This window comes from Arachis hypogaea, chromosome 3, assembly GCF_003086295.3.
Source record: "Arachis hypogaea cultivar Tifrunner chromosome 3, arahy.Tifrunner.gnm2.J5K5, whole genome shotgun sequence".
Taxonomy (NCBI): Eukaryota; Viridiplantae; Streptophyta; class Magnoliopsida; order Fabales; family Fabaceae; genus Arachis; species Arachis hypogaea.
In genome coordinates this window covers 133,243,247-133,304,194 of record NC_092038.1, presented here as the reverse complement: position 1 = coordinate 133,304,194, position 60,948 = coordinate 133,243,247, and the positions used below count along the sequence as shown (strand labels likewise).

General features: G+C 37.0%; 8 protein-coding genes and 1 long non-coding RNA gene across 23 annotated transcripts in view; 5 read left to right on the top strand and 4 right to left on the bottom strand.

Moving 5' to 3' along the window:
• The first annotated feature begins 9,997 nt into the window (after nucleotides 1–9,997).
• Nucleotides 9,998–13,275, top strand: LOC112733934 (serine/arginine-rich splicing factor RSZ21). Of its 4 annotated transcripts, none has more exons than XM_072227789.1 (6): nucleotides 9,998–10,262; nucleotides 10,353–10,463; nucleotides 10,971–11,059; nucleotides 11,237–11,453; nucleotides 11,789–11,914; nucleotides 12,032–13,275. In XM_072227789.1, exons 2-6 carry the CDS (start codon nucleotides 10,375–10,377, stop codon nucleotides 12,036–12,038), a joined length of 528 nt encoding a protein of 175 aa, XP_072083890.1. In that variant the 5' UTR covers nucleotides 9,998–10,262; nucleotides 10,353–10,374; the 3' UTR covers nucleotides 12,039–13,275. The 4 variants fall into 4 exon arrangements, with proteins under 4 accessions (XP_072083890.1, XP_025638846.1, XP_025638845.1 ...); XM_025783061.3 differs by having other exon boundaries at nucleotides 11,237–11,465; XM_025783060.3 differs by having other exon boundaries at nucleotides 10,010–10,278; nucleotides 11,237–11,465.
• A 293-nt stretch (nucleotides 13,276–13,568) lies between these two features.
• LOC112733933 (spermidine synthase 1) lies at nucleotides 13,569–16,118 on the bottom strand. Its single transcript, XM_025783059.3, has 9 exons — nucleotides 15,879–16,118; nucleotides 15,522–15,598; nucleotides 15,290–15,412; nucleotides 15,063–15,167; nucleotides 14,775–14,847; nucleotides 14,614–14,685; nucleotides 14,308–14,503; nucleotides 13,936–14,062; nucleotides 13,569–13,797 (listed from the first exon to the last, which is right to left on the bottom strand). Exons 1-9 carry the CDS (start codon nucleotides 16,015–16,017, stop codon nucleotides 13,732–13,734), a joined length of 978 nt encoding a protein of 325 aa, XP_025638844.1. The 5' UTR covers nucleotides 16,018–16,118; the 3' UTR covers nucleotides 13,569–13,731.
• A 7,462-nt stretch (nucleotides 16,119–23,580) lies between these two features.
• On the top strand, nucleotides 23,581–27,511 carry LOC112733931 (benzaldehyde dehydrogenase, mitochondrial). Its single transcript, XM_025783058.2, has 11 exons — nucleotides 23,581–23,852; nucleotides 24,419–24,556; nucleotides 24,727–24,869; nucleotides 24,974–25,127; nucleotides 25,218–25,447; nucleotides 25,575–25,664; nucleotides 25,937–26,110; nucleotides 26,203–26,340; nucleotides 26,659–26,796; nucleotides 26,891–26,952; nucleotides 27,026–27,511. The coding sequence occupies exons 1-11, from the start codon at nucleotides 23,786–23,788 to the stop codon at nucleotides 27,297–27,299; spliced, it is 1,608 nt and encodes a 535-aa protein (XP_025638843.1). The 5' UTR covers nucleotides 23,581–23,785; the 3' UTR covers nucleotides 27,300–27,511.
• Nucleotides 27,512–36,130: 8,619 nt separating this feature from the next.
• On the bottom strand, nucleotides 36,131–38,842 carry LOC112733930 (probable xyloglucan endotransglucosylase/hydrolase protein 33). Its single transcript, XM_025783057.3, has 4 exons — nucleotides 38,071–38,842; nucleotides 37,890–37,990; nucleotides 37,566–37,774; nucleotides 36,131–36,735 (listed from the first exon to the last, which is right to left on the bottom strand). The coding sequence occupies exons 1-4, from the start codon at nucleotides 38,303–38,305 to the stop codon at nucleotides 36,360–36,362; spliced, it is 921 nt and encodes a 306-aa protein (XP_025638842.1). The 5' UTR covers nucleotides 38,306–38,842; the 3' UTR covers nucleotides 36,131–36,359.
• A 6,037-nt stretch (nucleotides 38,843–44,879) lies between these two features.
• On the top strand, nucleotides 44,880–46,856 carry LOC112735527 (uncharacterized). The gene has a single exon (XM_025785060.1). It carries the CDS (start codon nucleotides 44,880–44,882, stop codon nucleotides 46,854–46,856), a length of 1,977 nt encoding a protein of 658 aa, XP_025640845.1.
• A 491-nt stretch (nucleotides 46,857–47,347) lies between these two features.
• Nucleotides 47,348–48,736, top strand: LOC112735526 (uncharacterized). Its single transcript, XM_025785059.1, has one exon. The coding sequence runs from the start codon at nucleotides 47,348–47,350 to the stop codon at nucleotides 48,734–48,736; it is 1,389 nt and encodes a 462-aa protein (XP_025640844.1).
• Nucleotides 48,737–54,841: 6,105 nt separating this feature from the next.
• On the bottom strand, nucleotides 54,842–57,988 carry LOC112733928 (probable serine/threonine-protein kinase PBL1). 3 transcript variants are annotated; one of them, XM_029291762.2, is made up of 9 exons: nucleotides 57,838–57,988; nucleotides 57,038–57,579; nucleotides 56,863–56,904; nucleotides 56,661–56,774; nucleotides 56,465–56,563; nucleotides 55,945–56,166; nucleotides 55,760–55,875; nucleotides 55,400–55,660; nucleotides 54,842–55,152 (listed from the first exon to the last, which is right to left on the bottom strand). In XM_029291762.2, the coding sequence occupies exons 1-9, from the start codon at nucleotides 57,909–57,911 to the stop codon at nucleotides 54,961–54,963; spliced, it is 1,662 nt and encodes a 553-aa protein (XP_029147595.1). In that variant the 5' UTR covers nucleotides 57,912–57,988; the 3' UTR covers nucleotides 54,842–54,960. The 3 variants fall into 3 exon arrangements, with proteins under 3 accessions (XP_029147595.1, XP_072083877.1, XP_025638841.1); XM_072227776.1 differs by having other exon boundaries at nucleotides 57,038–57,406; nucleotides 57,838–57,959; XM_025783056.3 differs by lacking the exon at nucleotides 57,838–57,988 and having other exon boundaries at nucleotides 57,038–57,797.
• LOC112733929 (uncharacterized) lies at nucleotides 54,965–56,265 on the top strand. The gene is made up of 3 exons (XR_003168305.3): nucleotides 54,965–55,182; nucleotides 55,412–55,690; nucleotides 55,785–56,265. It is a non-coding gene; the product is annotated as an uncharacterized lncRNA (long non-coding RNA).
• An 842-nt stretch (nucleotides 57,989–58,830) lies between the features above and the next one.
• The window catches only part of LOC112733927 (RNA-binding motif protein 25), a 5,908-nt gene continuing 3,790 nt past the window's right edge, over nucleotides 58,831–60,948 (bottom strand). For all 10 annotated transcript variants that reach the window (XM_025783046.3, XM_025783055.3, XM_072227761.1 and 7 more), the window contains 3 exons: nucleotides 60,582–60,948; nucleotides 59,905–60,503; nucleotides 58,831–59,296 (listed from right to left, as the gene is read on the bottom strand). The exon at nucleotides 60,582–60,948 is cut by the window's right edge and continues 308 nt beyond it. In XM_025783046.3, coding sequence (XP_025638831.1) covers nucleotides 59,048–59,296; nucleotides 59,905–60,503; nucleotides 60,582–60,948 — 1,215 coding nt within the window. In that variant the 3' untranslated portion in view covers nucleotides 58,831–59,047. The remainder of the gene's footprint in view (nucleotides 59,297–59,904; nucleotides 60,504–60,581) is intronic.

Below are 60,948 nucleotides of genomic sequence, written 5' to 3'. Positions count from 1 at the left end.
AAGCGGTGGAAGAGCAAGTACAGGCACTACTGGAGGCAGGATTCATAAGAGAAGTCAAGTATCCATTATGGCTAGCCAACGTCGTCTTGGTGAAAAAATCAAATGGGAAGTGGCGAATGTGTACCGATTACACCGATCTCAACAAAGCCTGCCCAAAAGATCCTTACCCATTCCGAAGTATCGACGCTCTGGTAGATGCCTCCTCCGGATATAGATACCTCTCGTTTATGGACGCATACTCGGGATACAACCAAATCCCCAATGTATCCACCAGATCAAGAAAAGACCTCATTTTTAATGCCAAAAGCAAATTACTGCTACATCGTAATGCCTTTCGGTCTCAAGAACGCGGGAGCTACTTATCAAAGGCTGATGAATAAAGTCTTCTCAGACCACATTGGAAAGATCATGGAAGTCTATGTGGATGACATGTTGATAAAGACACAAAGCGAAGATACATTATAAGGAAGCACGACATGCGACTTAATCCGGCAAAATGCACATTTGCGGTAGAAGCAGGCAAATTCCTAGGTTTCATGCTCACACAAAGAGGAATTGAAGCAAACCCGAATAAATGCCAAGCCATACTCAACATGAAGAGCCCGACCTGTGTCAAAGAAGTACAGCAACTCAACGGGAGATTGGCCGCCCTATCCAGATTCTTAGCAGGGGCAGCGATAAGATCTCTCCCCTTCTATGCTACTTTAAGGAAGGAAAAACAGTTCGAATGGACGACAGAATGCGAACAAGCCTTCCAGGACTGCAAGAAGTTCTTAGGACGACCGCCTATCTTATCTCGACCACGAGAAGGAGAACCACTCGTACTATATCTCGCAGTAGGAAGCCGGGCAATAGCCTCAGCACTAGTCAGAGAAGACGAAAGAGGGCAACAACCCGTCTACTTCATTAGCAAAGCACTACAGGGATTCGAGCTGAACTACCAGAAAATAGAAAAGTTTGCCTATACTCTCATTCTAACATCTCGACGACTTCGCCCGTACTTCCAGGCTCACACCATTAAGGTTCGAACCAACCAGCCCATAAAAGGAATATTGCAGAAAACAGATTTAGCAGGCAGAATTTACAATGGGCAGTCAAGTTATCAGAATTCGACCTCCAATATGAAGCTTGGACGGCCATTAAATCACAGTATCTAGCCGATTTTATCGCAGAATTCACAGATGCCTTGGAGACCCCCACAGAATGGAATCTCTACGTGGACGGTTCTTCAAATAAGACTGGAAGCGGCGCAGGCGTGATAATAGAAAGCAACCAAGGAACCCAAGTCGAGCTCTCCCTCAAGTTCGGGTTCCCGGCCTCAAACAACCAGGTGGAATACGAAGCGTTATTAGCCGGTGTGAAGCTGGCTACAGAGGTTGGAGCTCAAAAACTCAACATTTACAGCGATTCACAAGTAGTTACCTCGCAGATAACAAGGAGCTATCAAGCCAAAGATCCCACAATGAAAAAGTATTTGGATAAAACCAAGGAACAGCTCGGACAACTCGGGGAATATAAAATCTACTACATACCCCGCGAATAAAATGCCCGAGCTGACGCACTCTCAAAACTAGCCAGCACCAAACCAGGGGGCAACAATAGAAGCCTCATCCAGGAAATGCTACAGAACCCGTCAATATCGGAAGAGGAAAAAATCCTAGCTATCACAAGTCAGGATCAAGAATGGATGACCCCCATAATTAACTACCTCAAAGCAGAGATGCTCCCCACAGAGGAAAAAGAGGCGAAAATATTAAAAAGGGAGGCACAGTACTACACTATTATAAACAACATCCTGTACAAAAGAGGGATCTCAATACCACTACTAAAATGTGTGCCGACCAACAACACAAAGGAAGTGTTAGAAGAAGTACACGACGGCATGTGCGGCAATCATCTCGGAGCACGAGCTCTTGCCAAAAAAGTACTCCAAGCGGGATTTTATTGGCCAACCCTACAGAAGGAAGCTATAGAATTTGTAAAGACATGTCCACCATGTCAGAAACATGCCAACTTCCACATCGCCCCGCCAGAAGAGCTCATCAGTGTAACCTCGCCCTGGCCATTTGTAAAATGGGGACTCGATCTTCTCGGACCCTTTCCCCAGGGATCAGGACAAGTAAAATTCCTCATAGTCGGAGTAGACTATTTTACAAAATGGATAGAGGCAGAGCCCCTAGCCAACGCCACTGCTCAAAGAAGTCGGAAATTCCTATACAGGAACATTGTCACGAGGTTCGGAGTTCCATACTCCATCACCACAGACAATGGCACTCAATTCACAGACGCATGCTTCAGGAGACTAGTAGCCGACTTGAATATAAAGCACCATTTCACCTCCGTCGAACACCCTCAAGCCAATGGACAGGCCGAAGCTGCCAACAAAGTCATATTGGCTGGGTTAAAATGGAGACTACAAGATGCAAAGGGAGCTTGGGCCGAAGAACTTCCGCAAGTCCTATGGGCATATCGAACAACGCCACACTCCACGACAAATGAATCACCCTTTCGACTAGCATACGGAGTGGAGACAATGATCCCAGTAGAGATCGAGAAAGGGTTACCCAGAGTAGTCCACTACAATGAAAAGGCCAACTCTCAACTTCAGAAGGAAGAACTCGACCTACTACCTGAAATTCAGGAAAGAGCTCGGATCAGGGAAGAAGCACTAAAACGTCGAATGGCTTCCAGATATAATCAAAAGGTAGTGCCAAGAAGTTTCACGGAGAACAACCTCATCCTAATCCGAAATGATATTGGAACAACTCGATCAGGAGAAGGAAAGTTGGCAGCAAACTGGAAAGGACCCTACCGAGTTGTAAAAGTACTCGGGAAGGGCTACTACAGACTGTCCGAACTCGATGGACGAGAGCTTCCCAGATCATGGCACGCCTGCAACTTAAGAAAGTACTACAGCTAGAAAAGTAAAAGATCTCACCATTGGATGCACTCTTTTTCCTGAAAAGGTTTTTTAATGAGGCACCAAGTTGAGACACAAACGCTATAAAGGGATGAAAAATTCCCACATGTACATATTTGCACGTTCCTTTGAATAAATATATATTTTAGATATTCTACAAGATTTCAAGACGCATTAATCTGAAGTATTCATCGTCCGATTATAAAGCAACAGATCGGCAGAAATTGAAAAAATAATTTCACTGCACGATCACGATAAAGATAACCGTCTGATAAAGGTGAAAATGCGATTCACCCAAAGGACGATCTAGAGATGACAACCACTTTCTACAAATCGGCAAAGATGAACACTGAAAAATGTAAGAAGTTATCGAAAGTGATCTAAAAAAGAACCTGCGAGGTCTTACGGATTGCTAAAATAATAACTTAAAGACTGGCCGACATTAAGAAGTCGGACCAAGTCTACCCAAGTTATAAGTAAACCCTGGAAAGAGGTCTAGCCAACCCTATTAAAGATGATTACTTTAACTTAGAAGGGCCCGACATAACAAAGTCAGCCCAAAACTAAAAAGTTATACAAGTAGTCCCTGAAAGAGACATGACAAAGGTCCAAAAAAGAGGACTACAAGCATAACTTAAAGGGGACCGACATAACGAAGTCAGACTCCTACTACTAAAAAGTTATTTGCAAAAATAACTTAAAGGAGACCGATATAACGAAGTCGGACTCCTACTACTAAAAAGTTATTTGCAAAAATAACTTAAAGGAGACCGATATAACGAAGTCGGACTCCTACTACTAAAAAATTATTTGCAAAAATAACTTAAAGGAGACCGATATAATGAAGTCGGACTCCTACTACTAAAAAGTTATAAAAGTAATCCCTGAAAGAGACCTGACGAAGGTCCAAAAAGGAGGACCACAAAAATAACTTAAAGGAGACTGACATGACGAAGTCGGACTCCTACTACTAAAAAGTTATAAAAGCAAATCCTGAAAGAGATCGGACGAAGATCCAGGAAAGAGGATTACAAAACGACTTGGAGGACCAACTTGAAGAAATCGATTATAAATCGTCATAAATACGAGCAAGAGCGAGAAAATCGAAAAACAAGTTGGACCCACATAGCCATAACCTCAAAAGACCCAAGTTACAAATAATAAAGCAAATCCGAAGAGGACGAGCAGCAGGGTTCCAACATCCTCAGAAAACAAAAAAATACCAAGTTAAGTGCAAAAGCATGATATAATCTACAAAGATATAAAGCTTCAAAGGCCACCAAAATCTACCTCAAAAGCTGGAAAGTTACTTTTGTTGGTCAAAACAAAAAGTTGCTAGGCAAGCAACGAGAAAGTACCAGCAGTTAACAAAACATAAAAAGTTTAAAAAGCCCACAAGCCGGGCCAACTACATAAATATCCAGAATAAATGGGCTAAGGGTCAGAAGACTTTCTAGCAGCATCAGTCTGAGGAGACGGAGGACGAGTCTAGAGAGGAACAGCATCTATAGTACCATCATCCCGGTTTAAGATCTGACAGTCAGGATCGGAAGCGGGAGGGTCGACCTCGGCAGGAACAGCAGGAATTGACACCTTGGCAGAGGACACAGGGGGAGGTTCAACGTCATCATCATCCTCGTCATCAGGGACAATCTTGCCATCCCTGACGACGTTATCTAGGCTAAAGAGGGTCAGGTCGGCCTCGGGAGCAATAACCCGAACTTGTTCCTTCAGGTTCTCATAGGCAGCAGTTACACTACCAACAAGATGACCTTGAAGTTCGGAGTAATTAGCTCGGGCATTCTCCAACTCCTCCCTCAGGCGCAATACCTCCCGGTAAGATGTCACATAACTATCCTTATGTCTCATAGCCGTGTCTTCGGCCAGCCTCACAGAAGCCGCCAAAGAGATGGAACTCGCCTTCTCATTCTCCAAATCTTTTTCCAACTTGGGCACCTTCACCTCAAGCTCCTCCTTCAAGCCTTTCATCCGATCAAACTCCTGTTTGGCCTCCTCCATAAAAGCTTTAGTGGCATGGAGAGGAAGACTTTGAGTAGTTCGATATAAGACCGCTCCCATGTGGGCCATCTTGATACTACTCCGAGTTATGTAATCAAAATGATGAAGAAACGACACGTCGTCCATGGGGAGAACACCATAAGGGTCGATTTGTTGATCTACAAACTCGACCGCATCAAAGTTAGGAGCATCAAGGTTGAAAGGCTCAATTGTTTTTTGCTTTTTACTAGGAGGAGTACCAGAAGCTGCAGCAGAAGATTGTGGAGGATCGACCAGACGAACCCGAGGAATAGGAATTGCTTTCCTCAGTCCGGGAGAACTCAGCACAGGAGGTATCACTGGAACCTGAGAAGATCCATCTCCGGCCGCCTTGGCCGAGATGTTTAGAGCAGCAGTGGCCTTCTTCGCCTTCTTGTAGGCCTTCATAGAATCATTATTTTTCGACATCTCTGAAAATACAGAATCAACCACAAAAGACAAGTTACAACATAGGAAGAGAAAAGCTCAGAAGCAAGTATAAAAACAAGTCAGACAGTACCCAAAACAGTTCGAACCAAAGATAGATCACTCAAGAATCTTTTTGTATCCAGATGGGGAGGTTTCCCCCACAGATCTTCAAGAAAAACTACAAAGGCCCGCTCAACCTCACTAAGCATCTCCCATGTATAACGTGGCACTCTCACATTCTTTTGCCACTCTAGAGGAAAAGCGGGCTCATCATTTTCATCAAGAAAAAAGGGGCGGACCCCCTCAACAGCACGAACTCGGAAGAAATAGTTCTTAAAATCTTTAAATGACTCATCATACATGGCAAAAACTTTATGCCCCTGGGCCGATCTGAAAGAGACCCAGGAAGCTTTCTTTTTGGAGGAACCTCTGGGCTTGGCCGAGACGAAAAGATAAAGGAAAAGAGTTTCAGAAGGTGTTATGCCTAATTCTTGGCAAAGCAGTTGAAATATTTTGATAAAACCCCAGGAATTTGGGTGAAGCTGGGACGGAGCAATGTTACATGACCACAACAGGTCGGTTTCAAAAGCAGTAAAAGAAAAAGTAACGTTTAATTGGCTAAAGAAGTATTCATAAGCATAGAAGAAGGGACGCTCCCCCTCGATGGAAGTCAGAAAACAAACTCTCTCATCAGAATCAGGGGCAACAAGCTCATAATCCCCCTCACGAGCACGGTTACCACAAATCCTATGGCGCTTCCTCAGCTCTGTGCAAAATTCAGCATCCACAACAGAAACACACAACAAGACAAGGGAGTCCAGCCAATCGGACATCCCCTCGGGAACTCTGGAAGACATCTCTACAATATTATTGCGAGAAGACATGAGGCCAACTAATCCTACAAGTAAGAAAAGAAGATGGGATTACTAAAAACATCTCGGACAAGGGAGAAAACAACTCAATACGATACAGGCGAACACATAGAAAAAGAGAACTCCAAGACTCAAACAAAAGTCCTAGGGTATCCTTTGGAGGCAATAATAAAGCAAGGTTTCTAGTAGAAATCTACTTCTCGCACCCCAGCATCTCTCAAAACAAGAAAAGATGGTTTCAAACAGCAAGCATTTTCCATCAAAATAAAACACAAAAGTCTTCAAAAACATTGCCTTACAGAAAACATCCCCAAAACATCAAGTACACCAAGAAGAAACCATAAAAAATGCAAACTTTCTTGGAATCAGGCGAAGCAACAGTCAAATAAAGCAAGAAACAGATACGGATTCTTCTGGATAAACGGTATCAGAACAAGAACAACAAAGAACATGCAAAGCATTAAAACAAAAGCAAAAAAGGATCATGCAGAAGATAAAGAAAACTCCCAGAAACGCACATTTCAACAACAACAGGACACAATGAAAACAGAAAGGTCCAAACTTTTCTCTAAAGGAGGATCAAAATCAAAACCTCATCACAAAGACAAAAGCAAAGCACGAAACGGGACTAACCTGGAGGCGAAAGAAGCTTCGAGGAGAAAAATGGAGGTGCAGAAACGGAAGCTGCCCAGAAAACCGCCGAGCGAAGCCGCAACGCAAGAAAAGCAGAAATATGGGTGAAAGGCAGAGAGCGAGAGAACAAAGAAAGAAATTGCGGAGAAGTTACGAAAAGAGTGAAGGAGAGAAACCGTTTCTGGGTTTTCAAAAATCAAAATAAAGAGCCAAAGGGAAACGGGGTAATTAATGTTAAAATTAATGAAAACATTAAACCCTCGCACGTTCCCAAAGCGCCGATATAAAAGCGCGCGCTTTTAGAGGAAAAACGTTCTACATTCAAAAAGCTCTACAAAGAAAAGAATCGACAAAAGTGCTCGAGTTCGGCTTCGCTATAAGAAGTTCGAAGTCAAAAAACTTGACCTCAAAGCAGAAGATCGAGCTCAAGCAGGGGCACTGTTCATACCCTGGATCGAGCTGTCCGATCCGGGATGTTTAGCGACACGGCGACCGACCTCTTCAGGTTTGACTATCCGATCTCTTCTTAAAGAGATCGGCCAAATCAACAGAAAAAGTCCAATAAAGGGCCCAAATAGAGGAACACGACCCAAATCCAAAGGCAATTCAAGCCTATAGAGATAAAGGCGGTTCCCTTGAAGATAAGCTGACTTCACTTGAAATAAGATAAGATAAGACAAGATAACTAACTTATCTTATTAGAAAGGTCAGCCCACACTACTATAAATACACTGGAGTACCCAGGTATAACTCATACTCTGATTCTACATAAAACCTGCTTAATACCCGTACTAACTTAAGCATCGGAGTCTCTTGCAGGTACCCCCCACCCTCCGGTGACCAAGGATCAGCAGTGCTGTAAGTCCAGCAAGTCGGATACAACAGCTCCGGCCGCCATCAGCCAGCTGGACACGTTATCTCCGACCAGTACAGAAGATCTCGTCCGAGATCGACCTCCAGTTTCAGGTAACCCTTGGAACACTGACCAATTATCTCCATTGAATTAATCATAAAATTTAATAAAAGATAATAACATAATTTTTATTTAATTGTAGCAAGTATCTCCATTAAAAATTAAAATTTCTCTATTAAAAAAATTATATACAATTTGCGTATAAATAGGGCTGGGATTGGAGACTATATATCGATATCAAACATAAAAGCTTATTGCACGTATTGTGGAACAATATATATATAAAAGAAAATATTTATAACAAAAAAATATTTAATATATATGATTTAAATATTTTTATGTATAATTAATATATATGTATAAATAAGGAAATACTTAGAATTATTTAACAAAATTAATACATACGTATATATAAATAAAGAAATTATTGTAATTTTTGAAGATTACACATGAATTTATTTAATTTCAAGCTAACTTTTCTTCTCCTTAATGAGTTTATATTAAATTTTTTGTTTTTCAATGTTCATTTTCTTTGTTTATTTTCAATGAAAAAGTCATTAAGTGAGATATTCGTAAAAACCATCAAGAGAAAAGACAAAGATAGTTATTAAGAAAAAGTCAGAAAATTATGTCAAAACTCTTTTATATATTTTTTTGTTTTGTACACATGATTTTGAGGGGATTCCTTTGTTAAGGTGGGTGAGTACTTAGTGGTTGCAAATCTAGGAAGTGAACCTAGCCAAATATAACTTGGATAAAAGTTGAGTTTGTCCCAGATAAGATTAAGTTGAATCCTAAAAAAATTGGTATTTGTAATCATTGTGAATGATAGTGAAAATTTCACCACTATTGTGGAAAAGATTGGATGTAGGTTACATTACACATGGTGACTAAACCAAGATAGTGTGATTTTTTCTTCTCTATTCTTCTTCTATTTTCTTTTGATATGAGACAAAATAAAAGTGTCTCCTATATTGCCTATTTCATAGAAATCATAACTATTCAAAAGTAAAGAGTTGTTCTATTCTTGATCACATCATGAAAAGATAAAATAAAATTATCGCCTAAAATTTCAACTTAACAGACTTAATAGCAACTAAGTTTTAATCAGAAGCAAAAAACAAAAGAAATTAAAAAAGAAGGTCATAGATTCAACTCTCTTTTTTTAAGCCATTTACAAATTTTCAAAAAGAATGATGTGATAAATGGAACTTCTTATATAATAAGTGAAACTCTAACATTAACAAATGAGTCATGTCATGGTTTTTTTGTTAACGGTACAAATCTTTGATCACGACTAGATATTTTTAATACGTTTTTTAATTATTTGAGTGCATTTTTTATTATTAACAAAAATTCAAAAAAAATTATGTCAACGTCAAGATAATTAAAATGTATTTTTTGAGATTTATTCTTAATTGAAAATTACTTCTATAGAACTACAAATGGTCAATGAATTGTTTATGGTCGGCGAAATTTTTGAAGATTTATCAACACGAAACAAAGATATAATGAATATAATATATTACATGGTGTTGTAGATAGTTGTTTTGGTTTTAAATGTCAACTAGAAATTTCATCATGTTAGAGGTGTGGGAAAAATCTGGATGCAACGATTGTGGAGAGAATAGAGGTTGAAAAAAAAGTGAGTTGGGTGTTAGAGAGATGGACCTTTTGAAATTGTGTGGAAAGTTTACAACGAGGAGATTACTAGTACAGGTGCATTGGAAGAAGTTGTGAATGGCATAAAAATATGAAACTTTGATCGTCGGTGAAATTGACCATTTGAATTAGCAATGTACTTGGACCAAAGGAGAGATCATCGCCAAGAAAAGGAGTAGAACACTAACAAATGAGAGAACCAAAGTGTAACCAGATGACAGAAGAAGAAGAGATAAAGAGAAGATCATGAGGAAATCAGGAAGCAATGCAGGCTAGTGTGGTGGTTTTATGTTGAAATCAGCTGACTTGTCTGTTTAAATAAATGTTAAAAGTTTGAATTTTAACTTATATATATAATAATTTATTGACCAACAACAAAATTTGTAAGTAGAGATTAGATTAATGTTAAATTAATTTTTAACTTGTCGAGTAAAAATATAAAATTAATACTAAATTAAAATTAAATAGATATATATTTAGTTCTTATTTGTGAGATATAAAATCACACTTTTTTTATGTATATATTTTTTTGGGGGTGGGGGGTGGGGGAATAGATTTTTCAGGTATACATAAGATCTCATTATCTTTTCTCCCATTTTGGGATACGATGAGCCCAAATTGTAGGCCTATATTTGCCCGAAACTTTGACCAAATAAAATCAGCCCGAAACGACAGCGTAAAGGTGCAAAAAATACGCAAAATAAAAAGGTTTTAGGGTTTTAGAGCTCTACGATTTCCCTTTCCGATCATCCAGAAGATTCGTTACACTTTCAGCTAAGCTTTGATTTCATCCTCGGTATTCTTCTTTCTCTGTAAGGATAATTGATTTTCACGTTCACTTCTCGAACTATCTGTTCCTCCATCTAAGCTTTTTTCGGTCCTGTAGGGTGGTTCTGATTTTATTGACGATGGCTCGGGTCTATATTGGGAATCTGGACCCTCGTGTGTCTGAGAGGGATCTCGAAGATGAATTTCGTTTATTTGGTGTTCTTCGGAGGTAAATTCTCTTCAAAGTTATTTCCTTTTATTTTTTTTTTCCCAATGAAAATCACTTATGTTGGTTACCAAATTCAAACTCGTGTAAAAGGAGTAGTAACCAAATTAACAGTTTCTGACATAAATTAAGTGGTTATTTTGTTCATAAAACGAGTATATATGTTGCAAAATTTATACCAACAATTTATCTTTTTTAAAAAAGCAAAAATCCCGTAAATAAAAGGTTCTTTTTTGTTTTACTGATAATAATATTCTTTTTTATTATTTTATTTTTCTAGTAATTCCAATTGAAGATATGTATTTTGTGAAGTTCACTGTTCTCTTTGGCAGCTGAACTCATCAGTTTTTGTCTATTTCGAGATAATAGTTTGTATCTGTGTTTGTTATTTGTTTGTGCTAGTAATGCTTCTAAACCTGCGTTTTTTTTTCAATGGTTCACGAGTCTTGTTATATATTCATGGTTTCTTTTACATTTCTATTGGCAATAAATATGTTAAATTTGATGCAGTGTCTGGGTTGCTCGTAGACCGCCCGGATATGCATTCATCGAGTTTGATGATAGGAGGGATGCACTTGACGCAATTCATGCCTTGGATGGTCAGTTTATTTCCCTGTTAATTCAATTTGTCATTATTGGTTCGTAAACTGTGTTTTCTCATAAATAGTTGAGATGATACACTTCACTGGTTAAAGTGCCAAACTTTTAGAGAAGCCAAATCTTTTGCTTTGCTTCATTTAAAATTTTATTAATGCTATTTTTTTAATCTCACGTAGGGAAAAATGGGTGGCGTGTAGAGCTTTCTCATAATTCTAAGGGAGGAGGCCGTGGTGGGCGTGGGCGTGGAAGTGATGACCTTAAATGTTATGAATGTGGTGAACCTGGACATTTTGCAAGAGAGTGTCGCTTGCGCGTTGGTTCACGTGGCCTGGGTAGTGGAAGGAGGCGAAGTCCAAGTCCTTATTATAGGCGTCGCAGAAGTCCAAGTTATGGGTATGGCCGCAGGTGTGTTGTTGACTGACATGCCAAATATGAACTAGAATGCTATGCATTTCAAATAAATTTTCAAATTTCTATGCCTTTTAGCTTGCATTTTCTTTATGATTTATTTACTCTGATTGCACAATAGTGAACTATTGTTTGCTGTGTTAGAAAGCAACATGATATGGTAAAATGAAGTTTGTAAATTGACTAACCAGCCTTGTCTTTGAACCATCCTATAGCATGCTTTGGATATATTCTTTTCTTCTCATTGTTTTGTTGCATTTGGATGATTCATGAAAGCCAGAACTTGATATTAATCCAATGAATTTGCTTCATTTTATTAGGAGTGTTAGTCCTCGTGGGAGAAGATCTCCAAAGAGACGTAGCATATCACCTCCTTATCGGGGTCGCAGCTACAGCAGGTCCCCTCCATACCGACATGCCCGCCGTGATTCACCTTATGCCAATGGGTATGCCGTATGCTTTACTATGTTTAATTAAGTTGTCATGAATGACGTAAGTTAAATAATAGACATGAGATCTTGTTACCCTTGTTAATTTGGATTCTTCTGATATCTTGCTTTCAGAGATTGAGATCGGATGTGAATGGATCAAGTGCTGAATGATCATTATGGAACGCTGTGCTATAATGTAGTTCCCCTAGGATTGACTGAGCACACTGCCGACATGTTAGTTATGTTGATGTCATGACAATGGTAATGGGTATTGATAAACTCTTGGATTTTTATGGCTTTTGCATAGTGTTGTTGCCACAAAAGGGTGCCCTGGGGACACTTTTTTGCGTGGGCTGTCACACTTGAATCATTGAACCTTGAAGGTCACTTCAGTCTTCCTTACTTTATATTGCATGTTAATTGTTCGCTGGTAGTCTTACTAAATGACTATGTTAATATTTAATATTTCATAAAAGTTACCTAAATGTCTTGTGTTTCTTTGTTTTGAGGTTGATTATCGGCCATAACAGCATCATTTTGCCACTTACTCCATCTTCTTGTCTGCTTCTCTGCTTCACAATCGTCTCATGTTGTTGCTTCGGTATATAAGCTGAATAAAAGTGCAACAAGTTGGTTGCATAGGACCTTTTAGTTCTGTTCAGGACAGGAATGCTGCAGATGCATCCTCCTTTGAATTGGTGAACTCTTTGGTGATTGTGGATAGAATTTAGTTATTTCCATCCTGCATCGTCATGAAATTGACTCAAATCGGTTCCTATTTAGTGACTAGCTATACATCTAGTGTCTACTGCTCGCTATCATGTGTTAAATTGATGGGCTGCTTCTCATTGTCTGCTCTATGACTGTTTCTTTTAATGGTTTATGGTCTGCATGCTACACGATTGGGATTGCAATGGTCAGCATCTTGGTTGTGTGCAAGACTATTTTGGGTGCTCTATCCCCAGCAAGCCAGCATGCGCCAAGCGCCATGTGTCTTTGATTGTCCACTTTCTGACTGTGTCATTCCATCTCGGTTGATGATTTTTTACTTGCATCTGAATGTGTCTGTCATCTTCGGCTCCCGGGATCCTCGTGCCTAATTGTCTCGTATCTGCTATCTGGGGTTTTCTTTTAGTCTTCAGCACTTGATCAAGTGTATGAAGAACTCCGCTTAGATTGACAGCATTGATTGCATTGGATGGTTGATCTTGAGGAATTTACTGTCTGTTGGCTTGCCTATTTGACTATTGTGAACTTGTGAAGTTTAGTTGTTTTGCCATACTACTTTGCTGTAATATAATGATAATTTTCTGCTGTTCTGTTGATACATACTAGCAATTAAATACTAATACTAACAATTAGAATTCTTTCTCTGACCTGCTTTAGTTTTTTCAAGCAAGCCGAATTTAAAGCATGCATTATAACTTGAAGGATAATTGCTATTCTTTATCCCTTTTTTTTTCCAAGTTAGAGTGGTAACGTCATTAGGTGTATTTTAATTGGAGAATAGTAACTAAATGGTAAATACTATTTCTTATTTATATACTAACACGAACGAGTGTTGACAGAGATTTGTTCATGTCATAGTTTTTCAAGTTTATTTTCGTCTTGTTTTATTGATTCAAACATCTATAGTGGCCTTAAATAGTTAAATTTAAAACATACGTCAAACAAGAAACTAAAATATTTTATGTGGAAAAGTAACTGATAGTTGAATCCATCAACTAGTTATCATATAATTAATAACCAATTTCCATAAATAATATAACTCTTCAATGTCGAGTTTATTCTATCTAGTAAAGTTGAACGCCGAACTTGTAGTATTTATCTTCTCATTTTGCTTTGGAAACAAGCTTCCTCCTAGCAAAAGATGGCAAACAGAAAGATGCTGTATGAATCTGCAAACAGAAAGTATTAGTAATATTGCAAGGAGCTAAGGATAAACGAAATTTGGAACTAGTATAGCAAAACAATGATCCAAAATAGTTATACGGTATGGATCATTTTAACTCCAAATAATTGAGTTTTAAGCTTACCTCAGAGTTGTAAAATTTCATTGGTCTTACTGACTTCTGAAACTCTTTTTCATCTATGGGATTCACTGGATGCTTGAAATCCACAGGTGGTCCCTCAGTTGAGCAAAGCATAAAACCAATTATTCCGCTGAAATGAAATAAAACAACAAAACAAAAGAACCATAAAAATGGATTATCCAGTCTCGCTATCTCTATACAGAAAACAGATTAAATCACAAAACATTGTAAAGAGCCTAAAGACAAAAAGATAAAAGAACTATGGGGGAACTATCACAATTCAAACCTGAACAAGATGTAATCGCATAGGGGGGCATATATTGCAGAATTTGAAAAGGAAAGATGAGCAAAAGAATTTTGTAAATAGACGCATACCTTGGGTATGTAGGAACTGTGGTCCAAGCATAGTTGACGGAGCCTTTGAAAGTCTGGCTACAATTGGTGACAATGCCCTCAATTATGTCCATATGAAGCCATATACTTTCTGCCTGAGTACTTACAACTCCTCCTGGCCGAAGAGCCTTTGCAACCAACTCGAAAAAGGGCTTCTCAAAAAGCTCTTGAGCAGGACCTTGAGAATACAGAAAGTAACCTCTCTTTAACAAAACGAAACAATTTAAGTGGCAAACAAAACAGAGTAACAAAAAAGCTATACTCAAGTGCATTACATATGCTGCATACCAATAGGGTCAGATGAATCAACTATAACTGCATCATAAGTTCCTTCTGGAGCTTCCTTCAAGAATGCAACTCCTAGAACCATCAACAGAAGAGCCAGCATGAGATAACTTAATTCCCAAGAGTAAAACACTGAAGGGACAAATTAGAATTGATGATCATACCATCCCCAATATGAAGTGACACACGGGGATCATCAAAACCTATGGCTACATCAGGGAAGAATTGCTTGGAGACCTGCATAAGATGAATTATTGAGTGAATGTACATATAGTACATCTTTATTCCTAGACAGACAGACAGAAGGGAATAGATCAACAATCACCAAATCCACCCTTAAGGTGGTTATTGCTGTTCTGTTCCTTCTTGCTTGGGAAAAAAAATCTAGAAAGTGTACTTCATACTTGTTTTAGAGAAATAGGAAAAGAACTGAGTATAACTGTGTTGCTTACATCAACAACCATCTTGTCAATTTCGCAAATGTCTATCTTTTCAACTGATGAATGGCGTGATACTTCTCTCAAGACCCCTCCATCTCCTCCACCAATAACCAAGACCTAACATTAAATACAATTAGAGGCAGTAAAAAACCACAAATTTTGTTTGCTGAACATGCAACATAGACATATACCAAAAAAATAAAAAAAAAAATCATGGAAGCATATAAATATGGAGAAACCTTTTTAGGATTTGGAATAGAGCAAAGAGGGAGATGAGTGATCATTTCTTGGTAGGCACATTCGTCCCTTTCAGTGAGCTGTATGACTCCATCCAAAACAAGAACCTTTCCATATGATGATGACTGCAAAGGACATTATAGAATTGCATTGACAGCATAACCAGGACAACGAAAAAGCTCGCGGAGCGAATGTAATAGTAACTTTGAGGCTGATTGGTGGAGCCTCATGTACCTGGAACACCATGACATTCTGGTATTCAGACTTGCCTTGAAACAAAACTTTTTCCACTTTCAATGAGTGTGCTTCTCCTGCAGAATGTACAACCATATTTGATTTTGTGAGTGTATCACAAAAGCAAAAGTAGTTTTAGTTGCAGAAAACAAAGATAAAACCGATTCTGTTTCTACCTACAACAAATATATTTCTACCTAAAGCACTGGATTTGTAACAATTATGGCCAAAAGTGTATAATTTTGTTACTGCAAGATGCATCATGAAACAAAATTTGATCAACTAGTCAATCAGAACAAAACCATGCATCAAAATTAAGCAGACCAAATTGGAATCCATTAAAAGAAAAGAACGAACCAGGCCACATTGGACTAATTTCGGAGAACCAGCCTTGAATGAGGGATGATATTCCAATTCCATCGGAGACAGAGACAGCGTTCTCTTCTTCTTCTTCTTCTTCTTCGTGGTCTCTTTGCCTCTTCACTTCCGAAGCCATACCCTCACTGATTTTCAGTTACGACCGTGTTTGTCTCTTTATTATTGGGGGAAAAACGAATATAGCATAAAGCGTAAAAATAATGAAGAATCTGCTTTTTAATCAGATGCTGCGTTCCTGCTTCGTCTTGTAACAAATATTATTTTATTTGGTAAAATATGAACTAATTTAAAATAAAAAATTACTTATATTTTAATTTGAGTATTTAAAAAGGTGAAAACTCAAGTGAAATCCACTTCACGTGAAGTTGTCGTTAGATGAAAATTTAGTTAAATCAATCAAATCACCTAATGATTCTCAGATATAATGATTCTCAGATATCATCTAACGTTATTTTTTAATCACTTATATATCCCTGCCTCCCATGCTAATGTTTTACATATCTATGTATATATGGCCATGCAATATGAGCCGTGATTCAATCATATCAATGAGATACTACATACTTATAGTGTTTTTTTACCGAATACAGATAATGTGAATTTTTTTTTAAAGGATATTTTAATTTTATTATTTTGAAATAATATAAATTTTTGTTAAAACATTTTTAAATAATAATAATAATTAATTTTGTAAACGTTTTATTTAAAATATTAATTTTCAAACAAAATTAAGAGATAAATTTGACTATAACAAAAAAAACATTAACTACCTTAATCTTTTCCAACATCTACAATAATAAAAGCAAGAGGATATACTTGATTTTCTTTAAGAGAGACGATTAAACCAAAATGCTAGAATTTATATATGCGTTTTGTTTAAATGTAATTATTTTTTAAATTAATATTAATTAAGTTTTATTGGTATTTTAGTTAAATAGTATATGCAAAAACTTGGGTCACTACAGTGGATATCACATAATTCTGATTTAGGCAATTTATGTTGGTTACTCCTATCGGTTTAATTTTTTGGAATAAGTAATTTTATCATATAGTATCACAGTACTTGTTCAAAAAAAAAAAAAATCGACATAAAAATCAAACAAATTCAAAAAATAACTATAACTATTTATGTTTTTTTTTACTAACTTAACCTTTTAGAATAAATAGTTTTATGTCTACCATAATAGTCCCTTCACATAAGTCCCATATGTGTTTATATTTTTGGATATCTACTTTGTAGAATCAAGATGCTCTAAACTCTAAAATAAAAATAATAATAAAATAATAAAATAAAAAATTAATCACTCTTAAATTAAAATAGAAAAATACATATTTTATAAAATTAATAATAATTAATTTTTTATTTTATTATTTTATTAATATTTTTATTTTAGAATATCTAAATTCATTTATATTATAGATTTTTTTTCATTATATTATTGTCAATAGAAGTTGCTTACATGTGTAAGACTAAGAACTCAGAAATGAGAATGGAAGGATTCTTCAATTTTTGTCAAAGAAAAACGCCAGTCCTTTGCCTAGCCAGACAAAAAAAAGCCGTATTTTATTTTTATTTTTGCTTTTGACAAAAGAAAAAAAAGGGTCAAAAACCATTATATCGGTGTATATATATATTTTCCTTTATTTAAAACTAAAAGGGGAAAAAAAATTCCTTTTGCTTTTCTCCGACCAAGCAGGATTGGAGGAACACATCACATGCATGGAGCCGGAAATGCTAAACGAATAATTTTATCTTTGATCATTATTGCAACCACTTGAAATACACGAACATATTATTGATATGATCTATTGGGTTGAGTTGGCTTTACTATTTAATCATGCGATCTAATTATATATTGTGGTCATATCATCAGTATCACTCAGTAAATAATTAATTATTTGTTATCACATTAATTATTGATTATCCGTTATATATAAGAATAGGGTACTCCGTGGGACATAACATATAATTAATCATACAGTGTATGATTGTAAGATACAGGAAATCACATATATTATGTTGGTATGGCATATTTGCTTAGTTGTTACCTATTTTGAATATTATAAAACTTCAAACACTAGACTCTTAAGTTTCTAACATATCTAATTACTCTTCCTCCCGAATTGGAGATTGCAAAACCAAAACCATTATTGTCTTTGTTGCGCGTGAGAGATTAAAACAGAATAAACTAATAATAAAGAGACAACATTTGTGTGTGGAATGGGGATGGTGGATTAGTCATTAGCTCTTTAGCTCAGTGGATAGCCATTATATTTTGATCTCTATTTTAATACATAAATTCTTAATTATTATTTTACTCTTAAAAAAGTTTCATCAATACATACTTTTTAAATTTCTAAAAAACACTATTCCATTATCCGATCCATATACTTAATTAGTGCTTCATTTTCTTATTATTATTTATAGACAAAAGTTTGGTACATCTAATATAAGATTAGAAACATATTTTAAAAGAGTATGGGTTATGAGTTAACAAATCCAAGTATCAGGATAATAAACATCTCATGTCATGAAATTACTTATTCCAAAAATTTAAGTTGATTTTGGGGTTCACTCTTGAACTTTTGAATCTAGAACTCTAATATCATGTCATACAACCATTCATCCCAAAGTTTAAGCTGATAGAAAAAGGTAACATTAATAGTTATATCTCTAATACTCCCTAAACTTCCATTATATTCATTATTTCATTGTACAAATATTTTATTGGCTCCTCATACTTTTCCATTTTAAAAAAATATGGTTCGAGTATTTCCTAATATTTATACAATTTTTTAGGTGACATCTAAGACTATATTTGTTTATAGACAAAGAATATTAAAACATAAAATTGTGTTTGGTAAATAAAATATAAATAAAATTTTATGTTTAGAAATATTAAATTAATGTATTTTATATTTATTTTAATAAAAATGATATAAAAATATTAATAAAAATATAATTTTTTATTATTTTTGTTAAATTTTTATTATAATAATTATTATTATATATTTTTTAACTTTTTTAAATAAAAAAACAAAAATAAATTAAATTTTTATAATTTATTTTAATTTATTACTAAATAAAATATAAAAATACTATTTTTTGTATCTTATTTTTAATATATGATCTTATCATATTTTTAAAACTAAATACAGACTAAAGTATTAAACTTATTTAATTAGATTTTTATTGATGAAAAAAATCGACATATTATTGTGTCATTTGTGTGCATAGATATGTCAAAACTTTTGATATAGGGACAATGACGGACTGCTATTGCAAATGCATATGTCGGCTACTTTTCGCGCTGGCTCAATTGACGTTTCGCAAATCACAATTCATTTTTAAGAAATAACTAATTTTTCATAAATTACAAAATTCAACATATAGATTTAAAACTAATTTAGCACATTCAAAGTAAATAATAAAAATAAAATTGAAAATTTTATCTAATGCATTGACTGATAAATCAGAAGTTTAATGAAAATTAAGACAGAATTAATCAGCAAAAATAGAAAGAAAACAAAGATTAATAGTTTAATTAATCTGATACATTCGTTAATTAAGTATTTAAGTATGTTCTTTTAACTGATTATTTATAGAGTAAATATATTATTTTAATTGATATCATTATACATAATTAAATATTTATATCAAATGTTTTATACATTAAACTCAAAATATTAAAAATTTCAATGAATCAAGAATATGATTCATTAATCTTTATAGTTATCATAACTCATAAGTTTGAACATTAGAATTAGCTTTTGAAATTAAGTTAATTTCCGTCATTTCTACTATAAACGCTATTAGGTAGTACTCAACAGTCAACATTCAACAAAGCTACCAAATATACAATAAAGGTGCATCCCCATTATACCCTCTTTTGTAGATCGGCTAGAGAAGATAACCGCCACATCATGTTGCCATCAGCATCTTTTCCTTTATCTTTTACATTAATTACTAGAGTTTAGTGTTCTATTTTTAAGGGTTAAGTACTGAAATCGTCCCTAAGGTAAGGGGCGAAAATCAAATTTGTCCCCGACCTTTTTTCGTTATTAAAATTATTCTCAACGTTCAAAAACGTTTTAAAATCATCCTTCCCCGAATTCTTGGACCAAAATACCCTCATCATCATCATTCTTCTCTTCACCTTTCTCACCCCACCACCACCACCACCAACAACAACAACCAACACCAACACCAAAAACATCAAGCAACAACAACAACATAACTCAGAAAATCAAAACTCAAAATTCAACAACAACAGTAATCAAAACTCAGCAATAACAAATTCAGTAACAACAACAATAAAAACTCAGCAAAACTCAGCAATAACAATAAGCAATAATCAAAACTCAACAACAATTCACAAAAAATTCAGAAATTCTACAACAAAAATCCAATAGAACAGTGGCGGATCTCAGGCGGCAGGGCGGCGGTGCAGCGGTGGCGGCGGCAGCGAAGATCGGCGGCGTCCGTGAAGACCGGTGGCGGCGGCGAGGAGTCTTCCCCTTCCCCCTCTTCTTCCCGAAACCCCCTCTCCCCTCTTCTCCCTTCGCGTTCCCTTCCCCCTTTTCCCGAGGAGCAGAGCGGCGGCGGCGACAGCGAAGAGCAGCGGCGGTAATGAAGACCGGTGGCGGCGGCGAGGAGAGAAGATGGCGGAAGTGGAGGCGGCGAGAAACGGCGACGAAGGCGCGGCGGTGACTGACGCGATGGCAGCAACGAAGGCGCGGCGGTGACTGGCGCAATGGCGACGATCCCCTCCCCCCTTTCCCCTTCCCACTCCTCCTCCCCCACACCCCTTCCCCCACCCCCGCGTCCTTTCCCCTTTCCCCCCTTCGCCGGCGCCGTCCCCCCTCCCCCTTTCCCCTTCCCCTCTTCCTTTTTCCCCACCCCCTCTCTTTCTCGCCCCCCTTCCCCCGATTCTCTTCTCCCTCAGCCTTTCTTTTCTTTTTTTTTTATTTTATTTTATAATTTTTGAATAAAGGGTAATTTGGTAATAAAAAAATAAAATTGGTAAAAAGGACGATTTTATAACGTTTTATAACGTTGAGCATGATTTTAATAACAAAAAAAGGTCGGGGACGAATTTGATTTTCGCCCCTTACCTTAGGGACGATTTCAGTACTTAACCCTATTTTTAACTTTATTAGTTTTTATTACACCTTATCGGTACTTTTAGATAACTTTCAATGCCCTGAAATAAAAGCAAAATGACAGGACTACCCTAAATTTAATTATAGTTAGAAAAACAGATAAATAGGTTTTTGATTTTTTAATTTATAGATATTTAAATTTTTGAAGATTTGAAAATACATATAAATTTTTGATTTTTTTTAAAATTTAGACATATTAATTTCTCATATTTATTTGGGTCTGTCAGACTCAACGAAAAAATCAAATATAATTTTCGTTGTATTGACTTAGTTGATACGGATGTACACATGAAAATTTTTTTAAAATTGAACAAATTAAATTTAGGAATCGAAATGTTAAGATTCTGAAGAGGGAAAATGCTACTTGTACAACAAAATTCAGTCTTTAAATTTAATATTTTATTATTTTAATTTTTTAATTAATCATATTTTCTATTTTTAAGTAACCACTTTTATTTTGAATATTTATTACTGTAAAATTTATAACCACTTGCAATACATTAATTTTTTGCAAACTAAACCATAAAACTCGTAATAACTTTTCGTGTACTAATTTTTAAAAAATCAATAAAGTTTTTAAAATCAATTAAACTCATTCAATTATTTTTTTATTCAAAACATTCAAAATTCATGTTAAAAACATATCTAAAATTAAATAAACGACATAAACACGTTCAAAATTATTTATTAACACATCTAAATTATTGTCATCGTAGTTTTAAATTACATGTTGAACACAGAAAAAATTAAACTCAAATACACATCTAAAATTATAAGAATGCACTCTAAATATTTTATTAACACATCCAAAACTCATGTAAAAAAGTTATATATATGTACATAAGAATATAATGAACAACATAAACACATCCAAAATTAAGTATTGACGCATCCAAATTAGGTTAACATTACAACTCTCAAATCAAACATATGAGTGCAAAAAAAATTATAATCACAAATACATTTAAAAAAAATACAGACACTTCCAATATTATACATAAATTTACAAAATAGAACCTTTTATTAAGCGAAAAAAAAAAGGAATAACATATCTTCATGAATGAACTCAACCAAATTTTTTTAGAATTTTGCAAACAAAAATACCAGAGACAGAAGGAGTGCGATGTGGGGGAGGAGACAGGGGGAGGCGCGGGAGAAGGGGCGGTTGTGCGTGGTGCGAGGGAGGAGACCAGGGACGGAGAGGAGTCCATCAATGGAGGAGGCGTGGGGTGTGCGCAGGGAAAGTGCGCGTCGCAGGGAGGAGCGCATCGCTGAAGAGGAGCGCATCGCCGAAGGAGGAGATCGAGTGCGCAACACGGGAAAAGACGAAAGCGGCCACAGATGAGGAGGGGAGGTGCTGGATCTTTACGGAGCGAAAATTTTACTAGTGATTTAAGATGGTTTAAGATTTATTTTAGAATTTTAAATTCTAAATTTTAAATTCTAACTAATTTGATTTTTAGATTGTATTTAAATTGTAATATATTAATAATTAAATATATTAAATCTGAAACAAAAATTTAAAATTTAAATTTAAATTTTAAATTTTAATTTAATTTAGTTTGTATTTTGAATGTGTATTTAATTTTAAAAAGTCACTAAATCTATTTATAATTTTTAGATGTATTTATTTTATTTTTTAAAAATTATTATAATAAAAGATTGAATATTGTACAACTTTTAAAAAATACCTAGTTAAATTATTTAAAGAATTTAAAAACTTAAATATATTTTTAAAATTTTAAAGACTTAAACGTGCACAAACCAAAAAAATCAGATATTAATTTATCCTTCTCTCGAGTAGTTAAAATAATAAACTCATGTTGCCAAATAGTATGCCATTAAGATTTAATTCGAATGAGTTGACCATCTGTAAAAAAATATTTTGTCACTCAATTATGCATTATTTTATTAACTACAAATTCAGTTTAAAAACTATAAATTTAACGTAATATTTTTAAAAAACGTTTTATAATACTAAAATTAATTACCAAATTAGTATGTAATTATATATATTTATACATATTAATTCTTATAACTTTTAATTAAATAGTCAATCATAAGAATAATCAAATTTATTTATAATAAAATATTAATAAAATTTTTATATATTAAATATATATTTTTATATACAATTGATAATTGATTCTGATATATATATATATATATATATATATATATATATATATATATATATTAAACAATAATATATAATATTATAATAATTTTAAAATCACCAAGCACTCAATCCCTTAATCAAAAGGGTTAAAATTTCTTAAGAAAAAATATATATAATAATTGAAAGTTATATTATTTAACTATTAAATTTAATATTATGTATTTGTTCTAGTAATAATTCATGATGTTAAAAAAACATAAAACAACTTCCAAGTTCCAACTATCTGTAGTTCTCAAAGTATGTCCCAAATATTTTTTATTTCTCAAATGGATGACTATTGCGGCAAAAGAATTAATCACCTAGATTGAATTGAAGAAAGGATAAGTTATCCAATAAAATAATATTAAGTTGATAATGGAAAAGTAAAAGCAAATGGAAAGAAAATATCTACCATAATGTGAAAGGCAATGAGCAAAGCATGAGAGGCAAGTGTATACAAAACAAACAAGTTTGGTTGCTCATGTCATGCATTATATGAGTGAGTGAAAGAGTGCGCTTTTATTTTCATTTCACATTCACACAACTCTTCATTCACCAACCAGCCATGGCTTCTTCTTCAACCAGGATCTCCAGGCTTCTCTCTCGCTCCTCCGCCTCTCTCTTTTCGCGAGGTATACTTGCTTCTTTTCCCCCTTCAACTTTTTTTACGCTGTAAATTCAAAGCTCGTCGTTTTTGTTTTTGTTTTTGCCCCAACATTTTCAACAAACAAAAAATGATAACTTTTTCGTGCCATTTGATTCCCTATCGAAATTGGCTTACTGGGTTTGTTTTCATTAATGATGATAAAGATCGCCGCAGAATTTAATAGGAGCTTGGTGAAAATAAACACGTGTGGCAAAAATGGGGGAAAAGGGTGGAAAGAGAGAGAGTTCATTGATTGCTTTGTCCCTTTCATCAACCACCACCACCACCACTATTCCGATGATTCCTATGTTTTTTCTTTGTCCACTGTACTTTTCAGTTTTTGTACTGCATCTGGGTCTATGGGGTGTAACATTCTGAAGGCTACAACTCATTAACTCATCTTCATGGCATTTATTTCAGCTTTGTCATAAATAAATAAGGGTTGGTGTTTTTTGATTTGGGATTTTCAATAAAAAGTTTTACTTTTTAGGCCTTACAAAGGCGTTGACCTTTTTGTTTTGGATGTTTGGAACGAAAATGGAAATCTTTCAGGTGGGAAGGGTTACCTTGGTACAGGATTCAGCAGATATAGCACTGCCACTGCCCTTGAAGAAGAACCAATTAAACCAGCAGTGCAAGTAGAACACACCCAACTCCTGATTGGTGGGAAATTCGTTGATGCTCTTTCTGGTGAGCTTTCCAATATTTTTTGGTGTTTGTTGTTGATCTTGTTTTTTCCACTATAGTTGGACATGAAAATCATAAAGTTTGCATCTTTTACTGCCAAGAAGAAAAAAAGTGTTTTGAAGTTTTTTTGTGGGGGGTATCTTACCAGTGTTGGGGTTCCTCTTTGGTATCAGGTAAAACTTTTCCAACCTTGGATCCAAGAACAGGGGAAGTGATTGCTCATGTTGCTGAGGGTCACTCTGAAGATGTTGATAGAGCAGTTGCAGCCGCAAGAAAGGCATTTGATCAAGGTCCATGGCCTAAGATGACAGCCTATGTAATTCATACCATTGGACCTTTATTTTATTCTTTTTATTAGTATATAATCTTTGTATGATTATCCGGTTAAAATCCCTTTATGTTTACTTTGATTTTGTATAGGAAAGGCAAAGGATATTGTTGCGAGCCGCCGATCTGCTTGAGAAGCACAATGATGAGCTTGCAGCACTTGAGACCTGGGATAATGGGAAGCCATATGAACAATCTGCTCAGATTGAAATCCCAATGCTTGTTCGCCTTTTCCGGTACTATGCCGGTAAGTAACTTAAGGGATTCAGAAATTGCTCTTCCTCCTTTCATTTTACGAGCAACAATGCTAAAATTTGTTAATCTTGATGTTCTCCAGGTTGGGCAGATAAGATCCATGGTATGACAGTTCCGGCTGATGGGCAATATCATGTGCAAACATTGCACGAACCGATCGGTGTTGCTGGTCAGATCATTCCCTGGAATTTCCCTCTCCTCATGTTTGCTTGGAAGGTTGGACCGGCATTGGCCTGTGGCAATACAATTGTTCTGAAAACCGCTGAGCAGACACCATTGTCTGCTTTGTACGCAGCAAAACTATTTCATGAGGTGGGACATATTCTCTATAAATGGAACCATGCTCATTTACTGGTTTGGAAGATATAAAGAGGCTTAGTTTAAATTAAAATAGCTTTGATGATCAATCTTTCTTCCAAATTTATAATCTGTTTGGCAGGCTGGACTTCCTGAAGGTGTTTTGAATGTGGTATCAGGCTTTGGTCCCACTGCCGGCGCTGCTCTTGCAAGTCACATGGATGTGGATAAGGTGCCAAAATATTTTAATTCTGCAGTGCCATTAGATTCATTTTATTGATGTCTTTGTTACTAAAATAAGTTTCTTCTGTAGTCAACTAGATGCCAAGAATATACTTCAGACCATGTCCCCTGTAGTCTCATGAAATTCTATAACAAATTTCATTGCAATTAAATTTTCAATTTCAGTGTTTAGTACTTGATTTTTACCCCATCTAATTATCAGACATCTAGACATGATAATGTCTTCATAGCCTGAATTTTGGACAATTGCTTCCTTCACAGCTTGCCTTTACTGGTTCTACTGATACCGGGAAAGTTGTCCTTGAGCTAGCGGCTAGAAGCAATCTTAAGCCAGTAACTTTGGAGCTTGGTGGAAAATCTCCTTTTATTGTATGTGAGGATGCCGATGTAGATCAGGCGGTTGAGCTAGCACACTTTGCCTTATTCTTTAATCAGGTATATTTATAAATATAGAATTCTTGCGACAAAAACAATTATCTTTCCATAGGATTAAGCAGATTTTGATTGGTTCTCTTTAAAATATCCAGGGACAATGTTGCTGTGCTGGGTCTAGGACATATGTACATGAGCATGTATATGACGAGTTTGTAGAGAAAGCAAAGGCTCGTGCTTTGAAACGTATTGTTGGTGATCCATTCAAGAGTGGAATAGAGCAAGGTCCGCAGGTAAAATTTCAAAGAATCCTTTTCATAAAACCTCATGCACGTGCTTAGTGCTTTTTCTCCGAACTGTTTTTTTATTGTGTGAAATAGTGACAATTTGTTATCAATTATATGCTAAGTTAACTCAAGTGCCAATTGCTGATGAATGGAAAAGTCTTGAATGTTTTAGTGATTGCTATGTTATATACTTGATGCTTCTGAGTATAGAAATGCACATAGAATGCTACATTGCTGCCAATTTCATATTCCATTGTTTCAAGATGCGAGTCGTTTGAAATGCGTGGCTATACTGATGATTTCATTTATGATAACAACCATCAGATTGATTCTGAACAATTTGAGAAGATACTGAAGTATATCAGATCCGGCGTTCAAAGTGGAGCTACACTAGAAACCGGAGGAGATAGACTTGGCAGCAAGGGCTTCTATGTTCAGCCTACCGTCTTCTCAAATGTTGAGGTATATCATCTAGTAGTTGCTCTTCCATCTTATAAATGGAGGCTGAAGAACAACATTTTTAGTGTCATTAATTGTATTTTGTTACAATGAACAGGATGGCATGCTGATTGCAAAGGAAGAAATATTTGGCCCGGTGCAATCCATACTAAAATTCAAGTAATGCGTCTTATTTTCTTCAAATAATGTTAAAGTTTGTTTCTTGGACTAATATGTGTGTTAATAATCTCAGGGACCTCGATGAGGTTATTGAAAGAGCGAACAACACGCGGTATGGACTGGCGGCAGGGGTGTTCACGAAGAACATAGACACGGCAAACACGCTGACGAGAGCGTTGAGAGTTGGAACAGTTTGGGTGAACTGCTTTGACACATTTGATGCAGCAATTCCATTTGGTGGTTACAAGATGAGTGGGCAGGGAAGGGAAAAGGGAGAGTACAGCCTCAAGAATTACTTGCAAGTCAAGGCAGTTGTTACCCCTTTGAAGAACCCTGCATGGCTTTAGGCATTTGCCATTACTATTTACTACTATACATCAATAAATAGGAGGAACTCCAATCATGATGATAATGAAAATTTTCTTGTGTTTTTTTGCTTTGTACACATGTGACATTGTTTGTTTATGATTTTTTAGTTGTCACTACTCTCTAGTCTTCTATCTCTATCCTTTCTCCCTAGAATTCTTCCACAATGTAATAAAAAAGAGAGATATTTTCAGTTGTTGCCTTGATGGGGATGGTCCATAATGTCAAAAGTTAATCACACTAAGGGTTTATTTGGATAGGTTTATAAGTGATTTTTTTTAACTTTTAACTTATGAAAATGTACAGTATTAATGTCTGGTACAATTTTTAAAATAAAATTATAATTTTTTAAAAAGTTATTTTAGTACTTAAGAAAAAGTTAAAAAGAATGACTTCTTTTATAATAAAAAGTTTTTTATCATTTTTTTTTAAAATAAGTATTTTTAAAATTAAAAAATTAAATATAAAATAATATATTTATAAATTATTTTTAATATAAATATTTATTATTTAAGTTATTTTTTTAAAATAATTTAATTAAGTTGTCTTATTTAAATGTGACTAAAAAGAATATTATTTATAATTAAATATTAAAGAGATACGTATGAAACAAATACTATTGAATGTAGATAAGAAAGTCAGAGTAGTGGGAGTGTGGGAGCCTCGTGAGTTGAGCCCTGGCGGCACAGTTACTGCCATCTCTTTCTGTCGCTTTCTGTGTTGATACAGCCTCCACGTGTCTCTTGTCTTTTTCCTCACTTCTTAAATTTATAAATTATTTTTCCTTTATCTTTTTAACACCACAATAGAAAAAGTCAACATGAAATGTTCCGAAACAACAAGTCATCCAACCTTACTCATGTGTCATGTCTCATCTAAAATAACAAGTGAACTAAGCCTCAGAATGGTCCCTGAAGTTACACTCATGCTTCACAGTAGTCCCTAAAATTATTAATTACTCAAATTGATACCTGAAGTTAGACGCCGGGACTCAGTGTTGTCCTGTCGGCACATTTTTTCTAGGTGGCGTCATCGGAAAGCTGATGTGGCTAATTTGGTGACACGCGGGCAAGGCTAACGGCTAGCTGAGGTGGAAGAACGAATTTTATTGACTCAATTTGGTCCCTAATGCGAAGTTTAAAATCCCTAATTTCCAAATCTGAAGATCAACCTCCAGTGCCCTTCTCTTCTCTTCTGGTCTCTTCCGTTGGTTTCTCTGCAGCATCTTGATACCCAGACGACAATGGCTAGCGTGAGCAATGCTGCTGGAAGCTCGAACAACCCACGATCGTTTGGAAGCATCATGAGAAGAATGAACAGGAACAGGGATTCGCGTTTGCCAGAATGGTGCAGATGCGGTTTGAGACCAGTGCTGCGATGGTCAATGACGGATTCTAATCCAGGGAGACCCTTCGTGGGTTGCCCAAACTACAATGTAAGTGGTTGTTGTTGTTGTTGTTTGCTGTAATTTTGGATATAAATTTGGTTGATTCTTTTACCTTGGTGCAGACTGTAGGCAAGAAGTGGTGTGGTTTGTTTATGTGGATTGATAAAATTCTTGAAGAAGATGTGATCACATGTGATGGTAGAGCAAGCCCTTCAATTGACAATGAAGAATGGAAGATGAAGTTTGCTTGGAAACTTGGAAGATTAGAGTCTGAAGTTAGGGTTCTAAAAGTGGGTGGAGTTTTGGTGTTTGTATTTATGCTGCTGGTTACAGTAGGTATTCTTATCTTAAAGTTAGATAGGCAATTTGGCCAATTGTATCTGGGAAGAAACACATGAATTATGCATGTTGTTGCTGTAGTTGTACCTGTCAGTTTGTTTGAAAGAAATGAAAATTAAAGTGATTGAGACTAGTGTGCTTGCATATGTTGTCAATAAAATAGGAGTTTATAGTTTTTGGAAAGCATCTTAATCGCATATGAGAGTGCAAAATAAAACCAAAAATCTGTCACGTATCTCTTCAAGAAAGTCATAATTCATATTTCATACTGTAGTGATTACATCCAAAATAAGGCATTATAAAGCCAGAACAATAGTCACCAACTATATCAGAGTTTTCAAAACATAAGTGTCATAAGTTTTCAATCTCCAACACTGAAATTGTAAGCAAGAAAGCATACACAGTACATTACTTCAGGCAAACAGAGAAATAAAGACACCATACTGTCCCTAAATACAAAAAACTAAGTCACTAATTCTTGGTTCTGGGTGGCTTGAATCCCGGATTAGGCACAAATCGCATTGCTGGTAGATTCGTTGCTGTTTCAGTGCTTGCAAGCTGACTGCTTGTTGGGAGAGTGCTTGCAGATGGAGTGGTTGCAGATGGAGTACTTGCAGATAGAGGAGATGGAGTGCTTGCAGATGGGGTGCTGGATGGTTGGGTGGTAGCATTGGGTGTGGACAACTTTCTCTTAGGAGGCAGTTTGGATGGCCGAACAGCAGGTTGTTGCACCTATGTATGAAACACCAAAATTTTAAAGTGACTAAGATCAACCTGATCCTGTGACACAGCTGGGGCATTACCACCATTTACAGCAGCAGTTGGAGCAGAATTGTTGACCTCACCTCCATTAGCATTAGAATTAGTAGCAGCAGCAGCCGCCGCCACAGCAGCTGATTCTTCATCAACGGCCCTCTTATGACAGTTCCTCTTTGTGTGACCAGATTCACCACAATAGCGACAATGTCCTTTTTTATGAACTCTTTTCATTGAGGTCTTCTGCTTCTTGCCTTTACTTGGCTCCTCATCAGCATCCTTTCTTCTTTTCTTCTTGATTGGCCCTGGCTTCTTTTTGAACTTTGGTGCTTGAGGTCTATTATAAGGTGATTTCTCCCACAGTGCCTGGCCAGGAATTGGATTTATATGGAAGCCATAGGTGTTGTTGTATGCTTCCATGGTCAACCAGCTATGACAGAATTCATCTGGCCTTCTACCAGCCCTGGCCAAAGCAGCACATGCATGCACACATGGCTATAGATCTCATGATGTACATCCTGACCTCCTCCAGCAGTGTAATAATAGGCTTGGCTCTAGGGTCCTTGATCCGTGAGTTGAAAACCTCACATGCATTATTGCAGATATTGTCCATTTTTGGTGCAATGCTGAAGAATGTCCTGCTCCATGAATTCTTTGGCCATTTGCATAGATAACTCCAAGCATCCTTATTTAGCTTTTCCAATTTTTTCATCCCTTCCACAAATCCCTCTTGAGTCGTAGACCTTGCACACTCCCAAAGCAAACCTCTAAGCTGATTATCCTTCCACTGTTTGTTGAAGTTCCTCCATAAATGCCATACACAGAATCTGTGATGGACATTTGGGAGCACATCCTGAACTGCATGAATTAGACCCTGCAAATCCAACAAGCCAGTCACAAAGTTTCAAATCGAGCCTCAAAATGGCCCCTAATGTTATTTTAATGAACTCATAGTGGTCCCTAAAGTTGTGTAAGTGACATCAACTTGGTCCTTAGCTTAGCTGAGTACACAGATACTACCCCTTATAATGCAACTATCAACTATGCAGCATTCAACAATTACTCAATCTAAGTAAACAGATTTGTGTTTATAAAGCAGCAGATATTCAATTCAACAATTATTTAATTCACATAACTTGGTCCTTAGCTTAGCTGAGTACACAGATACTACCCCCTATAATGCAACCATCAACTATGCAGCATACAACAATTACTCAATCTAAATAAACAGATTTGTGTTTATAAACCAGCAGATATTCAATTCAACAATTATTTAATTTACACATGTTATTCAATTTATACTACTATTATTCACTACTCAGCAGCAGGTATATCTAAGAATGACAACTGTTAGTTAGGATAACTAGCAATAGATATGCATACCTTTTGCATGTCTGAAATAAAACACCAACCATGTTGCTTGTAGTCACCCAAGTCTTGGTGCAGCAATTCCAGAAACCATCGCCAATTCTCCGTGTTTTCGATGGACACTATTGCATAAGCAATCACATAAATGTGATTGTTTGCGTCTTGACCAATTGCAGAGAGGATTTGACCACCATGTTTTGTTTTTAGAAATGCTCCATCCAACCCTATAAGTGGTCTGCAGCCAGCCTTGAACCCTCTTTTACACCCATCAAGACAAATGTACATCCTATCAAAGGTTGGATCTTCATCAGGATTGGGATGAGGTGTAACCCCAATACTCACAGTGGAGCCAAGATTAGTTTTCAGTAATGTCAACCCGTAATCCCTAACCATACCATACTGGGCAGCAGCATCTCCATAAACTATGGCCCTAGCATCCCCTAGAGCCCTTGTCAGTGAAGACTTGTTGAGGTCTAAGTCGCACTTGCTCTTAAAGTACTGGGCAGCTTCACAATGTCTAAGGTTGGGATATTTTCTTAATTTCCTAACCAGTTTGCAACCCAGCCACTTCCTGTTAGCTAGCCTGTTCTTAGTCTCTCTAGGACAAGTGTGATCGTCCATAAATGTCTTGATCTGCCAACAGTTACCCTCACTGTCCATGGAAGCATATACTACCCAGCCACACTCCTCTCCCTTACAAACAGCCCTCATCCTTAAATTGTCATTCTTCTTCCACCAGATCCGCCTTCCCTCCTGGATACAGTACTCACGAACAGCTTCCTTGAATTCCATCTTAGAATTAAATTTCATCCCAACCTTTAGTTTAAGCTCACCAAACCTTCCTCCTTCCCTAAATACCGGAAACACCTCATCTGACTCAACCTCGTCTAACTCATCCTCAGAGTTTGGTGGAGTCTTCATTTCCTCAGAGTGCCAAGACTCTTCACCATCAGATTCATCATAAGCTCCATCTTGAGCATCATAATATGCTCCCGTTTCACCAACCTTCGGAATCGGGCCAAAGAAGAATTCATCATCTTCAGACCCTGACTCTGCACACACAATCCCATCATCCTCAAGCATAACTGAACTCTTTTCATTAACATCTTTAGCATCACTCTTCTTTCCAGTTGATCTCTGCCCAACCACTTCTTCTTCCTCACTAGAGACATCATCAGCAGCAGGCCTATACGGTTCGTCCTCTACACTGTCATAACTGTCATGGGAGTCTGAAGATTCTTCCTCACTAGACAAGCTAACAAACACAGTCTTAAGATCATTTCCCTTAACAGATGCTCTTCCAAAAGTTCCAGTTGCAGCTGATCTTGTTAAAGGCCTCCTAGCATGTAATGCTGCATTCTTTACTTTCTGAGGGCCTTTTTTTGGTATATCAGACCTCCTTGATTTTTGTGATGTTGATCTTGTTACAGGTTTTGAAGTGGGCTGGGCCGTTGACTTTGGTGGTGGGTTGGGCTTCATAGTAGGAGCAGCAGTGGAGTGGCCCAGTCTTTTTGGTCGTGGGTTGGGCTTAGAAGTAGTGGCAACTGTGGGTTTGGCCATTGTTTTTGGTGGTGGGGTGGGCTTAACACTGGGAGCAGCAGCTGTGGGTGCTGCCATTTCTTTGGGTGGTGATTTGGAATAACTAACAGAAGTTGCAGTAGTGTGACTCTTATGCTTTGGTCCTGAAATACCTTTACCAGTAGGCATAGTTGGAGGGATTGTTGTTGGAGTAGGAATTGTGGTGTTCATTGCTTCTGAGGTTGGAATTGGTGGTAATGTGGTGAAAATTGTATTGACTGTCACATTGATGCTGGGGTATGTATGTGGAATAGGGTCTGGTAGCACTATCAACTCCTTGCCTTTGGATGATGCTAGTCCTGTTTTCTCATTAAACACAGGTTCAGAGACCCCATGTTCATAATACACATGGACAACTCCCTTGTTGGTCTGACCAGCATAACACATCTCCATGAGCTCTTTGTCATGTGTCAAAGCTCTAAGCCCTCTTTGCAATGGCCTATTAGGCACCAGCCACCAACAGTGAGTCACATTGTCATACCCAAGTGTCTTATAGTAGTCTCGGATAAAAAATACATCCACAGTGTCTACGTCAACTCTCGGCAACTCAAAAATCTGTCCACCACTGTAATTCACAGCTCCATCACGCTCTGTGACGAATAAGCCTCCATGGTGAAATATGATGGTAATCCAAGGATCTTCCATCTGCAATTTAGAAACAAAATTTCATGATCAACCTCATCATCTTCAACCATATTAACAAGTTGGAAACTACATTAACTGTAAATGCAGCAGAGCATAATAGATAAGAAATAGCATTTCCCTATGACAAACAGCCCTCATACAGTCAACACCTTCATTAGCCTAACCACTCTGAAAACTAGTTGCGATCAAACCCTAGCTAAATATTGCGAAACACAAACATGCATACCCACAGATAACACTCCAAAAAATCGTTTCTAACTACTGAAGAGATTAAACTAACAACCTTAACAAAAAACAGAACATTCCTTATATCACATTATATTTTTCCTTTTTTCCTTACCTTTTCCAGAGAGATGGGCCTTCGATACAGTCTTTGTTTGAGGCAAATGATGATATCCAATCCTATATAGCAGTCGTGCTCCACATAAATCGCAACAGTTACCACAATCCAACCACCGCCATTGACGAGTAAAGGGGAGCAGGGGTTTGTGTTGTATTTTGAGGGAGGGAAGACAATGCGTTACGTTAACGTTTGATGGGGGAGTCTTCAAAACCAACTTTTGGAGTGAAACGACGTCGTTTTCGGCCATTTACGCGCCACCAACAAAATTACGTCGTTTTAGCCTTGCCCGCGTGTCACCAAATTAGCCACATCAGCTTTCCGATGACGCCACCTGGAGGAAATGTGCCGGAAGGACAACACTGAGTCTCGGCGTTTAACTTCAAGTACCAATTTGGGTAATTAATAATTTTAGGAACTACTGTGAAGCACGAGTGTAACTTCAGGGACCACTCTGAGGCTTAGCTCATAACAAGTACACCTCCATTAACTGCTTGAAATTAAACTACCAAACGCCGCCTCCTCTCCTTCATTCTTCGCCTCATACTCTGTCGTTACTCCTACAAGTCTTATGTATTTTAATTTTTTTAGGAATATTAAGTATTTATATTTTATGTCACTTCTTTAGTTATCACCTTAAACCTTCAACTCCATAATAAATCTCTTACCACTCGTCCACTTGTTTTTAAATTTTTTTCTTGAAATTACTTTAATTCTGAAGTTGCTGATTTTAGTGACTTCTCCAAAATAAGCTGTCAAACCGTCAAACCTTTCAGTATTAAATTTAGGTGAATACTTAGATGCAGTCAACTTCACGTGAAGTTAATAACTGAGAGTCATTATATAAAAAATTAATTAAATTAGTCAAATAATTTAACGATTCTTAATTATCAATTTTATATAAAGTTGATTGTACCTCAATTTTCACCTTAACTTAAGGAGTACTCTCTCTCTCAGTATTTTTTATTTTTTGGTGCGCTCTCTCTAGTAGTAGTAGTATAACGGAGTAGTTTCCCCCTTTTCTCTTGTTTATTACATTTGGGCCGTCATGCGGATAAGTCCAACTCAAGACATTGGGCTTTGGACCCAAAAAGGAAAGTGTCTTAAGATGTTGTTTGAAAGTGTTTTTGTATTGTTTGAGTTTTGGTAAGCCGAAAACATTGAACTTCTGGCCAAGAAACTTGAGTCAATGCAGTAAGTGGTGGACTGGAAAAAAAAAATAAAAGGAAAATGAAGGAAAAGAAAAATATAAGAAAGGACTATTCATGACAAAAAAAAAAAAAAAACAACAGAAAGGACTATTAGATTTTTTTTTTGGTGTTTTTTACTCAATCAGATAACCCAACTCTGTTATTAAGAAGGCGACTACTGACCCAAAAAAAAATAGAAGACAACTACTAAACTAACTTAGATTGGTCGAGTGGTCAGTTTACTGTTCGAATCCCGCCTTGTGCATGCAACAACTCAGTGGTCAGCGACAGACTTTTAAATGGATACAAAGTTTTACTCAAGTTTGTTTACAATATATATTATTTTGCGATACTAGAAAAATGTATACACAAAAAGAATTTCTCCAAAAGATAACATGAAAGATAATAAGAGGACTCAAAATCTCTAATCTCTATTTTAAGACTTGTGTCCCACATGGCTATATGCTATGAGAGTGACTAGCCAAGGCTGTGTTTACTGCTGCCGATTGCCGAAGGTTCCAAGGAAGGGAAAAAAAAAAAAAGGTTTCTGTTTAGTGTTTATACTCTTTGTCTACTTTCTTCTTTCATCTTTTTAAGTTTTATATTAAAATAATTTAAAGTTGTTATTGAAATCTGCAATTCTCAACGTTCTATTCAGATGGATCTACCCCTGTGCTGGGCACATGCCACATGGTATCCACCCAATATATCATTACAAGTCACAGCAACATGCTTATTTAAGGATCTATATTATAAATAAATAAATATAAGAATAATGTTATATACATTATTTTAGTGTATATATATATAAAAAAAGACAACGTTTATATTTTAAAAAATAATCAAATTTAACTTTTCAATAAAATGTAATGGATTTTTTTTTTCATTCCTTAACAGTTAACATGTGCCTTTATAAAAGTTAGAAACACATAACCCAAAACGGCCATACTGTATTTTTCTGAATTGGTAACATATTTTGTGCATGTTTTCTTATCATTAGGTGACCAACATTTTGATGTGATCACAACATGGGCATCATCACATGGGTAGTTGGGTATGTGAATATCAAAATTCAATGTAAAGTAAAAATGGCAATAGAGTTTACTATTAATTAACCAGTAATTATAATTTGGTATTGAAGACTTTTACCTTTTATAAGTAGAAGAAGGAAAGAAAGTACAAGAAAGTTAACATCATTTCACAACTATGTGAAGAAACTTGAATGCGAGTGTATAAATATAATGAAGTATTGTTATTGTAGATACATACATAAAATTACATGCATTATACATTGACTTGACCATATTGAATGTTCTATTGAAACCACAACATTACTATTATTCCCCATTCCCCACTCAGGTGAAGAAAAATAATAAAAAAAAATTGGAAAAGTATAAGTATGAGAAAAAAGAATAGTTAAAAATATTTATTTATGTATTTAGTGGCATTCTGGTGGCATGACTTTATATCTGTTCTTGTCAGTACAATAGGAGTAAAACATGAGCTTCTTTCTAGCCCAATCAAGTGCTGCCAGCTGTTGTGGGGATAGCTTGGTAAATTGAGGTCCATTAACAGGGTCTACACCAGAAGAAGGGGTGGATTTAGAGCATGCTAATGGATCAGAAGTGCAGCCAGTGAGTTGCATCTCTGAGAATGAAACAACAAATGGTGCATACTTATAATCAACTGGGTATTTTCCACCATGTGTGGCCCATTCTGAACCATCCCATATTGTTGCATACACCGACATCGGTTTTGATGGGAAAACAGTCCCGTGTATGAATTCCCTCACTGGAATGTTGTCCACTAGGAACCTACATAAATTCAAATTACAATTCTTTTCACAACTACTCCACTTATATAATATTAATATATCAATTAAAATATTTTATCTTTTGACTTTTATCCTTTTTTTTCAAGAATATTCTTAATATTTAGTTACATTTTAAATTATCTCTACACGTTAATTTCATATAAAATATCAAGGACAAAATTGAAAACTAACCATAAGAATAGTTTTGAGATAAATCGAAAAAATTAGGGACAAAATTGAATTAGTAGAAAACGTTAGAAATAAAATTGAATGAATGTTAGGAGTATTTTTAAAAATAATCGTAATCATTAAGAACAAAAAATATATTTTATCTAAATTTTAATTTACTGTTACGATAATATAAAAGTTTTTTAATAATAACATTTAATTAGATTCAATTAAAGAAAAGTATTCTTGATAGAGACTTATGTTTATGTGGAGTTAATAATTAACAATGATTAGATAATTTAATATATTTAATTAAATTATTATTCATTAATTTTTAATTATTAATTAGACAACTTTCCATAAGATTCTACCTAGTAGTCAGTAACTTTTGTGTTTTAGGGCCAGCATTTAACCATCAAAACAAAAGTGAGTTATCTCCTACCATTAAAAACACTATTAATGACCAATTGATGGTTACAAAATACCAAAATTGCTGCCCCATCATTCCTTTTTTTTTTGTTTTTTAAGAAGAAATTTGTGTATACTAGTGAAAAATAATTTACACGTCATCCAAGATGATTTGTTATACCAAAAACTGTAGAAGCTATATGATGAGATTACTCTGTTTTGGTGAAGGAGATGATTAGTGATTAAGGTTCTTACACTGTATGATAACTGTTCCACAAGATGCTATAGTAATGGTACTGCTTTGTTGGGTCGAACCAGAAGTAGAACTTTTCTTCTCTTCCAGTGCTCACGCTTCCATTGGCATACACATTTGTTTGGATAACCCAATCGTTCCTCTTGTCATGCCCAAGGAGTTCGATATCAATCTCATCATGGTTATGAGGGAATTTATCTGCATTAGACAACTGGTATATATAACACTTTATCTAGTTAGTTTCACAATGATTTTCTGTTAATTATAAACTAATATCTAAGCTTTGACTAATTAATGACTATATATAATATTATTAGGTAGCTTACATAGAAGGCAACTACAACTCCAGATGATATACCAGCTGGTAATTTGATTGCAGCACTGAAGAATCCATAGTAGTAACTGCTTTTGGACACCAATCCGGAGCCTGCAATAGAAGAATAACCATGTTTGAAGAATTGATTATATAATACTAGCGGCTTAACAGGCACGGACGCACGGACGCACCTGAGAGTTTGTCGAGAGCCAGAGTGGCCATGGTCCCATTAGCAAGGAGCTTGACATTGGAGGCCCCAAAAGCATTAGAAAAAGCAGGATCAATTGGGACACGAGGGAAGGAATTAGTCAAGGGTGTCACAGTTGGAGCTGTGAAGGGCCTAGTGCGTGAAGAAACCACGTTTGATAATAAGCATATTATTATGAGAGGTGAGAAGAGAAGGTTGAGTTGCCAAATTAGTGCCATGTCTAGTAGTGTATTATGAGTAGAAAAATGTGGCCTATATATTGGGGTGTGGTGGTGATGGTGGCTTAATACTTAATCTATTTTGCTTAGTTGTTTTGTAGCTGGCTATTATTTTTGGTTAAGTGATCTGATTTGGATGGTAAAGGCAATGTATCAAAAAGAGTCATGTGAGTATGATTTCCTTAGGTTTGGGCGTTTGGCAGGGTTGTTGCTCTGTAGGGTTGGCCTTAAAGTTAGGGGGAGCATGGAAATCGGGTGAGACATCTTGTTTAATGTTTGATGGCCACCCTCACTCCTAGTCTCACCCGCATGCTTGTTATTTCTTACATAAAAACTAAAAACTAAATAAAAATATTAGTAATTTTTTTTTTAATTTCCTAATGAATTATTGCATGTACAATCTAAATTGGTCAAAAATATTTAGTAGTTAATGTTTTTTTTTTTTTTGTATTTGTCTTGAATTTAAGTTAATACTAATCAATTATCTGTTTTTTTGGCTAAAAATGTTGGTATTTTAGTATTTGGCAGAAAAATATTATTTGTGCCCAATTTTAATGTATGGTTAATAACAACCGGTATAAGTCTTTTTACTTGCTAGAGTAATGTATAGGCAATAAAAAGGGATATTAAGGAGTTGTTTGTAAGTAAGTTTTGTAAGCATTTCCATGGTAATGGTATAGTTGATCAATATTTTGGAACTTTTTTTTTTCTTTTTCTTATTTAAGACAGATATAAAATTATTGATATTTGATTAAAGGAGAATAAGGTCCAATTTGGTAACCAATTTAATTAAGTTCTTTTTGATAAAATAACTTAAACAATAAATGACTCTGTTAAAAGTAATTTATAAATAAGTTATTTTATGTTTGTATTTTTAACTTTAAAAGTACTTATTTTATAGAAATGTGATGAAAAGTAGAAGTATTATGAGAGAAGTCATTTTTTTTAACTTCTCTATAAGCTCCTAAATAGCTTTTTAAAAAATTATAATTTGATTTTAAAAATTGTACCAAACATTAATACTACTACTTTTCATAAGTCAAAAGTTAAAAAAAGTTATTTCTAGAGTTTCTAAACGGCCCTAAATCTCTTTCATTCGATTATTGATATTTGAACGAGTGATCTCCACCAATTAATAAATGTTATGAAATATGCTATGATATTCATTTTCAATATAGGAGTTTTAGGTGGGACTAATAATGTGCGTTTATATTAAGGTGAATTCTACCCGACCCCTTCTAAAATAATATGTAAGTTACCCTTCATGATGTGTCATATTTTAATTGATCATTACTTAACTATAGTTGGGTTATTTTGTAATTTATTATTTGAGATGGGTAATTGTATAATTTCTTAAAATATTAAAATTTTACCCCATTAATTGAAGCACGTTCTCACGCAATCTCTTTCTACAGTGCATTGTTTCTTAACGGGTCGTTGAATTCCCATGGCTCGTAACTTCCCTATTCTTCCCAGTATAGCCAACGCGGACTTCATTGCTATCTCTTGTCCTCTCACTCAATCCCCCTTCTTCTTTTTTTTTTTTTTTTTTTTTTTTTTTTGCCATGAATCACTCTTTATCAACATCAACATCATTAATGGTTAGTTCGGTTATTAAATTTTTTCATTAAAAAATATATATTTATTTAATTACAAGATGGAATATATATTCATATTTAAAATATAATATAATAAAATAAATTTATTTAAAATACTTAAAAATATAATTAAAATCATGAATATATAAATATAATAATAAAATTTGTACTCTAAACAAGTAAACATATTTTTTATCATACATAAATTATTTAAAAAATAAATATATTATTAAAATTAATAATACAAATTTAAAATAATAAAATCCAATTTTTTACTGTATTTATTATAATATTTTTATTCTTTTAATTTACAATTTATTAGTACTTTATTATTTAATTAATGATTAAACAAATTATTTTTATAAAAAATTATGTTTTGTATTATCTTATAGAAGAGACCAATATAGTAGTTTAAAAAATAAAGTAAAAATAAAATTTTAAATAAAAAATATTTAATATTAAAATTTTTAAATATAAAAATAATTTGTATAAATATTTAAAAGATAAATATAAAATATATGCATAAAATAAATAAAACAGATAAAATGGAAGTACACATGAGAAATAAATAATTATTTTTGTCTCCTTTATTTATTTTAAACATGTATTTTATATTTATATCCTGAATATCTATATAATTTGCTTTTGTATTTAAAAATTTTAATATTAACTATTTTTATTTAAAATATTATTTTTACATTAATTTTTAAATTGGTATATTGGTCTCTTCTTTAAGATTATACAAAAAATATTTCTCATGAAAATAATTTGTTTAATCATTAATTAAATAATAAAATATTAATAAATTAAAAATTAAAAGAATAAAAATACTATAAAAATTACTTGTAAGAAAGTTGAATTTTATCATTTTAAATTTGTGTTATTAATTTTAACAATTTATATTTTTTTTAAATAATTTATGTATGATAAAAGATATGTTTACTTGTTTAGAGTACAAATTTTATTATTATATTTGTATATTCCTGATTTTAATTATACTTTTAAGTACTCTTAATAGATTTATTTTATTATATTATATTATATTTTACATATGAATATATATTCCATATATTATTTTTAATAAAAAAAATTTAATAACCAAACTAACCATTAATTATATTGATAAGGAATGATCCATGGTTAAAAAAAAAAAAGAGATTGAGTGAGAGGACATGAGATAGCAATGAAGTCGGTGCTGACTATACTGGGAAGAACGAAGAAGTTACAAGCCATGGAAATTCAACGACTCGTTAAGGAATGATGCACTGTAGAAAAAGAAAAAAAAAAAAAAAAAAAAAAAATTAAATTAAGAATGATTTAAATGACAATTAAATTACAATCATGAAGAGTAACTTACATGTTATTTAGAGGGGTTGGTAGAATTCACCTTATATTAAGTATTTTTATTAAAAAAAAAGAAAAATAATTTTTTATTTAAATGAAGAGTTTCAAAGAATTGTACATTGACTACATTCAGAAAAAGGCTAAAAAATTTAGATATGCCATGCCTGTGTGTGTTATGCATTGCTATGGAGGATGGGGGTGCTATACATGAATGTGGGATAGAAGAAATCGGACTATCCGAATTCTGTTTAAAAAAAATTGAATTACCAAATCGGATGGTCCGAGTTGTGAGAGAGAAAAAATTTAAAATTTATCATTAACAAATCGGACTGTCCGATTAGTGTTTTTTGTTTTTCAATACAAAGAAAACGGACCCTCCGAATTGGTATATAAAATATTTTTTCGAACACATGAGTTGGTATAAAAGAAAACGGACCCTCCGTGTTCCTGTACTCAACTCCCTCGGTCCGAGTTGTACTCCCCTAACACCACGTGCAGGTAAAGCTTCTGTACTCTCCATAAAACTGCAAGACACCAACCTCTCCTCCATATTAAAAATAAAAAACCTCAGAAAAATGAATGGAAAGAGGTCCATAATTTGACTTAAGTTGGATAAAGACTTTAGGCGCAGTGTATGGAGTTCCCAATTTCCCATTCTTGTAATGGGAGCTGTGATCCGATTGGAAGCAACTCATTCATGATTCAACTTCAAAGCGTGTACGTACGTCTTGATTCCATTGCAAATCATTTTTTGCATTTCAATCAATCGTAATCACTTTTTCCTTCTAACTCATCATTACAAAATAACTTTCATTTTGTTAGTTAATTAAGGATTTGAATCTTAGTAAACTTGTTAGGATTTTTTTTTTTCTTTTACGAGTGGATTTCGAATAAGAAAAATTCTTATGTGCTTTAAAAGGACATTAAACGTTTTAAGTTTTTAACTTATATTATTTGTTTTTTTGACATGTTAGTAATGTAAATTTATTGCTTTTATTTTAAATCAAATTTTTTAAAATTTAAATTTAATCAAATTCGTATTCATTGAGTCGTACGTAATGTCCCATCAAATTTACATATCTGAAATTGAATTAAATTGAATTGTCATGGCATACAATGATAAAAATGATTCTTTCAGTCAAAAAATCCAGCAGTATATAAATGCCCTGGTGATTCCAAACTGGGTAGTTGGTAGGTAAATAAACAGTTAAATAAATAACTCGAGAGAATCAAATGAGGGATCCATGAGCTTTGATTAATTAATTTAATGATATATAGTGCTAATGACTAATAATAAGTAATGAGGAATGATTTGCATTGCATGGTTAGTGAGAGAACAAAAAATGTCAAAGTATCTTTATGTCTGAAAGTGACCAAATCTGACAGGAGTGACTTAGCTGGCATGCAGAGGAATCTGATACGACTTAAAGACTGAACAGTCTAACCAGCTTAAATTGATTTAGTGACCAAATTCACTGTTAATTTAAATAAATATTAAAAATTTAAATTCTATTTTATATATATAATAATTTATTAATTTATTCTTAAATAAAATTTATATCTATAATAAATTAATTTTTAATCTATAAAATAAAAATGCCGAAGACAACAAAATACTGCACAGTTACACGTATATTTTATGCAAAATATTACCCTTTTAATAATTTCTTGCTATTAAAATAAGAATTTAATTTACATGCATTCTAAAAATACATAATAAATTTATTATTAATAAAAAATTTAAATATTTTTATTTAATAAATAAAAATAAATATATTAAAAATTTAAATTCTTTATATTTTTAATAAACAAATTTTTATTTTATAAATTTAATATATGTCTTTTAGGCATAAATTAAATAAACCCTTAAAATAAAGAAATATTTTAGTACTTGTATTTTTAATAAATAATTATTTATTTGATACATTTATCTATCATATGTTTTAAAAAATAGATTAAAATTATAAATTTAAAATTTTTTATTAAAAATATAAAAAATTTAAATTTTTAATATATTTATTTTATATCTATTAAATAACAAAATTTAATTTTTTTTTATAATAAATGTATCATGTACTTTTAAAATATATGTTAATTAAATCCTTTTTTTATATACTGAAAATTTTTTAAAGTAATAATAAATAATAGAAGAGGTTGCAAAGTTGCAATAATGTTGCATGCATCCCATTAAGGGAAAAGGACATTGTGAATTGAAGGCGGTGGTAATGGCGTTATATGCTGATTTATGGCACGCCCATTTTACTTTTCTTTTCTCTTCTCTCCTCTCCTCTCCTGCACTCAATTGCTGACTGGGTCATAAATAGCTAAAACCAAAGAAAAAAACAAGCTAAAGATCGAGATGGAGATGGTGATGGAGATGAAATCCAATAGGATGACGCATTTTCAATTATTATTATTATTATTATTAGACAATTTTTTGTGTTTTTATTAAATGAAAAGTGCACTCTATTATTATTATATTTATTTTATTTTATTTTTTCTATTAAAAAAAACAATCTTAACTCTTTATTGAAACTATCCTATACAACTGGCTCATACAAGTATACAGCACATCTATATAAATAATGTATGTGTTTTTAAAGAGAGAAACACAATAATATATTTTGTTACGGCCTGGCCCAAACCACTAGCGGGCCTGGCCCAAACCACTAGCGGGCCGGCCCGATTCGAGCACTACCCGACCCGAACGGTCAGGAGCGAGGCGCTCAGTCGTCGACTCAGACACGCGTCCCTGACAGCTATGCTACAGCTGTGGGAAGGAAGCATCGAAGAAGGTGGGCTTGTCCTTGATGGGCCCACCTCTAACACAGTATATATGGGGAAGGTCCTACCCTTCCCCCAAGGTACGTCACATACCATTTACCCATTTTTCGTCTGCACACTTTGCTGACTGGAGCGTCGGAGTGTCTTTGCAGGTGACACCCCCCTTCTCCATACGAAGAGTTCAGGACGTCGACTGCACCCCCTTCAACCCAACAATCCGGAACCAGGCGATTCCCCTCTCATCAATCGAAGTACCAACCCGATCCGTCCGGTACCCGCCATACCGAACATTGGCGCCGTCTGTGGGGAGCGCCTGAATGGACGTTGTACTGGGCCCAGGAGGAACAGCCCACGAGACTGAGCGCAGAGGGGAAGCCTCCGCGGCCTCTCCCCGGCAACGCACGAGGTCCCCTCCAAGACAAACCACACGATCTCCTGAAAGGCGCCCCTTCGGGGGAACTGGCGACAACAGCACCAGAATAATGCAAGAACTACGCCACAGGATGCAAGACATAGAGCGCCGGCTGGCAGGCCGAGAACATTGTCAACAAACTTCCGAATCGAGCTACTCCCACTCCGTCTCGAGAAGCCGCTCCCGAGGAACAGCTAGCCCACAATCTGAGCCCGAGAACGCTAGGGAAGGAGGACGCGCGAGAAGACGCCACGACCCCCTCATATACGCCAGGCACGACAGGCGTACCACAGAGCGAAACTGCGAGGATGCTCGTCGGGAGGACGACGAGGGAAGAACAACCAGAACGCGGGGACCAATGATAATGGGCGCAACCCCATTCCATCGTTCCATCCTCGAGGTCTGGCTGCCAAAATAGTTTGACAAGCCAACTGACATGAGGTACGACGGAACCCAATACCCGCAGGAGCACCTTACGGCTTTCGAAGCCAGAATGAACCTGGAGGGAGTGGGAGACGAGGTAAGGTGTCGCGCTTTCCCGGTCACCTTAGCAGGACCTGAAATACGGTGGTTTAATAACCTCCCGCAGGGCTCGGTGACCAGGTTCTCGGACATCAGTCGCGCCTTCCTAGCCCAATTCACAACCAGGATCGCAAAGACAAAGCACCCAATCAATCTACTTGGAGTGACCCAGAGATCCGGCGAGCCGACCAAGAAATACCTAGACCGATTCAACGATGAGTGCTTGGAGATCGACAGGCTGACGAATTCGGTTGCAAGCTTGTGCCTAACGAACGGACTTCTAAACGAGGACTTCAGAAAGCACCTCACCACGAAGCCAGTGTGGACAATGCAGGAGATCCAATGTGTAGCCAGGGAGTACATTAACGATGAAGAAGTCAGTCAGGTCGTGGCTGCCAACAAACAGCAGCCCTCTTACAATCAAACCCGGCATCACGGGAGCGGAGAAAGAGAAAAGGAACACGCCAGGGACGGCGGTCCGAGTAAGACTCCCAGGCCGTTTCCTCGTGTCGGGAAGTTCACTAATTACACTCCCCTCACCGCGCCGATTATGGAAGTTTACCAACAAATAGTCGAGAAGGGGATCTTGTCGAAGCCCCGACCTCTGAAGGAACGAACAGGGGAGAACAGGAGCCTCTACTGTGATTACCACAAGGGCTATAGGCACAAGACACAAGACTGCTTCGACCTGAAAGACGCACTGGAGCAAGCGATCAGGGATGCAAAGCTAGCCGAGTTCTCCCACCTCATTAGGGAGCTGAGGAGACAGAATCGCGACCACGAGGGCAAAGACAACACCCGGGCAGCAAAGCGATGCCAAGAGCCGGAGGACAACGACCACGGCCTTACCATAGTAAACATGGTAACGGCGAGAAACGCGGCGCCTAGGTCCAAGTCGGCACATAAGAAAGACGCTAAAGTCCTGGCGGTTTCCACATCCTCTGCGCGAAGCCCCAAGAAACTTCCATCCATTTCTTTCGGCCCGGAGGACCAATGGTTCGACGAGGTCGCGGAAAATCCTCCCATGGTCATTACGGGCAGAGTGGGAACCGGCCTCATCAAGCGGATCCTTGTAGACACGGGGGCAGATTCGAACATCATGTTCCGCAATGTGTTCGACACCTTGGGCCTAAGGGACGCCGACTTAAAGACTCACCAGCACGGCGTTGTAGGGCTCGGCGACCACTTCATTAAGCCGGACGGGATAATCTCCCTGCCGACCTCCGTGGGACAATGCCAATGGAGAAGAACGGAAATGGCAGAGTTCGTGATCCTACGAGACTCCACGGCCTACAACATCATCCTAGGGAGGAAGACCATCAACGACCTAGGGGCAGTCATCAGCACAAGGATGCTGATAATGAAGTTCATAACTGAAGAAGGATCAATAGGGTTTGTAAGGGGAGATCTGGAAATGGCAGTCGCTTGCGACAATGCCAGTCTCTCGTTAAGAAAGAAATCCAAAGAAGCATCAGGAGTGTTCCTCGTCGACTTGGACGCCAGAGTCAGCGACAAGTTGAGACCCGAACCAGAGGGGAACCTGGAGAAGTTTAGAGTCGGCGACACGGAGGAGAAGTTCACCTTCGTGAACAGAAATCTCCCTCACGAGCTGAAAGAACCTTTAATGGAAATGATCAGGGCCAACAGTGACCTATTTTCTTGGACACCGACCGGCATGCCGGGGATAGACCCCCAACTCATGTCGCACCATTTGGCCGTCAAGCCAGAAGCCAGACCGGTGGCCCAGAGGAGGAGGAAGATGTCACAAGAAAGAGCAGAAGAGGTGGCCAAGCAGACAGCCAGCCTCCTCGAAGCAGGATTCATCCGGGAACATGACTACTCGACTTGGATGTCGAACGTAGTCCTAGTAAGAAAGCATAATGGGAAATAGAGGATGTGCGTGGATTATTCTGATCTCAACAAAGCATGCCCCAAGGATTGCTACCCCCTACCCAACATTGATGCACTCGTCGACGCGGCGGCGGGGTACCGGTATCTGAGCTTTATGGATGCTTATTCCGGCTACAATCAGATACCGATGCACCAGCCAGACGAAGAAAAAACGGCATTCATAACTCCAGGAGGAATCTATTGCTACAAGGTAATGCCCTTTGGCCTGAAGAACGCAGGGGCCACATACCAAAGGTTGATGAACAAGATATTCGGCGACACCATTGGCAAAACGGTGGAAGTCTACATGGACGACATCCTTGCCAAGACCACCCAACCCGAAGACCTTCTAAGTGACCTTGGAAATGTGTTCGCGGCCCTCCGACGACACGGCATGAGGCCCAACCCTCTCAAGTGCGCCTTTGCCATGGAGGCCGGGAAGTTCCTAGGATTCATGATAACCCAAAGGGGGGTGGAAGCCAATCCTGAAAAATGCCAAGCAATACTCCAAATGAAGAGCCCAGGCTGTGTCAAAGACATCCAGAGACTGGCGGGAAGGCTCACCGCGCTATCTCGTTTCCTCACGGCGTCAGCAGCAAAGGCCCTACCTTTCTTCAACTAACGAGAAAGGGAATAGCATTTGAATGGACCCCGGTATGCGAAGAAGCATTCAACCATTTCAAAAAGATACTTGCAACACCACCTGTGCTCGGTAAACCCGTGGTCGGAGAACCGCTCTACCTGTACCTAGCGGTAACGGAAGAAGCGCTGGCGGCGGTCTTGGTGCGGGAAGAAGGGAAAGTTCAACAACCAATTTACTTTGTGAGTAAAGCGCTGCAAGGAGCAAAACTTAGGTACAGCAAGTTGGAGAAACTGGCGCTAGCACTCCTAACCTCTTCCCGCAGACTACGGCAATACTTCCAAGGTCACCAAGTGGTCGTAAGAACGGACCAGGGAATTCGTCAAGTGCTCCAGAAACCCGACCTAGCGGAAAGGATGATGACCTGGGCCATCGAACTATCCCAATATGATTTAAGATACGAGCCTCGACATGCAATTAAGGCGCAAGCAATGGCGGACTTCCTGGTGGAAGTAACCAAAGACCCAACCGAGGACACGGGCACACGGTGGAAGCTCCATGTAGACGGAGCCTCCAACCAGACATCTGGAGGCGCTGGGATCATCTTGGAAAGCCCAACCGGGGTCATCTACGAACAATCGGTCAAGTTCGAGTTTTCCGTATCGAACAACCAAGCAGAATATGAAGCCCTTCTAGGTGGCTTGATCTTAGCCTGGGAAGTCGGGGCCACGATACTAGAAGTATGCAGCGACTCACAGATCGTCATGTCGCAAGTAAATGGAAGCTACCAAGCCAAAGATTCGATGTTGCAGAAGTACTTGGAGATGGTCAAAGAACTGAGCAAACAGTTCGAGGAGGTCACGGTCCAACACGTTCCGAGAGAGAGGAACACACGGGCAGATCTCCTATCCAAGCTAGCGAGCACGAAACCTGGAACCGGCAACCGATCCCTTATTCAAGGCATCACGAAAGAACCAGCAGTTGCCCTCCACCTGACCAAGATAAGCCCCTCCTGGATGGACTCCATCACCGATTTCTTGCAAAACGGCAAACTCCCTGGAGGTGAGAAGGAAGCTATAGCGTTGAGAAGGGAGGCTGCCAAATACACGGTCATACAAGGGCAACTGTTCAAAAAGGGACTTAGCCAACCCTTGCTGAAGTGCCTACACCCCGACCAGACGGACTACGTGCTCAGAGAAGTCCACGAGGGGGTGTTGTGGTCACCACATCGGTGGCAAAGCCCTAGCGAGGAAGCTCATCCGAGCTGGATATTACTGGCCGTCAATGATGGAAGACTCTAAGGAGTTCGTGAAAAAATGCGTCAAGTGCCAAGAGAACGTTAACTTCCACAGAGCACCGGCCACCGAACTGAGCCTGATGACGTCCTCCTGGCCCTTCGCACAGTGGGGAGTCGACCTCTTGGGACCTTTCTCGGTTGGCCCAGGGCAAGTCAAATATCTCATAGTCGCCGTTGACTATTACACCAAATGGATAGAGGCCGAGCCACTAGCCACCATCTCCTCGTCCAATTGTAGAAAGTTCATGTGGAGGCAGGTGATAACTCGGTTCGGCATCCCGGAAGTCGTCATCTCAGACAACGGGATGCAATTCACCGACAAAAAGTTTGTAGAATTCCTTGCCGGCCTGGGCGTTAAACAAAAATTTTCCTCAGTAGAGCACCCCCAGACAAATGGACAAGTCAAGTCCGCAAATAAGGTGATCTTGCTAGGCCTCAAGAAGCGGCTAGACAACAAGAAAGGAGCATGGGCCGAATAGCTCGCCTCAGTCATCTGGTCCTACCGTACAACCTAGCAGTCCGCCATGGGAGAAACCCCTTTCCGCCTGACATACGGGGTAGACACAATGATACCCGTAGAGATCGGCGAGCCGAGCCCACGGTTACTTCTCAAGGGGGTGGAAGAAGCTGTAGAGAAGGACCTAGTAGATGAGACCAGGGAGAAGGCCCACTTGTCAGAAGTAGCACTAAAGCAAAGAATGGCCCTGCACTAAAACACCAAAGTGCTCAAGAGGGAATTTGAGCAAAATGACCTCGTCCTACGGCGCAATGACATCGGCCTACTGACCCAGGGAGAAGGCAAACTGGCGGCAAACTGGGAAGGCCCCTACAGTGTCAAAGAAGTGATTGGCAAGGGCGCCTACAAATTGGAGAAGCTCGATGGAAGGGAGGTCCCGAGAACTTGGAATGCGGGTAACCTAAGAAGGTTTTGCCCCTAGGTCAAGCATGCCGGCCAGGCGATCTAACGCGCTTAACCACTTACCTTTGTATCCGCCATGGTAACAAACTTGTTTAATTACCGGTTAATGTTCACTTGTAGTTTCTACCAATTTTACTTTTATTTTTCTTTTTCCTACTTACACATCACACAACAACAAGTTCCACGACGCATTAAACAGAACCATGATACGGCACCCCGGGACTGATCACCCCGGGAGCCACCCAAACTGAAGCCATAACGAACGACTACAACGATAGCAAAAGGCCACAACCTGGCTTCGCTGAATTACCAACACAACGGTAAATGAACACGAGCGGAAAGCTCATACCAACAAAACGGTAACAAAACAAAATGAAAATACTATCAGACAGGAAAAAGACAATAATCACAAACCGACCAAGCGACTCTTAATGTATAACGAAGTAAGCTTCAAAATTTCTACAACAAAACCACAAATCCATACAAAAGCACAAGGTGCAAGAGCACATTTCTTGGGCATGTCAACAATCTTGCCATCCTTGATCGTTTTGAAAACCCCAATTGCCGACGTGTCGAAGTCAGGAGCCACGATCTTCACTTGGGCCTTAAGAGCCTCCTTAGTCATGAAGATCGCGTTCTTCCCTTGCTCTCTGGTCACCTTATGTTTCTTCTTAAGCTCCTCAACCTCAGCTTGAGCGACCTTAGCCAACGAGACGGCCACGTCGCGCTCTTTCTCCAAAGCCACCACCCGACGTTGCGCGACATTAAGTTGGCTCTCCAGAGTCATCTCCCGCTCGGTTAAACGGGACATGGTGTCGTCGGAGGCCTTCAGCTTCTCTTCGGCAGACGTGACTTTCTCCTCAGCGGCCTTCAGTTTCTTCCCCGACTCGGACAGTTGCTCCCGAAGAGTTTCGACTTGAGCTTGGAATTCGTTATTGGTCGTGACAGCTGATTCGAGCTTCCTGCGCAACGACTGCATCTCCGACAACTCGAATTCAGCCTTCCGAGCTATTGCGGCATCGCGGAAAAGGGTACGGTACATCCACCTCACCTGCCCCGCAAGCTCGGTGCCAAGAAAATGATCCTCTGTGCCGGAGAGCAGCTGCGAATCTATGAAGGTTCTGGCATCAAAGTTCCGCTCCATGACGGTAAGAACCCCTTCCGGGCTGGAGGATGCCATTTGCCTTTTGGGGGTGGGGATAAGCTTCAAGTCGTCATCCTCTTGTCGAGCGGAGGTCGAGTGCTCGGGGCCGGCCGTCTCCTCACGGATTGGAGAAACGCACGCCCCGTCAGAGTTCTTACCCGTCATCTCGGTGTCACGGGGTGACGGGGTCGCCTGATCTTTATCCTCAGAAGGGTCATCCGGTTTCTCATCAACCTTCTCTGCTTCCTCCTCGTCGTTGTCCGCCAAGAAAGTCCTGAACAAATCCTCAAGCCCTGTCATAGAAGCAGACATTTCCACTGCAACAAACAAGTAAACAAGTTAGTCGTGAAACCGAGACAACCAAGCGAATGAATGGAAACGCAAAAACACAAGGCAAAACAACTCACAAACATAATTCCTGGCGACCTCCCGGTCACCCATCAAAAGGTGGGGATTCACATAGTTCTTCCCAAAAACTGCCAACAACATGTCGGCGACCCTCTTGTCCACAGCGGACATCCCCTTATAAGATACCTTTATGAATGTGTTGGATCCCGCCCCAAAGCTCCAGTACGTCAGAATGAGGCGCTCCCCTTCTAACGACAACCAAAAGGGGTGACGACCATTGACCGGACACACCTTGAAATATTTATCTTTAAACCCATGATAAGAGTCCTCGAACAAGCCGAAGATCCTCCGACCCTGGGTAGATCGGAAGGACATGAACCCTTTCCTCGCCTTCCCCTCCTTGGAAGGATTCGTGAGGTTGAAGAAAAAAAAGGAAGACGTCAACAGATACTGGCAACTCCAGATATTCGCATACCATCTCGAAACAGCGGATAGAAGCCCAACTGTTCGGATGCAGTTGCGATGGCGCCACGGATATCCGATTAAGAAGCGCCATCTGGAAAGGAGAAAACGGGATACGAACCCCAACCTGAATGAACATGTATTTATAGAACCAGATCCACTCGGGGACCCGAGGGGAATGGAAGTTAAGCTCATATAGCCGTTCGTTGGGGGCAGGAACAAAGACGTCATAATTGGCTTCCTCGTCTGTCCCTCCGCACAAGTACTCGCCTTGTCGGAACTCCGTCAACTCCCCCTCATCCATCTGATTTGGCGAATCCTTCACGCCGGAAGTCACCCAGGCGTAGGGGTCGTAATTCGCAGCGGAGGGAGAAGCCCGAGAAACGATGTGAGGCATACCTACAGTGGGGGTACCACTCCGTTAGTCTATGAGGTCGGGAGTCCAGAAAAAGTTCAGAAACTATATTTGTCCTATTCAACAGCTAAGATCAAGCATGGCTAAAAGCTAAATCCAAACAAAGCCTACCCTGGAATGGTAACCCCCCTAACGCACCTACTTGACACTAAAAAGCCATCTATTATACAAAATCAAGCAAACAGCATGCAAAACCAGGCAAACAACATGCACATAGAAGACCGAACAATAAACATAAAGCAAATAAACCCTGAACTAATTATGAAGATTCGAAGGAAGAGGAGGAAGAGAGAATGCGCAAGAATGCAGAAATGACACTCTGGAGATTCAAAAGGAGAAGATGATGGAAATGGTTAGAGTAAGGATATGAGAAGAGAACGAAATGCAAAACTGTTTAAAACTGCCACTCAAGAAGCGGGAAAGGCCTGGGGACAAAATGATCTTTGCGCACAGGATTTTCCAACCCATTATGAGCATTTAATGCTCCGCACGAGGAATGAGGCGACAAACGGTCACCTCAGCAACAAACAGACACGCGCGCAAGAGGCACGTCCCCTCCACGGGCGGCCGACCTGGCGACAACACACGGAATAAGAGATAATGCGCCACCAACCACCTTCACGATCATTGCTGGCGCGTTGGGGGCACTATTACAGCCTGACCCAAACAACTAGCGGGCCGGCCCGACCCGAGCACCATCCGACTCGAACAGTCAAGAGCGAGGCGCTCAGTCGCCGACCCGGACACGCGTCCCTGACAGCTATGCTACAGCTGTGGGAAGGAAGCATCGAAGAAGGTGGGCCTGTCCTTGATGGGCCCACCTCTGACACGGTATATATGGGGAAGGTCCTACCCTTCCCCCAAGGTACGTCACATACCATTTACCCCTTTTTCGCCTGCACACTTTGCTGACTAGAGCGTCGGAGTGTCTTTGCAGGTGACACCCCCCTTCTCCATACGAAAAGTTTGGGACGTCGGCTGCACCCCCTTCAACCCAGCAATCCGGAATCAGACGATTCCCCTCTCATCAATCGAAGTACCAACCCGATCCGTCCGGTACCCGTCATACCGAACATATTCTAAAAAAATAATCTTACTAGGAAAAATAAAAATATTTACTAAAAAAATTTTAATTTTGATTTTTTTTATTCTCAAATTTAGATTTAGTCTAAATGGAGAAATATTCCTAAACTAATTAAAGGCGGCGAATAATTGGAAGAAAAATAAAAAGGTCACAACCCATCACACACAGTATTATTGATAGCATGGACAAAAAAGTGTGCAAGTTGGGCCAGCTTGCATATATATATATGTAAACGGGGAAGGGTTCAAGTCTCCATCACCTGTATGTTGGTGTCACGCATTGGAGTTTAGTGTTATTATGATCAGTCTCAATTTGATCTTTATCCATTGTTGAAAGCTATGTTTGAGCTCTAGCTCAATTCTAAAATTTTTTCAAGGTTTTTTTATCATTGGTATTTTAAAATTTGAAGAATGTTAGAAGATAGTAGAATTTATTATTTTTAGTCAGTAGTTAGCCAATAATATTTAATAGTGTTGAACTGCCGAACTAAAAATATTGAACTATTAGTTAAAATTATGGTCTCTTGAGTATTTTTCTAAAAATTATTCAAGATCATATCAAGTATTTTTTAGATGAAATCAAACATTAATAATAGGAGTTTATTTAGGGCATAAACTAAATTTATTATTAATAAAAAAATTTAATATTTTTATTTTAATAAATATATTAAAAATTAAATAATTTTTTATTTTCTCAATTGATAGCTTTAACATATTAATTAAATCTTTAAAAATATATTTCCCCTGTGTCTATAAATAGGTAATTTGGCATAGGTATTAGTCAATTTTTCATTACGCAATAAAATGTGACAGTTGAAATTATCATTTTGGTTCGATACAGGACTATGATAGTATGATGTAGACTTCTCTATAAATTAGGTTTGCATGAGATATTATTAAATTTTGTATTTTTAGACTGTTTTCTTTCTTTCTTTCGACTAATATCCTTCGTCCCTTGTTATGTAATGAATCTGATATACTGTATACATACTGTATCAATCGAAGAATAAATAGTTAGGAAATGATATGTGATCTGAATTGAGAATTGTAAAATAAATATATATAGTGTTAAATTTATTTTTAATGTATATTTTATATATCAAAATATATTTAATTCAGGTGGTTGATTTAGTGTACATGTAACGTAGTTATTTAAAATAGATTCGGTTTAATTGGATTCCATATATGCAAGTTAGAGATATGGATATGATTGCAAAATATGTGGGTTGATTTAATTTGGTATTATTGCTATTATTAATATTTGGATTTATTTTAAGGCTATTTAATCTTGAGGAACAAATCATTTGTGATAAGATAAGATATGTTTTAATATAATTAAATATCAACTATTTTAGATACTATTTAGGATTTTTTTTATGCCTACATAAATAGTGAACTGCCCTATAGACTAAGTAGTTTTCACAATTCAAGAAGAATGAGAGAGGATTTACTCTTGTTTGTTTATGTCTGACAATCAATTTCTGTTCTTCTTCAAGTAAAATATGTGATCTGCTTTTGTTTGTTTGTATGTTATTTTCAATTTTAAGGACATGTTTTTCTTCTTATGGCTTCATATATACTTTCCAAAATAAAGCATGGAAACTAGAGAAATCAAAACTCCACTTTTTTGCCAGCTTGTGCCTATGCTTAATTACTGCTTACTCTGCCAAGTTCCATAGCTGCTTAATAACTTCTATTTTTTGGTTATTTATTTTGATATATAAAACATGCTTCACATAATATTTTATGTGGCTAGAAAACAAATAAATGCATAGATGTTCATAATTGTCTATACAACAATTTCTGTTCTTTCCTTTTGATCATATATATTCTAGATAATGTAATAGAGTGTGATTATTATGATGATGAGATATCTAGTGCCTTTTCTAGACTATGTAACACTTTTGCTATAGAGGGCCTTTGTTCCTTGAGCCCTATGCAAGACAAAGCTAGCTTCAGTATGATGCCAAATGCTTCTGCAGAATACTCTCCATTGAGTTTAGGGTCTGCAAATTCTGAAATATCGCCACCTCTAGCAGAATCTTTGGCCTGAAAATCCAAATCCATGGATGAATTATGGTAAATGCTAGTTTGGTACTTATAGATCTAGTTTGTCAGATACACATCCTAGGATCATAAAAAATGTCAAAGGTAATTTAGTGTTAAAATTGCTAAGTACACTATTTTAGTCTTCACAATTTTAGTCCTTGAAATATTTTTGTGGGCCATTTTATTTTTTGGTTAGTAAATCATCAATCAACTGTTATACTAAATTACTGATATTATGATTTCTCACCATTTTACTTAGTGACATTGGTCTGTGAAAATTGCTGTGAAGGAGCCTTTGTCCTGATAGAACTTGCAACAACACTATGCCAAAGCTGTAAACATCTCCAGAGGCATTCACATGGTGATTTGTCCGATACTCAGGATCTATATAGCCAAATGTTCCTCTCACTTCGGAGCTCACATAGGATTGATCCACTTCCATAACCTTGGACAACCCGAAGTCTGAAAGTTTTGCTTGAAAATTGGCATCAAGAAGAATGTTTGCTGGCTGATCATAAACCATACATTACAAAGAAATGTGAGTTCTATTTGACTAGCTTCTTTCTTAAGATTCAATGGCCTTAAAATCCCAGATAAGATTGTATACCTTTATATCACGGTGAACAATGCAGCCACCTGGGTAGGTTTGTAGAAACTTGAGGCCTCTTGCACTATCAACAGCAATCTCTAGTCTTTGAATCCATGAAAGAACTTTATCATAGTCTGTCACAGTTAACTAATCAGTTCAAGAACTTGTATGGACAGAGGAAGCTTAGAAGGAAAAATAATTACCAAATAGCCAATGTGACAGGCTTCCATTGCAGCACAGTTCATAGACTAGGAAGCATTCAGATTCATTGTTTTCGCAGTATCCGAGCAGCGTAACAAGGTTCGGATGTTTAACATGGGAAAGGCTTTTCACTTCTCTAACAAATGTTTCCATGTAACTTCCATTGGTAATATGTTTCACTGCAACATGTAGACCATTGGAGAGTATACCTTTGTACACTTTCCCTGGAATTGAAACAAAAAATCAAAAATGGAGATTTTTTTCATTTCATGTTACAGGTTTTATGATTCATGAATAATATTATTATCTCAGCTTAATATGAACATGACTGTTATCATTTTCCTTGTCATCATTGTGTAGTTTATGGTACAATTCCTATGAAGACAGTTTTCTTTTCTAACTTAATCTGATCATAAATGTAAATACAGAAAACTAACACTAACATTGTTAATCAAACTCTTGAACTTGTATATTATTTACCTGATGATATCAAATCCCATATATCTCAAGGCATATTCTTACCTGCCGAACCTTGGCCAATGAAATTCGCGGCGCTGAGATTGTTAGTTGCTACATAAACATCCTTCAAAGTTATTTTAACTGATGCTGAATCCTCATAAACTGAATTACATCATATCATGGTGTCAAATAAGAGATAAGGAAATAAATGTTTCAGGACCATAAAAGAAAATTTAGAAGGCTATTTTTTCATGAGTACCTTCTAGTAATGTGGGAGTTGTAGCACCTCTTTTTCTTTTGACAAAAAATGCAAGTGCTGCAAGAAGTACTACTACTGTGACTCCAGTTAAAGCAAAGGCTAGAATCTTGAGACCTGTAGTCATCATATTCTTTTACATAATCTATTATGAATCTAAGGAGAGAATTTATGTCTCACATGTTATAAGGCTGAAACTATATACCTGGCTTAGCATTGCCCCCCTTTGCTTGAATTTCTTGCTTATCTGTGAGAGGTTCATCAACATGCATATTAAGTCTATAAACATCTGTTGTATACTATTATGTAATTTTAATGAATTTTTAATATGTATACTAAAATCTTAAAAGACACTATCAAACTATAGTTTAAGACCTCACCTTCAGAAATGGTGTTTCCCCCTATACATTTATAAACTTTCTGAATTGATTCTCTATCATAAACTTTGATGCTTGTCATTGAGATAAGAACAGCAAACCTACAAACATCATCACTGAAACTCTGTGATTCTGATTCCTTTGTATCCTCTGATCTTACAACTATATCCTCCCATGATTTCAAGCATGAACTGCAGTTTCCATTTGGCTTGTCATTCATACAATCTTCATCTAATCTCCTTAAATTTTCACCAAGCTTCTTGGTGACATCCATAACAGTGTAATCAGAGCAACCGCCAGCTCCCCTTGTCAACTTCTTGACCCCGCCGCAGAGCTTAAAATTCTTCGCCGGCACGAAGCAGTTTTCTTGCTCTGAGGGGTTCAAAAATATCTTTCCAGTTTTGTTAGCATGATGCCCCAAGGCATATAGATAATCATCAAAAAGTGGTTGACAACAAGTATTGATGAATCCTCCCCAACTATGATGTTCACAGTTTGAGTTACTCAAGGTTGAAGAGTATTGAATGTTAAGGACACAATTGGTGCTGGCAGAATAAGTTTGAGAACACAAAAGAATAAAGGTATTGAATAAAAGCATGAACTCTTTCCATTGAAACATCATTATTACATTAGAGCTTGAGAAATCTAACATGGTCTGCATGTTGATTTCGATGTAAACAATAAATGGTTACTAAACTATGAAAATGTCAAATATTATGACACTTTTTAGATGAAACCAATATATATAAGATAGGGATATGAAAGATTTTACAAATTATTAATACAAGTAGTAGATACGCTACCTTGGAGTTGGAGTTATGTGAAGTTGAAGGCATGAGAATTGAGCAAATGGCTTCAAGGTGGTCCTTATTGTCATTTTCCTCTCTTCAGCAAAAAATTATGTAGTTTTCAACCTGCCGCTTCTAATGAATTGCCGTGCATTTGGAATTTATGTATGTAACATTTCTATTTTCAGCTACGCGTGTGCTTGTTACATTTCCATATAGGATAATAGGAACAAGAAATGCCGGTTGTTTCATGCATTGGAAGCAAAAAAAAAAAAAAGAAAAAAAAAAGGATTTAAGCAAGAATAATTCTAAACTATTGTTTTTTTTTTATCATGAAAGACTAAGGACGAATAATTCTAACCATCAAATATTGGATTAATTTAATAAAATCACCCAAAACATTCGATAAAACTACATAAAATTTGTAATCTATTGGATAGCTTTGTCAAGTTAATTCAATCTTTGATGGATATTTAGTTTACTTCTTTTATAGGTAAATTGTCAACATTGAACTATTTTAATGCAATGCATATCTACATTTTTATTATTATTTTTATATCTTCATACGAATAAGTGAATAGCCACCATATTCAGAATGACAAAAACACACAACAAAAATCCATCCACAAATTTTTAATTCTTTTACCTTCTCCATTTCAAGACTATTCTCTACTCTACTCTACACTGATGGCTAAAGAATATCATTTTACAAAATATGAATAGTGTGATTGCACTATTCTCTTCTCTACTCTACTATTACATATTCTGTTCCACGTTCTCAACTTCTCATCTCCAAAGCTATCAACGTAAGTCTGAGTAACGTTCAGAGCAAAATTAGACAACTCAAATTGTTTATGATCAGAGAGTGTAATCATTATGAAGTTAGGGTGACACCCCTTTCTTTCATGCAGCCAAGGACTATGTACTGTTCACAGTTCACTACTTCACTTGACAAACAAAAGAAAAACGGCCAACACCGAAGTTCTAACTTTTACACTATTCTCAACATGACAAAAAGTGCAGCCTTCTCATTAAAGGAAACGAATTTATCCAAAAGCCTAATTGAATCTCGGATCAGTATTCAGTAGAGACAGAAAAAATTACATTAAATTGTTTATGGCTAACCGGTCATGCAATTAATTTACAATTTAGGATGAAGACATGGGGACGGTGGTAAAAATCTCAATCCAGCAGAACTCTAAACTTAAAATCCTGAGAGAAATCATCATTTCGTCCTCAAAGCAAGCCCCGTCTCTACCTTCTTTATTTCAAAGATAAGCATCCTCCACATCTTGAGAACAAACATTTCAGCTTCTTCATCTAAAATTATTTGAAGACGTTCTAGCATCTGGGATGCTTTCACATGTTCTTGCGTACTGGAAACAATGTAATCTATCAATGTATTTTCTTCTTCCCCCAAAAACTCTTTGATCTTCTTTGAAATCCACGGTCTCATTCTATCGTGCAACTGATGCTGAAAAATAAGATATTAAGTCAACAATTTGGAGCACAATGAACTTTTCTTTTTTCTTATCGGCTACACAACACAAAGACAAACCACCAAAATATAAATGACAATAAAAATGCAAGAATTTTTTAAGCTCAATCAGCACAAAAATTTCAATCCCAAAAATATTGTCTAGGACTCCTCTATCCATAGTCAATACTCCATCGTACATCCATTGTGCACTCTATCCAGTTATTAATGTTTTGCAATTCAAAAAAACATGCACAAAATAGACTATGAAGAATAGGTCATGGTTTTCCTTCTAAACGTATTGTGGTAAGTTATTTGCAAAATCATTCTACAGAATCTTCATAACTTTTAAAAGTTTCAACACTTTTCATATGGTGCCCCCATTAACGATGCCAAAAATATACTCTAATAGAAACCAGAATATGTTCAACCTTTCTTCCCACACCAAAACCCACCCCTACCACCCCTAAAAATAGGGCTTGTACAGTTGTACCCATCTCCTATCCAGCACCATATGGAAAAGAGGTAAAACAAACATCTTCCAGATATATCAAGAGCAAGTAATCGCACAAGTCCAAATGCATCCACAGTTAAGAATCACATACCTTGTCATACACTGCCCAGTTTATCTCATACGAGAACAGTTCCTCCTTGGTCTTTGGAATCATATCAATTAACTGTTTTGCATCCAAGAGTCTCTTGTTATCCGAGGTCTTTACTTTGTCCAATCCATGATCTCGATCTCTGTCACGGTCAGTTTTCTCCTTGTGGTCATCTCTGTTGTGGGTGCCATCTTCATCACTCCTGTCCCTGTCTCGGTGATTAGACTTCTCACTTGAACGCTTACTTCTATCTCGTTCTCCATCAAGCTTCTCTTCTTTGAGATTAGCACTGGATATACGCTTTGCAAATTCTGCAGCAGCAGCCAAATTTGGAGGTGTTGGCCCAGCGGAAGTAGGTTGAACAGCTTGCAGTTCCTCAGTTGAATAATCAATTGGAACCAAAGGCCTCATTTTTTTGTCCTTGTGTGCATCATCATCCTCCTCCTCGTGGAAAACAGAAGGGACAGTTGTTCTTTTTCCGGACCCAACTAGACCAAATCCCAACTTCTTTGCAGGAGCATTTGCACTTGATCGTGCATCATTTTCTGAGACAGATGCCATGGCTGATTCATCATTCATAGCGTTTAGTGAATTGACATCACCTGCCATGTAAAGCATCCGATTGTTAATACAATGAGAGAGTAAAAGAAATAACAGAGAATAAGGCTTATAAAAATTACCTATATGGCCTTCATGATTATAATCAACTGCATTATTGTGTTCTGTAACAACATTTTTTACTTCATTGGCAGCCTCTTCAGTAGCCATGGCTTTTTCACCGCCATTTATAGAATGGTCAGATAACAGTTTCAGTGCATCTCTCTGCTGTTGCCGTTGCTGATCCTCCTCTGCCTTCTTCTTGGCCTCGGCAATTTCTTCCTCTTCTCTTTGTCTGTCAACCAAGTCGTCTTCCTTTTCACGCAATCTCTTCTTTCTCTTCTCCTCTAATACACTTCTACGCCACCGCTTCCTTGAATCGTCGTCCTCATCTTCTTCATCATATAGTATCTCCTTTCTCCGTTTGCGTTCTCTTTCTTTTTCCTTGTC

Coding starts and splice junctions, on each gene's coding strand:
- LOC112733934 (XM_025783061.3), top strand. CDS start 10,375: ATGGCTCGGGTCTATATTGGGAATCTGGACCCTCGTGTGTCTGAGAGG. Junction 10,464..10,970: donor TTATTTGGTGTTCTTCGGAG/GTAAATTCTCTT, acceptor AATTTGATGCAG/TGTCTGGGTTGCTCGTAGAC. Junction 11,466..11,788: donor AGTTATGGGTATGGCCGCAG/GTGTGTTGTTGA, acceptor TCATTTTATTAG/GAGTGTTAGTCCTCGTGGGA.
- LOC112733933 (XM_025783059.3), bottom strand. CDS start 16,017: ATGGCTTCGGAAGTGAAGAGGCAAAGAGACCACGAAGAAGAAGAAGAA. Junction 15,413..15,521: donor AGAATGTCATGGTGTTCCAG/GTACATGAGGCT, acceptor TGTCCTTTGCAG/TCATCATCATATGGAAAGGT. Junction 14,848..15,062: donor TTGACAAGATGGTTGTTGAT/GTAAGCAACACA, acceptor CATCTTATGCAG/GTCTCCAAGCAATTCTTCCC.
- LOC112733931 (XM_025783058.2), top strand. CDS start 23,786: ATGGCTTCTTCTTCAACCAGGATCTCCAGGCTTCTCTCTCGCTCCTCC. Junction 24,557..24,726: donor ATTCGTTGATGCTCTTTCTG/GTGAGCTTTCCA, acceptor CTTTGGTATCAG/GTAAAACTTTTCCAACCTTG. Junction 25,128..25,217: donor CCTTTTCCGGTACTATGCCG/GTAAGTAACTTA, acceptor GATGTTCTCCAG/GTTGGGCAGATAAGATCCAT.
- LOC112733930 (XM_025783057.3), bottom strand. CDS start 38,305: ATGGCACTAATTTGGCAACTCAACCTTCTCTTCTCACCTCTCATAATA. Junction 37,991..38,070: donor GGCTCTCGACAAACTCTCAG/GTGCGTCCGTGC, acceptor CTTCTATTGCAG/GCTCCGGATTGGTGTCCAAA. Junction 36,736..37,565: donor TGGAACAGTTATCATACAGT/GTAAGAACCTTA, acceptor GAATTTATGTAG/GTTCCTAGTGGACAACATTC.
- LOC112735527 (XM_025785060.1), top strand. CDS start 44,880: ATGAGGTACGACGGAACCCAATACCCGCAGGAGCACCTTACGGCTTTC.
- LOC112735526 (XM_025785059.1), top strand. CDS start 47,348: ATGCCAAGCAATACTCCAAATGAAGAGCCCAGGCTGTGTCAAAGACAT.
- LOC112733928 (XM_025783056.3), bottom strand. CDS start 57,695: ATGCAGACCATGTTAGATTTCTCAAGCTCTAATGTAATAATGATGTTT. Junction 56,564..56,660: donor AACTCCCACATTACTAGAAG/GTACTCATGAAA, acceptor GATGTAATTCAG/TTTATGAGGATTCAGCATCA. Junction 55,153..55,399: donor CAATGTCACTAAGTAAAATG/GTGAGAAATCAT, acceptor TTGGATTTTCAG/GCCAAAGATTCTGCTAGAGG.